This window comes from Vidua chalybeata, chromosome 2, assembly GCF_026979565.1.
Source record: "Vidua chalybeata isolate OUT-0048 chromosome 2, bVidCha1 merged haplotype, whole genome shotgun sequence".
Lineage (NCBI taxonomy): Eukaryota > Metazoa > Chordata > Aves > Passeriformes > Viduidae > Vidua > Vidua chalybeata.
Genome location: NC_071531.1, coordinates 75,000,619 through 75,072,707, shown reverse-complemented (window position 1 = coordinate 75,072,707; position 72,089 = coordinate 75,000,619). Strand labels below are relative to the sequence as shown.

The following is a 72,089-nucleotide window of genomic DNA, read 5'->3' as shown; positions in this document are numbered from 1 at the left end:
TCAAACCAAATTCTCAAAGAGTGTCACTTCACAGGAGCAATACCCTACCCACTTACTGCAGGCCAGGGCAGCTCCAGGGTAACCAGAGAAGGGCAGTGCGGGTTGGGCTGCAAGGGACCTTAGAGATCACTTTGTTCCAAACCCTCCTGCCATGGACAAGGACATCTGCCACTATACCAGGTCACTCCAAACCCCATCCAGCCTGACCTTGAACACTTCCAGGGATGGAGCTGGGCAACATGTGTTAGTGCCTTACCACTCTTGTAATAAAGAATTTCTTCCTAATATCTTATTTAAACCGCTCTCTGTCAGTTTGAAGCCATTGCCACTTATCCTGTCATTCTATGCCCTTGTCCAAAGTTCCTCTCCATCTTTCTTGTATCCCCCTTCAGGTATTGGAAAGCCACAATACGGTCTCCCTGGAGTCTTCCCTTCTGCTGAACTTCTCTCAGCTTGTCTCCATAGCACAGGTGCTCCAGCTCCCTGATCATCTTCATGGCTTCCTCTGGACTCATTCCATCATGTCCACAACTTTCTTATGTTGGGGATCCCAGAGCTATACTGCAGGTGGGTTTTCACCAGAGCAGACGGGGAGAATCCTCTCCCTTGACCTGTTATGGCTGTGCTGCTCCTGATGCAGCCCAGAGTACAGCTGGTGTTCTGGGCTGAGAGCACACATTACTGCTTATATCCTCCTTCAATATGTTATTTTTTAGTTGCCTTTTGCTCAAAGGTTACTTCATCAGTTGTTTGTACCACATTTCTTTTAGGATTGCAGGGGTTTGTTACAACTACCACAATACTAGTAAAAAACCACTGAGTTAAAGGTCCTCTAGATCGACTGTAATGACTTACACACATGAGAAGAAAACCCAAAACAAAATAGAGAATTGTCTCTGCAAACTGCTAATATTGCCTGAGGTGAGTTGAATTGGACATACCATTTTCCCAGTGGAGACAAGAGTTTGTAGTGTTTCTGTACTTCTTTCCTTCAGCCATATTCAATACAGTGATGGCTCACTCCAACATGTGGTGTTCTCAAAACCTGCCTTCCTATGGATCTATGTCTTGTAGTTGATCCTCTAATGCCTTGTGAGGTTTCAGGCTTTTCTACAGAATTTCCCCCTGGACAACCAGTAAAGGTTTTCTCCATTGACTATGAGCAGAAAATCTTTAGCTCTAGAGTACCTCTGAGGTATCCTACTTTCTGTCAAACGTGATTGAAATTTTGAAGCTTGTTCAAAGGTACTTTGGGAAAAAAGAAAAGGACTGCAAAGTTAAGCAGGCAAAGACACTTACAGGGAAGCAGTCGCAAAGGTAGGATGATTGCATGGTGCTCCTTTCCCTATGAAACTAGGGTAAACAACATTTCCATTGCTTTTTATTATGTCCTGCTGTGCACTGCCATCTTCCATCTGCAAACATCAAAGAGCCACTGCTGTAGTAACCACACATGACATCTGATGCTGAACAGGAGGAGTTGCAATCCTCAGCAACAGGGGACCTATTTCTATCTAAACATCCCAGGCAATAACACTGGAAAAGTGTTTTATAAAATGCGTAACATAATGAGAAGCTGAGAAAACATTTTCCAAAAATTTGTTTCCAGTCTGCTCTAACAATTGCCATCAAATCCTGAAATTTTATTCTCATTTCAGCACAGAACAAATTAAGTTTTAAATAAGGCCTTTATTATGGCCTGAACGAATAGGACAATGTTTGCATTGAGACCTCTACCTTCACAGGGTAGGAGAAACAGGCTCGTGGCCAAAAAACCAAGACTGGGCAGATGGTAATGTTTCGTAGTGCTGTCGCTAGACAGCCCCACATCAGTTCCAGGAATTACTGTGCAACTTGACAGATCAGAAGCTGCTGAGCATCACTGCAGAGGGAAACTGCTACAGGGATGTGAAGGTAGCATAGAAGATGTGATAAGCAGTCCTTCCTTGGAAAGAAGCTATATTACACAGGGATGGATTTTGATCTTGTTGCAGATGAATGTGTCACCATCACTTTTGCTATGAACTATCTAATGCCCCAGGTAATTCTACATCTTTCTTAGCCAAAACCAGGGAATAAGTGTGTCCTTTACTATTGATTTGCAGGAATATTTAATTTAAGTGCCACATTAACAGGAAGAACCAGCAGGGAGCCCTTAAAAAGCACAACTGATCTATGTGCTTCTTCATTTCAAATCTTACCTCTTACAGTGATGAAGGGATGGATTACATACCCTTTATGATGCCATGGTGTGCTGAAATGGGAAAATTTGATCACACATATTTCTGTGTATTAGCAGCCTTCTTGAGAAGGTTGTCCAAGTCCTCTTCTCCTGAGTGCAAATTCTTTCCCATTGCACTTATTATTGCAGCTGGACTCACCATTTCCATCCTGACTCAGACCTCTCCTTAGCCTAGGAGATGCTCAATGAAGAGTCAAAAAGTGAGTCCTGTAATTGGATGAAAGAAACTGCACCTGGGCATAAGATTTCCATTGTGTACCTTGGAAGAGGCGATTGTGCAGCTACAAGCACATCTGTGTAAGCCCTCAATCTGGAATAGGAACAAACATTGAAGAAGCAGCTTCATTCTGTGGCAGAGAATATAATTTGTTTCCTGATGGAAACATATGGCCACATTAATAATAATCATTGATTATGCCAGTTTCTAATTGGGCACAAGACACCTTGGCATGCAAAATAGGATAAAATTACATTGGCAGATGATCTAAGGAGACAAAAGCGAGAATTGCGTGGGTTTATTTGGGGATGTGAGAGTCTAGTAGAGTGAACCAGAGCCTAGTTTGACTAGTCATCTGCCAATCACACCAAGATGTCATTTTTTTTATTGCAGCTGAAGAAAGGCTTGCTCACTATTTCTTTCTTACATTTGAACAATACTCTTTCCAAAGGTATGAACTACATTGTGGAGTCAGACTCATAAAGGAAGTCATAAAGGACTCATAAAGGAGTCATCCTCCCAGGTCTTGGCAGCTGCCCATCAGGGTCATAACTTCCCAGGCTGTTTAATTTTGGCAGAATTTTCAGACATTCACTGCTGGGACACAGAATGACACATATTGTCTGGAATGACAGCTCTAAGGACATTGCAATCATCACTTAAAAGTTTTTATCACAGCTAAACACTCTTAATTTCTTCATATTATAGTAGTGCTTCGGATGGTGATTTCTGGGAATGAGAGAAATTTGGAAACTTGGAATAAAAAGCCAGAAAGTTTTATCTGGGTCAAGTTGTCCTTTCTCTGACATGTCAAGAACCTGTAGGATAAAGTGTAACGGGTAAAGTGAACCTTTCCTAACAGACCTTCTCAGCTTTTAGCAGTGTTTTAAAGACCTCCTGAGCTGGAGTTTGAATATGGGCTACACTTTGTGTGCAGCTACCACAGACACATGGAGTTTTTTATGCCATCTAGAAGCAGATTTCTGTGCACCAAGTGAAAAAGAAACATGCAGTTCCTGCTTGTTTTAAACCTGACACCAGGAGCTTTGTCAGAAGTCCATTCATCGCCAGTGAATAATCTCACCTTTCTCTGCACCACCCATGGTGGTACAGATGATGATCCTAAGAGCAGCCAGGTAAACAAATTCCTCTGCAAATTACCTAACTAGGATTTTGATAACCTTCTTCCCTTCCAAATGATTATTGTTATTTATATTTGGATTTTGGTTTCAAACCAGCTTCATCTGACTTGGCAAAAGCTGCTACTGTGCTTTGTTTCCAAGGAAATATTTGGATCAAACATAGGAACCAGAAGCTGCTGTTACTATTCTTTAGCAAAGAGCCCAGACCTTTGTTTTCCATCCAAGCATCCCTTAGATTTTTAAGAGTTTGGAAATCTAATCCCACACTGCATCTTTGCAAACAATGCCTCTCTTTAAAATGGGCCAAGCCACAAAGCCAAATCCAATCCTGCCTAACCTTCACGTTGCTCAATACTTGACATGAGCTCCAATCACTGCCATCTGTTTCCAACTCTGTTATCCATTACTGCTGTTATGCTGTGCCTCCTGCCCCCTGTATCCATAAGAAAATGCATCAGACCAAAACTGAGGAGGCTTTCTAATACTGCCAATGGTGTTATTGCGAACTGTATTCTTTATGTACCTTGAAGCTTATTAGAAGCATCTGGAAAGTTATGCTTCAAGGGTGTCAAGAAAGGCTTCTGGGATTTCACCTTCTTCCTCTTACACAAGCCTGTTTTAAATTTCTTTTGGGCAAACAGCTCCAAAACACCTCTGTTTCTTCTCTAGTAAAAATATCACAGTAGGTAAACATACCCCATTTATATTCAAAATTTCGCTTGCTAGCTTGTTTTTTTATTTTTGTTTTTCTTCCCCCTCCAGAATTGCACAATAAAAATTTAATGATCCTCTGCATGTATTATAGACTTATATGGAGATCTATGCTGCTTAAAAGTTAAGCATAAGTGTTCGCTTCATAACAAATTGCTGCAGAGGTTTAGAAAGTCTGCAAAACAGCTCTCAGCATGGGGCAGTGATAGCCAGGAATAGGCATTTATCCTTTGCTCTTTAGAGATATGACCCACTTTAACCAATGTTAAATGGAAACCCATCCTTTCATACATGAAAAAGTGTAAATTGAAAAACATAATCAGGGCCTGGTTCCTACATACGTGCATGTCATTGTTTCTTTCTGCCTTCTTGCTTTATGAGTTTCCAGTTCTTGTGGGATTGGGGCTTTTCTGCTGAATTTTAATTTCGAATTTTTCTATAATCTTCTGGGAAGATGTGCCTTCTCCTTGCTGGCTTTCCCTCAATCTCTTTGGACTATATTGTTTCATCTGTTCTTCTAAGGAATATTCTTCACTTCTAAGGCCAAATAGTACCGCTCAGACTGTGTCCAAGACAGCAATGCCAGGACAGTTATCTCTACCCCTCTTCCAGCTCTGTTCCTTCCTTCTTCCCTTATTTCCTACATCCAGAGTGTGCCATGTTCAAGCTCCCAAGGAAACCTCGATGTTGGTAGTAAGCCTGAGCCACAATCTTTGCCTCCAAAAAGACCCAAAAACCTCAGCCTGATGAATCTGCCCTCAAGCATCACATTCACATAGCACAGAAGTCTAAGCCACCACTGTTGAGCTCTAGGCTGCTGCTGCTTAGTTTCCTTCATCATTATAGACTTATATGGAATCAGTCCGCTGTCCTCATTTCCCCCAAACTATACTAAGTGATAATTGAATATAAATACGCAGGTTTTGACACTGAGATCATGCAAGCTAAAATCTGGTTAGCAATAAACTTTATCCTCCTTCATTACTACACCTCATCTTTGCTTAGTCACTGCTTGGTGTCAAGGGTTTGTTTCCCTGGAACAATGTGTCTTCTTCCCTGGAACAAGGCTTCCTTGTGATGAAATGGATGCTGTAAATAAAGATGTCCACCCAGCTGGAAGGTTCAGCTCCAGGGGTGAGGGTTGGACAAGTTTTGTGCAAAACAGATCCTTTAACATGGTCCTTTCCCCTACTGCAAAAGTTAGCTCACAGCAGAGCACGGTCCTTTCTGTATTCCTTGCTGGGAGCTCCTTCAGGATCAGCACAGATGTCCACTCAGGGGAATTAGTTGCCTTTCTTCTGTTTATCTGTTTTTCTGCCAGACAATGAAATAGCAGGGGTTAGCACTAAACAAACCATGGGGGAGAGGTGTATATTTTACAAGACCTGAGAAACATAGAATGTTGATAAAGATAGATAAAAGCCTTGTGGGAGACCATGCCCTCTGGCCAGGGAGTGGAGGCAACCTTTTGTGTTCTGTTCCTGGAATAGCACAGAACAGGAACCAGTGGGAAAAGACCTGTATAAACAGTGAGCTGGAGACACAAATGCATTTCCATGATCATTTTGACTTGACTACATCCACCCATAATTCAATGGCTTCTGTTGCCATAGCAATGGAGTGTCTCATCATTTTCATGTTTTTTTCTTCACAACAGCCAAAGGAGTTGAGGAGGTATTGTCTACACGTTACAGACATGGCTGGAGGTGTTTTAATCTCCCTCTTTTATCACTCAGTTGAAGGGGTGCTTTCATTTCCATACCTTGGGTCATGGCAGGGAAGGAGCCAGACACCAGCACCCCATCCCAGTGTCTCCCTGCTCAGGAGTGGGGAATTGCAGGTGGAAGGTGCTTTATGAGTTAAGGAAGTCTAAGCCGAGTTCTGAGAGACAGCAGCTCTGGGCTAGGAGGATGTTTGAACATTTCTGGAAGATTTCAAAGTTGAATGCTGACTCAAAGCAATCCCTCCTACTACATCCCTGATTGCTCAGATACAGGAGTACTCACAGTATCTGTGTGTGCTTGGACCTGGAGCCACCATCTCAAGGAGATTTACTTGTAGTCCCTCCAATAGCTCCATCCTAGTAGTATGTGGTAGGGTTTTCTTTTAAACCCTTCTTTATGGGCAGCTAAGCTATGTCAGACCCTCACCTTAGGGCAGTATCCAAACTCCAATTACCATGCACATACTGGGCCCTCAGCTTCGAAAGGACTAGTTAAAGCACTGTATGAACAAGAAATTAGAAGATTAGAGTAATTAGAGTAAAACAGAGTGTTGAACCCCATGCCATCAAAAACTCAGCAATTAGCATCTTCACCCTTTTTTTTCCAACAGTGGTTTCAGTAAAATCTGAAGATGATCCTTCTGAAACATAAAGAGGGTGCTTGCAGCTGTAATTTGCAGAATAAATCTCTTATTTATACCCCTGCTTCTATGAATTTAGTGTTTGTCTTGGTATATGAGCATTGTAGCTGGTTACTCAGCCTAGCAGGACAGCAGGCCGAGCATCCCAATGCACAGGGACCTAGAGGCTAGAGGCTTTGCCATCTGCTCTCATCCATAGCTGAGCCATCCCTCTCTGGTTTTCTCATTTGAGGCTGTGCTTTGTAGAATCACAGAATGGTTTGGGTTGGAAGAGACCTAAAAGATCATTTAGTTGCAACCCCTCTGCCCAACAGCAACGACACCTTCCACTAAACCAGGCTGCTCAGACTCCCACCCAACTTGGCCTTGAACAGTTCCAGGGATGGGGCACCTGCAGCTTCTTTGGGCATGGTGCTGATGATAGGTGTGACACAGCCTTTGAAAGAGCACTGGCTTTTTTAGATGTCAATGGCAGGCGAGGTGGGACACCTTGGGGAGGTCAGAAGGCATTAGGGAGCAAAAGAGGGTTGATTTGTGAGACCACTCAAGTGTGGGACAGAAGATGGTCTGGGGCAGTGAAGGCCCAGCAGAGCTGGTGATTCCTACCTAAAGTTTGTCTGACACCACTTGGATATGTTAGACCCAGAGGACATCATATATGTCACTATGTTTTAGCAGGAGCTAAGCTACTTTCCAGCTCCCTGATGGCTCCAAAAACTCTCGCTTACATGGAGCTCAGTTACCCTGTGGACATGGAAATGCATCCTGGCATCAGCTGGAGGGTTTGAATCCCAACAGTTTCACTGCAGGGGACATATCTGCCAACAGGCACAGCTGGGAGGGGATTTCTTACAGCTAAAGGGCTGTACTGGGAGGAAAAGAAACTTCAATGGATGTTGGGAAAGGAGAGTCAAACTCAATGTCCAAGGCATTTTTGGAGGCCCTGGCTTCTGAACCAATGGCCATTGGTGTTTATCCAATGAGATGAAGCCCAGGCCAGCCCCAGGACCCACTGCTGGGCCCCTCATCTTCCCCAGTTTTATAGCAGAGGCTTACCTTGCCATCCACAATGTCCTGGCTGCGCTGCTCTGAAAAAGACAGACCTTCTTGCCCTTTCCCAGTGCAGCAGGATCATGGATCAACCACAGGCTCCACTGCTGTCCGACACAGAGCCGTGTGCGAGAGACACAGGGCATCAGGCAGACTAAACCTTCCTCTCCCTAGCCATTAATCTAGTAATTCGCATTCCCTGGAGGAATGAGCGAGGTGTTTTTCAGGCATCATGCTTCATTAAGAGCTGTCATAGCATCACTTTGCAGCTGCAGGGTGCAGTGCTGGGGGGCTGCAGCTCTGACTTTCTGATTAGCACCAGGACTGTTGTGCACACAGCTCGATGAGACCCAGAGATCATCTGAGTGGAGAAAAATCCTCAGAATAACATAAAATCAGGAGTGGTTATAAGCTTGGAATTTAGGGAGTCCTCTGAATTGTTTGTCATACTCAGATGTTCACCAAGTGGGAAACTTAATTAAAATGAGTGCTGAGAGAGGCTTGTCACTTTTCTCTCTAGAGCACCTCACTGCTTAATTGGAGAAACAAACTGTGTTCAGCGACTTAGTGGAACAACCAAGGCTTTTTTGGACAGGAATATGAGAAAGAAGGCTGAGGACAGTGAAATATATTTTACCAGCACTGATTTCAGCTTGGCTGAAAATCCTGCTAGTGATGGTTTAGTCTGGATGATGAACTGGAAAATCACACTTACACATGGAAAAATGTGTGACTGGGATAACAGAAATCCCCTCCCTTGTCACGCTCTCTTGTTTTGCTTGCAAGTGGTTGTACCCTGCAGAAATCTCTTTCCTGGAAAAAAAAAAAATCCCCCTCTGACAGCCCTGATGCTGATGCATTATGTCTGATTCCCAGGGAGCTGGTTTTGGTGGTATTTGAGCATGAGCAGGGGATTAGAGGGGAGCCCAGGGATCAGACTACCCCAGCTGAATTGCTTTCCAGTCTAACCAGTTGGGAAATGTGCAGTCTACCAGCGAAGGAGCGCTCTCTTGTGGGCTATGCAGAGCGTGAGTAGAGCGTGTGTCAGCTATGTTGGCTCAGAGGTGATTAATAAAGAAAATAAGGACTGAGGAAGAAAGGCATGACATAAACCGGCACAGCAGCTAAGTGCAACCAGATGTCAGGTTGTTTTGATCTTCTCCTTGCAAAACCAAGGAAGAAGGAGCACAAATAAGCCCCCCTCAAAGTCAGAGCCACTTTAAGCACCCACTGTGCTGCTTGAGGCCAATTGAGATGAAAGGTAGGGTTCAACATGTCACATACCCCTGGCTGGGGGCCGTGAATTGCACAAACACGTACAGCTGGCCACAAGGCATAGGCACACTGGGTTTGCTCTAACTACTCCTGTGTTGGGGCTTTGGTAAAACAGCCAGCAGCTTAGGATGGCAGCTGGACCAGGCAATTAAAGCAGGATATTCTTCTGCCTATAGTCACAAGAATGTGGTGAACACAAGGAAGAAGAAACACAGATGATGAATGAGAAGAGCCTGTTAATTGACACAAGATGGTTTGTTCAAGGCTGACAGTCATACTTGTCTTTGCTGGGTGTGTGAAATAATTTGACTCTGGACTTAGATAAAGCTTATAACAAAGTGCAATAGCCTGAAACAAGTTCTTTCACCCCCTGGAGTACCCTCCACCTCTTTGGACCTTCCTTGGTGTACTGAGAAGAACTCTGTTCACACTGTACCCACATAACCATCTCTGCTGCATCTCATGGCCCAGGAGTGTTTGAAAACTAGAATAGAATCATAGAATTTTTAAGCTTAGAAAAGCCCTCAAAGAGCATCAAATCCAGTCATTAACCAGGCACTGCCAAGCACACCACGCACCCAAGTGCCACAATTACATGCATTTGAACACCTCCAGGGATATGACCCCATCACTTCCCTGGGCAGCACTTGAGAACTCTTCCAGGGAAGATTTTTTTCCTAATATCCAGTCTAAACTGTCCCTGGTACAAATCGAGGTCATTTCCTCTTGCCCTGTAGCTTGTTATTTGGGAAATAGCCACCAGAAAACCCCAGGGAGAAAACTAAAGCCTTTCCCAGCCCAGATGCAATATGGATGATCCATGGAGCTGAACTAATGTGCAAAATACTGATTCTTACAGTTAAGCATATCCTTACACACTTCACTGTAGAATGCTTACATACTTTACTGTATTGACATTCCTCCTGGCTCAGGAGAATTTCTCCCTGGCCTTTCCACTCAGAGGATAATGCTCAGAGCTTGGGATAGGACCAGAACCAGAGTTTGATACTGCTGTAGATGAACATCTTCACTCCTCACCAGCTGAAAGCTGGTGGAATATTTACATTGATATTTACCTTATATATTACACAGATACCATATATATCATACAGATGGAATACTGTTGGCGTATTTACACTCCTGCTTGACACCCCTCCTCCCAGTCAACCAGATAGGAAATAATTTGGCAGATCCTCATCTGAACAAGTCTAGTGCTCAGGAAAAGCAGCATAAATTACTCAAGAGGGGGTAAAGCATGGCTTGTACATACACCCACGGTATTAGGGAAGAAGTAGAAGTGACAGCTCTTTGCTGCACCTGCTGCATTATGCACTTGGTATTTCAGTCACTCAGAGTGATGTTGATCCAGGTGCAGGCTTGGTTGTGTTTTGTGCTCTTTAAAACAGAGGAAAAGGTAACCCAGGTTCCAGTGCCTTATTGTACAAGACCACATGGTCTGCTTTAGAGACAGCTGCAGAAGGTAAAGTGATAGAAGAAAGGAGGCAAGGACTGTGTCCCTGTTTCACAGTGTGATGCTGGCAGTGATAGTAGGAAAAGGCAAGCACTCCTCCCCTGTGCCTTGCTCCTACTAAATCCATCTGGGAAGGAGGCAGTCCTAGAACCTGGGGAGGTGGTTTCTCACCAGACAAAACACCAGGTGTTTTGCCCACCTTTGAGCACTGCAAGCCTCACAAAAACACTCTGATGTGGTTTGAAAGGACAAATGAGAACTGCCCTTGCAAGGGTTGGAGTCTGGGCTCAGATGCTTGTGGAGCCTCTTGATCTGTAATGGGAAGAAAAGGCCAATGAATCTGGAACCATGGGAAGTTTGAAACAGACCATGAGAACCATGGACAATTTGGGACAGGGCTTTTCTGGTCATCCTCTGATAAATCTCCCTGCAGTTCTCTCTAAACTACTTGCAGACACTAGTGCCACTGGATCTGCCCATGGCAAGCTCAGTGGTTCCTAGGGCAGCAGTTTTGCTGCTTTCCCAGACCTGGATGCTGCCCTTTTTCTCTCGTGGCTCTGAGCATTCAAGATTTACATTCTGGCTTGCAGAGCTCCCAGCAATGACTGCCTGTGCCTCATGTCTGCTCCTCATCCACAGCAATGCTGGAGGTATCAGAGCAACACACCGTCAGCCTGAGAGGCTTATCATTATCAGCTTAGGAGATGTAGGTCGTCAGGGAATTTTAATCAGCAGAGACACTTTCACATCCAAAGAGACACAGATATTATCAATTCCCTTAAATGGGCACCAGAAGAGATGAGCTGCAGCTCTTGGGACTCTTCCTTTCTTCATCCTATCTGAAATAAATTGTTCCATGAAACACAGTGATGCCGTGTTGATCCCCAACTATTAATGCCCTGGTTTTCAGCCACAGATGTGCTTAGAAAGTCAAATTTCTCTGAAGGCCTTTCTTTTCCATGAGGAACATGCTGTTTATTTCTTTCACTGCTCTGGAAGGCACCCTTCATGATGGCCACCTGGAAAAGCTGTACCAGGACACAGCAGGCTGCTGGTATTTAAAAATGCCTGTCTTCTGGGTCAGTGCTTATTTCCACAAACAGTTTTGATCTGTTTTCCTCTCCTTCTCTCTGAGGGCATTCCTCACTTGCCCTGCTGTAGCCTTCCATGCTGTGCAGCAGCAGCTAATGGGGACTTAGCGAGGTGTTAGCCTGGATGTGTGTGTTTCAGATGAAGGGATTAATACCTGGGGGCTTGTTTGGAACTCTGCAGACAGCAGGTTTGAAACATGGCAAGGCTTATCATTTGTCTTGCTTCTGTCAACATCTTCATTATATTACAATTCAATTTTTAAAAATCACACTGTTGGCATTAAGGAAGATACAAACAATTGGTAACAGTATTTTTTTCTCCCTTCTGTGGTTAGTTGAATTGCAGGTATTGCACTTTGGGTGGCAGTTAGGACTGATTAATTCTATAATCCCAGAAGGCAAAGAAAAAGTGAACCTGGGATATGTTTTATTCTGTTATCTCTGGTCTTGCTGAAGAGCTAAAGCATGTGTTTAACAGATGTGTTACTCTAGATGGGTTAACTAAGTTTGAGCAGCACTGCAAATAACCATCTGCAACCATCCATGTGGTTCGAATGTCCCCTGGAAATAGTCATGTCAAGGGTTGCCTTTATAAATGACAATTAATAGGCACTAAAAAGTAGTTGTGCTCTGATGCCAGGTACATTAACCCTTGTTAAGCTTTGTCCAGGCTCTGGAAATTATGAAAATACTTCCTTTATAGAGGGAGAGTTGTCAGAAGGGCTTTAAATACAGTTTTTAAAAAATGCCATTAATCATTCAGATTAGCTTTTCTGTCAGTCTGAAATAGGGCCAGTTAAATTCCAGCAAATTGAGCAGACACTGGTCCAGCCCTGTGGATGTAGAGGGGATTAGTGGGAAGGCTGGGGCAGACCATAGGTTTTTCATGGGAGAGGGTTTTGGAGGGAATCAACAGAACCAGAGTGCAGAAAGGTGGTGACTCTCCTGCCACAATGCAATGCAAAGCTGTTGTCAGGCACTGCAAGAGCAGCCCAGAGGATATATATACATATATATATATACACACACACATAAATAAGAAGGATGTAGACCTGTTGGAAAGAGACCAGAGGAGGCCATGCAAGTGCTCAGAGAGCTGGAGCACCTCTGCTGTGGAGACAGGCTGAGAGAACTGGAGTTGTTCATCCTGGAGAAGGGATGGCTTTGAGGATCCCTTAGAACCCCTTCTAGTACATAAGGGGGCTACAAGAGAGCTGGAGAGGGATATCTGACAAAGACATGAAGAGAGAGGACAAGGGGGAATGGCTTCAAACTGATGGAGGGCAGGGTGAGATTAGATTTTGGTAAGATAGTTTTCCCTTGTGAGGGTGGTGAGGTACTGCCATGGGTTGTCCAGAGAAGCTGTGAAAGGGTTCAAGGCCAGGTTGGATGGGACTTTGAGCAATCTGATCTTGTTGAAGGTGTCTCTGCCCATGGCAGGGGAGTTGGAACTAGAAGGTCCCTTCCAACTCAAACTACTCTGTGATTCTATGACTCTATGAACTGAAGATATATATATATATTTATATATATACATAGCTGAAGCAGAAGAGATGAAGGCATCGGGTTGCTGGAGGCTGCTACCTGCTGAGACCTTCCATCTACCCAGGGGAGTTCATACCTCATAGCTCATGCTCCATAGTAATTAATTAGTTAATTCATTGATATATGGATTTTCTGTAGTTCCTAATTATGGCTAGACATCTGGGTATCGTGATAACAGAGAACAAATTTTCTGATAGGCAAGATGAGAGCTGGAGGAAGGTATAATACCAATACTGGGTGGCCTGTGCTGTGGTACTGTATCCAAGTTATAGTCTGTCCCAGCAGATATTTGAAAGCTCAGATATTTAGATAAGATTGCAAAACTGGCTATTTTCTTCAACATGCCAGAGGATGGGAAAGACCTATTGGTATAGAAGATGTTCTAGTGTAATTTCCTCTATGGGGTTTGTAAAGCCCTCATGCAAAGAAAATGCAACTCACTGTCGTTTCCTGGCTTTATTTTAGGGATAAATGCCAGTTATCTGATCTGTCAGGATCTGATGAATGCTCCAGTGAGATTATGTGGTTATGGGAAATTTTGCAACATAGCATAGGCTAAGACATCATGCAGAACGTCAGCAATCCATGAGACCATTGATGCATTTGGAAGTCTTGTTGTCATTCACTGTGTGCACGCTTGGCCAAAACCCATCATTCTTTGTCTGCCAGATTTATGGTGATATTTTTTGTTGTCATTTTTTTGTTTGTTTGTTTTTGTTTTTGGGTTTGGTTTTTTTTTTTTTTTTGGCCATGCTTCATTTAAGCCATTTACTTTTAAAATATGCAAGAAAAGACCAGCTTTTTGAGCACTACAAGTGCTGTGTGGGTTTGCTGTTCCCCTGAGGCTTTCTGTCGAGGCCACTAATGAAATTGCAGTTGTCACTGAGTGTGCTGGTTTTGGCTGGGGTGGAGTTATCTTTCTTCCCAGCAGCTGTTATGGGGCTGTGTTTTGGATTTGTGCTGAACACAGAGCTGATAATATGGAGTTTTTGTTACTGCTGAGCAGGGCTTGCACAGAGCCAAGGCATTTTCTGCTTTTCACACTGCCACGCTTGTGAGGAAGCTGTGGGTGCCCGGGAGGGTGGGAGGAGACACAGGCTGCACAGGTGATCCCAACTGACCAAAGGGATACTCGAGACGGTGTGACATCATGCTCAGTGTATAAAGGGGGGAAAGAAGGAGGAAGGAAGCAACATTTGGAGTGAGATTTGCCCAAGTCACCATTATCTGTGATGGGGACCTGCTCTCCTGGAGATGGCTGAGCACCTGCCTGCCCATGGGAAGACATCTCCTTCAGTATGTGGCTTTAACTTGCTCATTAAAAGTCCTGCCTGGCTAAGCCTCATGTAAAAAACAAAACAAAACAAAACAAAAAAAAGAACAGTAGCCACTTCTCAGACTGAATAATATTCTAAAATGTTTGGAAATGCCCCCTGGAAGAGGAGTGAATTTGAAGGCTGTCAAATTCAACCATCAGGTTTCGATGCCTAAATAAATACATGTATAAATATCTCATCTGGTGTTATGAGACTCTTTCCTGCCAGCTCTAATATTGACTATCTAAACCTGCAACATCATATATTCCACAAATGCCACTACCAGAGACATCAGATTTCACAGGCTACAAAATCTGTTTCTAATAAAATCAAATAAATCTAGCCTTTTTTGAAAGTGGACTTGCTTGAACTTGACTCTGCAGGACTCAGGGATGACCTGTTGGCATTCTGACACAAACCAGATAATCTGGAGAAAAAGGGCTTCCAAATGCTTGACTGTATATTGCAAATAGGATAATATGCCACAGCAGGACAATCTTTCCCAAAAATTCCAGTCCCACCAAAACCATGGGCTATCAGATACTTCCTGTGCTGCAGAGTCAAGAAAGTGAGCTCAGATTGGGTTGGCATCACGCAAACTCAATGTCATGGAAAGAACAAAGTGGAGAAGAACTTCTAAAGAATGAAAGAGTGAAGGTTTACCAATGCCAGACCATGAGGCTGGACTGAAAATAAATCTTGTCAGTCAGACTTTATGTAACTTTTGTGGTTAAGTCACAATTCTGGCATGTAAAGTCAAATGGTGATGCTGTCTTCCTGAATACCTACAAACTGTCATCCTACTGAAAGGTGATACTGAAGAGAAAATTAGTGTTACACAGTCACTGTATCTGCAGCATAGAAAAAGAAATTAATTGCTATTTTGCCATAAAATAGTAGATGAGGACTCTCCTTTGTTAGTGTTTTCTAGTGGTGCCTCTGGGATATAATTTTTTTCCTCACTGCTGTTCAATAACTCTACCATATTACCTGGAAGAGAGAGAAAAATCATTATTCATATAACTTGCAAATTGGTCTGAACCTTTGATTAAATGGAAATATTTGAAAAGCACCTAGTAAAGCAGATGTGTTTGTAAACATCTGGGAAGAAAAATTTACACCACACTTCCAAGGCAGATGTTTGCACTAAGGAGAGCAGAGAAGGGCTTAAAAACAGGGGTTCTGCAACTGTGTTCATCCAAGCTATAGAATTAAAGTGTAGAAAAAATCAAATAGGTGACAAAGGACACCATGACTCCTATATTCAGCACTAAGGAGTGAGACTTAATAATTGATATGGTTTTTAATTTAGCCAAAAAAATTAAAAGAAAATTAAAAATTAATATTAAAAGAGCATTGCAAGGATGGAATCCTGCAAGCATGCTCTATGGCAAGAGTCTTAACGAGCTGTTTATTTATTTTGCCCAGAGAATGACTAGGATGTGAGCCAATTATGGTGTGCAAATGTCTACAGGGAGGTGATATTTATTGTGCTTCCTGTTTTTTTTTTTTTTTTTTCCCTCAGGCAAAGGCAGAGTGAGAGGCAGTTGCAGGAGGCTGAAGCCAGACACTGTAGATGTTAAGTGGGTATTTTTAATGTTGAGGGTAATTAGCTCTTGGAATAATAGACATAGGAATCTGGTAGATCCTCCAAGGTTGTAGTTTTTAATTAGGGCTCAGAGGACATGAAGAAAGCCTAACGTGACTGTTGCTGTACTGCTCTCCCTCAATTTTCTCTATAATCAGTTGAGATATGGGACTTTTCTTCAGGGAGAGCAGAACATGAATCAAGCCTTTTCCCTGTCTGTCTCTGCTGACAGCAGAGACTTTCCAGAGAAATCAGCTTTATTGAGTGGCACCCTCTGGTATAATTCATTACAAAACACATTTTGTATCCAGGATGCTGGAAGAGCTCAGAGCAGCAGCAGCTCCTGGGAGGCTGCTTGGCCAGGCGGATGAGAGAGGTCAGACTGAGAGATTAGAGCACCCTCTCCTGCTCTAAAAATTAAAAGCAAAGCAATACAGCTGTGGCTTAACTTTCCCATAGGAAATGTTGTGTCACTTACATACTTCAGTGAGCACTGAAGAGTGCTGGGAATTAATCTGATGGTATGCAAATAACACAGCATTGCAAAGAAATCTTTGCTTTCTAGTGTGGTTGTGGCAGTAATGATAAGCTGTAATTGTGGGGGGCGGGGGGAAAGCAAGGTTTGGAGATATAGGCAGGGTTTAAAACTTCAATGTTTATTTCAGCCAGATGGGTTATGTAAATAGTTGGGGTTTTTTGCCTCAGCTGCTTGATTTACCTTCTTTGTTTATTAGTGAAACCAATCAGGCAGTGCCAGGACCTGAGTTTGTTTTGCAGAAGTAGGAGTGTCATCCCTAGTCTTGGATACCCTGAGCATGGGAGAGATGTGCTGGAGCCATTTGGGATAATCAGCTTTTCCTGGGGAGGATGGATTACTGCCACAGTTATTACCTAATGGAAGGAGGGTTGTTACATCTGCAAACAGAAGGAGAAGAAAATGGAGACAGTGATTAAGTTCTCAACCCACTTTGCTATGGAAAAGTATGAAGTTTTAAGGGCAGAGTAATTATGCTAATGATTAGACTGCCAAGATTATTTTTTAATCTTTCGTTGCTGAGATTTGAATGCTATAAACAAACATCCTCTAGAAGTGAGTCATTGGAGTTTTGCAACTTCCCTTGGAGACTTTGAGTCTGCTGACCTGAAGTGGAATTAAACTGTGCAGCCCCATTGCTGACACAGAAAGATAGCACTGAGCATATGACATATGGATAGAGATATAGCTACATCTGTAAGTGGATAAATCAAACTTATAAGTTCAAATAAAAAAAAAATACTCCCAACTGAAAAAACTTTATATAATGTTATTTTTTGGGTAAAATTTGGTGTCAAAACCTGATGCACTGGTAGCATACAAAGCAGTGTTCTGAGTTCAGGCTTGACATTAAAGTGTGTCTTAGGCACTTTCCAAATATGAAGCTATTTTATAATCCCTGATAGCTATCTTGAGCTGTAACAGCCTTCAATGAAGCACATGCCCAGGACCCTCCCTGGATCTATATTGTGCAAGGAAATAAATGAATGGGAGCAAATAAATAAAATTAACAGAGGGAGCTGCTCTCCCCACTGCATCTGAAAGACTCTGTGGCTTCCCTCAATCATTAGTCCTGAGGAACTGCTCCTGAACTCACGCCAGTGAGATGTGTATAATTTATATGATGTAGTTGAATTACAAATTATTCCCTCTAGACCAAAAATGCTGGGCCTCTGACCACAGCTAAATTATTGCAAGGGGCTTCCTAGCTAGGACAGGCATGGAGACACTTGAGGCTTTTCCAGGATGATAATTGTATTGCCAGGTCCAGGGGGGAGGTGCCTGGGAATGGTTTATTGGAGGGCTCAGCTCTAGGAAGGTATATACAGGACCCAGAGAAATAACCGAGAATTGTTAAATAATGGAATAGTTTGTATTGGAAGAAACCTTTAAAGGTCATCCAGTCCAACCCCCAAGAAAGACTTTAATGCAAGTGTAAAAGCAAAAGCTCTGTATGTCATGATTGGTACAAAAAAAAAAAAAAAAAAAAAAAAAAAAAAAAAAAAAAAAAAAAAAAAAAAAAAAAAAAGAAACCCAAAAAAACAACAGGGAAAAGGGGAACATGGCACATCAGCAGAATGGTGAAGCCAAAACTCAAATATTCTGCATACCCCAAACCTAAATAGCTCAAGAACAGGAGCCATCTCTGCTATGGTGCAGAGAGATTTAAAAAGCTGTTTTGCAGGGGCTGATCCCAGGAGCTAAATCTCACTAATCGGAGGGCAGAGCTTTAAGATGCCATCCCTACAGATCCTGGGTTAGACTGGAGTACAATCTGTACTGAGACAGTTCAGTGTGAGGCAGACTTGGACCTCAGCAAAAACCCTCAAGGAACTAAGGGCTTGGGAGGTTATAGCCCAAGCTGTGAAACCCTCAGGAGAAGAATTGCCCTCACCAAAAGGGACACAGGAAGCTTTTGACAAGGCACAGAGAATCCCAGAGCACCCACCCAGCTGGCATGGCCTGTGCACACAAGAATTTGAAGGAGGTGGGCCCCAAAGCAGGGGAAGCTGACTGTGCATTGCCTATCCTCATGGTGATACCCACATCCAAGGACAGCCATTGACTCTGGAGAGAGGCTGCTCTGCAGTGGGTGGCTCCTTCTGGAGGTCTCCCTCCATCAGGCAGAGGAGCTCTGGGTGCATTTACAGCATATGCTGCACTGCGGTGCTCCGTGCTGCGTGTCCCTGAGCATCCAGGATAAAATCACTTTTCCAGTAATGAACAGGTAAGCTAGAATAAGGGGGCTGCTATTTTTAGAGCACAAACTTGCTGGGATCAGCAAAGTTTTCTAAACCGTGGGGTGACACTGCATGGTCAGACACTGCAGATGGAGGGGAGCCTGCTATGGCCTTGGTATTTCTGTACTTGGCTGTGAAGGGGGAAATTGTTATTCAAAAAAACCCCAAACAACCCTGTGGCTCCTAGTATTTAACCAAGAATATTTGAAGCCAAGAGTGTACATAAAGCTTTTGACCTGACAGTTATTTAGCAGTTCTTTATCTAAATTCAAATCATAATACTCCTTTCCCCTCATTTTCTGATTATCTGTTTATCCACCTTTCAATTTGCCAGATTTAAGAAACTCTGAGTTGCCCTTGAAAATTTTTCCAGGAAGTTTTAAAATGGTATGCACGTGCATACGTATCCCTAAGTATATGAATATGTGTGTCTATACACGTGTGTGTGAGTTTTTGTCTTTGTATGGGCTCTGATTCATATTCACAACCCACTGAGGATTTTTGAGGGAAGCTGATGGCCTAGCTTATTTCACTTTTTAATTTTTTTTATATGGGTGTTTGTCTGTGTGACTTTGAAACTGTCATTCTTAGGAACCAGAAGCAAGGTGTATCCATAGGCTGTTCTTACTGCTGCAAACAAAGCAGACTCATTCTTCACTGCCTGGTTTCAGAGTATATTGCAAAACATTAAAATGTTTATGTCAGTGTGCATTTAAGGGTTATGGCGCGTCTGACACTGGTTGGACACTTTTCTGCATGGTGAGGTGGCCAGCATGGTGAAAGTCCATGTGTGTCTGTGTGGGTTTGGCTCTTCAAAGACTTGTGCCTTGAGAGCTGTTGTGAAGCTTGGGCTGACTCAGCTGTACCTACATGCACAGAACAAACACATATGGTGAAAGGCAAACGTAATCTGCTTTCCTTCCAGCATCTGGTAATGCTCTGCCTGGCTTCCTGAAGAACTCAGTGCAGGTCTACCCACCTGAGAAACAATGTCATTTCTCCTGTGGGGTCCCAACAGCTCCTCCTGGGTGCTGTCGAGGCACATCAGAGTGCATCACTTCAATGCTGGAAATTCATTCAAGACATTTTTCCAGGATCTCTGGTGGCTGCTCTTTGGAATAATCCTGCTTTGTTCCCCAGCATGTTGCTCTGTCTTTAAAATTGGACTGCTTGGACCCTGGAACTGTGACCCCTTCTTTTCCAAAGCCTTTCCCCATGTGGCTGCCAGGTTAGCTGTGGGACGAATAAGCAGAGACCCTTCACTAGATCTTGGCCACCGGCTGGATTATGTGATCCTGCAAGAAGAATGTGAGACACCAAGAGCTCTGGTTAGATTTGTTGACTTTGGAAAGCTTTCCTCAGCTTTTATAGGCCCTCTAAACCCTGGCTTCTGTGAGGTGGCTGCACATTTAGGAAAAAACTGGAATAAAGCTATCTTCTCATGGATGTGCATCAATTATAAGCTGGATTCCACCATCCACCATAACGCGTTTGCAAGAACTCTGCCCTCTCCAACCCAAATTTTGCTTACAATAATGAAATATTTTAAGTGGGCTCATATTGGCATCATTGCATCCAGTGATGATATTTGGATGTACACAGCCAAGGAGTCAGCAACTGCGCTCAGGAATCATGGGCTACCTGTAGGCATTGTTACATCTGTGCATAAGGGAGAAAAAGGCATTGAAGACACCTGGAACAAGATTAAACAAGTTAATAACATTAAAAGTAAGTGCTTTGAGTCTCATTCCTTTTTAATTTTTTTTCCCCTAGGGTAGGACTGCATTGTTACCCAATGGACATACTTTAGAGAATGAAAACTTAAAGTGATTTAAGTCAAGCAGAATTTTATCTCTGATCCTAATGCAGACAGGGCTTCACATAAAAGAATGCTGGGCATTTTGTATGTGATAAATATAGACCAAAATCACCTACCACAACTGAAAGATTGGGTCCAGCTTGTCTGAAAAAAAAATATTTCGTAGATGGTTTTCTGTGCTTGGCTTGTGTAAAGAGGAGTTTATAGGAAGGTTTTATATTAAAGTGATTTGTATTGTGGAATATCAAAAATTAATATCAATATCAAAAATCTTGCTTTGGTGCTGTGTCCTGTATTTCAGATCTCCCCACCAGACATTGGCCCAATGACATTTTGCAAGAAAAGGCACAGACTTTGGGACAGTCAAGCATGGACCCGATGTTTAAACACAACCCAGTTGTGTCAACCTAAAATCTGTATATTTGGTGGCAGGGTGAGCGTGTGGAGGTTGGGCACTGCTTACAATGTGGTGTCTGTCAGCTCAGGGCACAGAGAGGGAAAGCTCAAGTCTTGGTCAATGACATCAATGACCACAATGCCCATCATCTTCACCTGTGCCTCACTTCCGTCAAAACTTCTCTCTATTTCTTCTTTACAGCTCCAGAAATGGTTAATACCCACAACCTCCTTAATTAGGTGTTACAGACCTCTAGAGGTTGAACAAAATGGGTGTGACTCTCAGCTTCCTCAACACATAACATCAGAATCTGACCTGATAGAGTAGTTTAAGGGTGGGGGGAGGGCAGGAAAGAGCTATTTTGTGCTGAAAACCCCAGGCAGATTACTGACACTCTCCACTGTCCTTGTGTTCCAGTTATACTGCTGTGCATGCACTCTGCTCTCATCGGAGGACAGGAGCAGGCCGCCTTACTCACAAAAGCTCTGGAAATGGGACTAGCAGATGGAAGATACATCTTTGTTCCCTATGACACTTTGCTGTACAGTCTTCCTTACCAAAACAACTCATTCAGTGTCTTTGATAATGACAGCAAGCTCCGGGAGGCTTATGATGCTGTGCTGACCATCACGCTGGAGTCTGGAGAAAGGACTTTCTATGATGCATTCAGGGAAGCTAAAGAAAGTGGTGAAATAATCAGGGATTTGGAAGCCACACAGGTAAATATTCTTTCTCTTGGGCTTTGCTGGGACCTGTCAATAGGAAACATACCAATAATTACAGAAAAAGTACAGAAAGAGTCAATCCAGCCTGCACGCTTTCATTTTGAGAAAAATACAGAGAAATTTTAATGTGTTCTGCACTCACCTGGAAAGGTAATTTTTCCCAGATGTCTGTCAATATAACTCACTTGGTTGAACTGTAGGACCATGATGGGAATTCAAGAAAAAGGGGCTGTGTCTGAAGCTCTCAGATTTGGGTTGCTATGTGCTAGCTGCAATGGGCTTGAATTAAAAAGGTATCTCTTAAGGCGGATGAAGTCCATGGAGTTTGTTATGAAATAAGATGTCCATATGACTGAGAATTTGAGGAGATGAGACAGACTAAAGAAATACTGGATGCTTCTAGGGGAAATATTTAAGATCATTGCTGTTGCATTCTTTTTAGCACTATAGTCAAAGTTACTCTTTGTCAGCACAATTATCTAAAAGTTGCCAGTAGCCTATTAAAAACCAAATCAGTTTTTACCTTGAGAACATTTACAAGAATTGGAGAATCTTATACTGGTGAAGAGATACAGGACTCAGCTGAGCTATTCTTCAAATCTCCCTACGACATTTCAAAAAATTACAAGTACTTTTAAGGAATAATTTATCAGATCTATACGGATCTACTTTAGAAGGAGATGAATCATATCTTGAAAGCATTAATTTCTTTCCCTTCACTTTAATGAGAGCCCAGGTTAACTGTGTTGAGTGTCAGGTTCTTAATTTCGGATATCTACATCTGATCAATTAATCCCACAAATGTCAGATTCTGTGGTTTCCAAGAGCACACCTCATTTATCTCACAGGTGTCTGGCTATAATCTCTCTTCACCTAACAGCTGTGAATAATCATGTGATTGCAAAAGTCACCATTTGTGTTAAAGCTTCCTAAATCAAGTCTGGCATGGAAGGGAGCAATGCAAATAGAGAGGGCTCTGTTACCTCACAGAACAAGTTAGCTGTGGCTCTGCTCTGGGATTTTTGCATCTTTGGGATAAATAATATTCTGACAGAGAACACCAATTCTTTGGGCATGATGCTTTTCCTGTCTTGGAAGGGACCCTCTGACTTTGATCTTCTATTTGTAGAAGATATTTTAGTGTAATGTTTTGAGACAGGATAAATTTGTGATAAATTTCGGCCAAACATCAGACTCAGAATCTTGGCTTTTCCCATAATAATGCAATTTTGTGTGGTTTTAAAAATATTTTGAAATTGCATTTTGTGAATCCACCGTAAGAAAAGACAGATATTCAAAGTCATGCATATATTGGGTCTAAGATTCTTCAAACCCATTACTCGGTAAGCCTTAATTTTCTGGTGTCTCACCATTTAAGTTCATAACTTAGCCAGGGGGAAAATATTTTTGCCACTGTTCTCAAACTGAAGGTTAGAGGCAGTTTATCCTCAATTTCTCCTGTATTTTTAGGTTTCTCCACTCTTTGGAACAATCTATGATGCCATTTACTTCGTGGCAATGGCTATGGACAGTGCACGGAGGAAAAGGGTCAGAGCCTCAGGAGCCAACATAGCTGAGCACACAAAAAACTTCAGTTTCCCTGGATTTAGTCACCGAATAGAGACAGACAGCCATGGGAAGGGGCTGAACAACTATGTGATACTGGACACAGATGGTCATGGGAACCAGCTTTTCCCAACCCACCTGCTGGACATGTCTTCAGGCTCTGTGCTGTCCCTAGGCCAGGCCATCCACTTTCCCAATGAAGTTCCACCCAAACCAGACTCCAGCTGTTGGTTTGATCCAGATGTTCTCTGTGCTGAAGGTAAGAAAGAAAAAAAGAACCAAAAATGGAGTGAAATGGCATTGAGTTCATGCTTCTCATTTCTTTCATCTTTTCTCTCACTCCAAGTGGTTATCCCTTTAAATTAGAACTCCCCAGCTAGAAAAGTCTAAATTCAACGATCTAATATAAAAATGCCCAGTCATCATGCTGTTTGTAATGGGAATCCTATGCAGAGGTAACACCATCGATCCATAATATTCTCTTATTGCTTGTTAGATCATAGAATAATAGAATCATTATGGCTGGAAAAAACCTCTAGGATCATTGAATCCTTAACCTACCACTACCAAGCCCACCACTAAATATCACATCTACACAATTCTTTCAACAATTCCGGAGCCATTAATCCCACTACTCTCCTGGGCTAATAAGGTTGTAACCACTGTTACGTGTTGAAAGGGTTTTCTGGGTCTAACACTCAACACCTGCCAATATTAATAGTAACCATTATATAACTGAGGCTCCACCCAGCACTGTGTCTCTGTCCTTCTGAGGGACAGGACACTAAGAGGATTTGACTTGAAGACAGCCTAAGAGAGCTGCACAAGAGCAGATGCTCTCAGCATCCTGCCTGTTAACCCCTGTTTCTTTATTCAGGTAGCAATGAGGAGTGAAGGACCATCAGAGTTCATCTCATTAAGAAAAAATGATAATCATTACTCAAAATCATTTGAGTTATTATAGGTAACAGAGGTAATAATCAAAGGCCTGGGCTCAGAGATATTTGTGCTGCTTCCTAGGTTTGTCAGACTGCACACTGGGTTTACCTATTGTTTTTGAATTGAGGCAACTATGGTGCAGTTTTAAATTTCACTGGGAAGCCAAAATCTCAGGGTAGGGTATTTAACATCCTCTTGACATATTTACTTATAATACTAAGCATTTACACCTATTGCTTCTGGATATGTCTTAAACAGATGAAATTAACCTATGGCATATTTCATTCAGTAGCTGAGAAAACCATTCTTCTTGGCTTAGCCATAACTGAGATGACACATAAATCAGTGTCACTCTATGAAAACTGGAGATGTACTGATCTTATAGCAACTGGCAAGCAATAGAAGAGATAAGTATAATGCTATCATATATCTAATTTTGCACTGTCCCTAGGAACAATGTAGCAATTTAGCATTTCATTGCAGTCTATGGAAAAATCACACTGATTTTTAGAGAGATCGGATTTTATGTTCATACCTTTACAAAAGCATAAAGCTCTAGGCATCTGTCAATTAAACAGTAATTATGATTACTAGAATTTCAGAGACTGAACTTTATGGCTAGAATTAAATACAAGTCATACTCTAGCTTTTGTATGAAGTTAGGCTTGGAGGGGTGTTGGATGTGAAGTTGTCAGGCTGCTGTGCTTCCTTGCTCTAGGTTCACCAGGAGCAGGGCTGAGCTGGTGTTCCCAGGACACAGACACAGACAAACACACACACACACTGCAGACACAGCCAGTCACTGGCAGAGTAACACATACAGGAGAGTTATGTCTTTACAGGCACCGCTACCCACAACCAGCACTGCAGGAACATGGACATCAGAAATGGCCTGGTGCTGCTCTTATGCATCTCATAATTAGGCTCCAAGCTTGATACCAGATCTCACAGTGTCAACTCCTTCAGACTCACAAATGCATCCTCTGGTAGATGGTCCAAACCTAAACTCCCCCATAGCCATCCCTCAAACCCTTCAGTCTCTGCAGGAGCTGACTCCAGGACTTACCTTCCCTGTTAGTTAGGTTGATGTTAAGTCTGTAAATATCATACACAGTCAGAGAGCACAGTTACCCAGAAAAAAAAAAATGTAGATGGGGTTAAGAAAGTGGGAATGACTGCGCTGATCAAGTGTGGGGTTTGCCTGGAAAAAATGCACAACATGGTTACGTGTGACCAACATCCCCATCCTCTCACATACTTGAGCATTCCTGACCCATTCTATCTCTCCCTTTACCCATGTTTGCCCTTTCCCCTAAAGATCCTGTAAGAAGTTTTATGTACTCCCTCAGTTCCCTTAAAGCATCCCCTAATGACTTTAACTCAAATCCATAAATTCCCTCAAGCATGCTGTAAGTTTGCTCTTTCCCACAAGCTGATAATTAGCTGACTTTCACTTCTGGTTAATTGTGAAGTATAGTATGGCTTGGGAGGGATCTTTCAAGGCCATTCATCTATTCTAATCCCACACTAGACTAGGTTGCTTAAAGTCCCATGAAGCCTGATTTTGAATACTGCCAGGGATGGAGCAGCCACAGCTTTCATGGGCAACCTCTTCCTGTGTTTGTGTGAGGACAGTCAGGGCCTGGAGCCCTAGACTGAAGCAGTGAAATTTCAGCTAAAATGCTCTGACTTTTCCTGAAACACATACCAATTTTCAAAAATGCCTTCAGCTTTCACTGGAAAGCTCTAGGTCTTGGTGCTTGCACATAGATGCCAGTGTAACATAGAGTCGTGAACCTTTCGTCAGCCCAAATTTCTCCATGTTTGTTTGTGTTTATAGATCTCTGGATGCAAACAGAATAAATAGAAAAATTAGAAAACAGAAGAGACAGACACAGCAAACAGTTCCCACTGGAATTTAGCTCATGCAGTCATATCAGCTTCCCTTAGCTCTCTAGTAAACACACTCATCAGCAAAGAATCTGTCTCCAGTACCTTCTGCTGATGGATATGTCGAGGAGAACATCAACTTTCTACTGCTCCTACTCTTCTTGTCTTTTCAGCATTAGAAATCTGCAGCAGAGAATGAAAAAGCCCAGATGGGCCAGTGACTCACTCTGGCTGGCTGTTGGTTTGACACCACAAGATAAAGATTTTTCAGCATTTCAGTTTCTCAAGAGAAAAGGGCCCAATGTTAAAAAGTTCTGAACTTTGCAGAAGCTTCCTCTAAAACTTAATCCTTCCCTGTTAGTCTATTTATTTACTTGAAGAAAAACTATTTTTCCACTGGTCCACAGCTCTTAATCTTGTTTAGAAAAAAAAAGTGCATGGAAATAAATAATTAGCACCGCTGAAGTCTTATGTATGCCAAGTTAGTAAGTATTTGTGTATTCATAAACTAACATTGCATTAAAATTGTCTTCCGGCATTCTCCTGGTTGTGTATTTGATTTTGTAATCCAATGTCTTGATATTGATGTTTTTGATATTATTGCCTAAATCAAAATGATTTGCTAATTCACTGATTCTTTTCCCATCTTTGCACAGGGATTGAGCCTGCAGTCATTTTGTTGGGAGTAATGCTGTTATTTTTTCTGGTGTTGTGTGCTGTGGGCCTGGCTTCTCTCATCAGGTGAGAATTGTAACACGTATTTGAGTTGGTGCCACTTTTAGCTTCTGTGTGAGGCTTGTGCTTTAGCCAGCAGTTTAGACTGTGCATACACAGAAGGTCTGATTTTGCTCTTGGCTCTCCAGCCACATATCTCTTCACATTTGTGGTGTGTTGGGCCTGGCAGCATGCCAGGCATCCACCAAAGGCTTTCTATCTCTCCCTTCCTCAGCTGGACAGGAGAGAGAAAATACAACAAAAGGCTCATGGGTCAAGATAGGGTCCGGAGGGGATCATTCACCAATTGCCACAACAGCCAAAATGGACTTGATGTGGGGAAATTAAATTTATTACCAATCAAATCAGAGTAAGATAATGAGAAATAAAATAAAATCTTAAAAACACCTTCTTCCCATCACTGTCTTCTTCCCAGGCTTGACTTACTCACAGATCCTCTACTTCCTTCCCACCAGTGGCACAGGGGCTAGGGAATGGGGACTGCAGTCAGTTCATCCCACATTGCCTCTGCTGCTCCTTCCTCCTGAGGGGAAGGACTCCTGACACCCTTCCCCTGCTCCAGCAGTCCGTTGCTGGATGTTTCTGAAGCATTAGGAAGGTGGTTATCACTTTGGAAGTGCAAAGGATGACATATAAACCAAAGACAGGAATCTGTTATGAGAACATGAGGGTTGAAACCAAGTATTTTTCTTGCTCCAGATCATTCTTGCCTGAATTTCTGTCTTTAATATAATCATGTTTCCTATGAAATGTGTGAGGCTGACCCTCTGTATTTTCTCCATGTACTAAAAAGAAAGAAAATACCTCTGGAGAGAATTTGAAACAAATATTAGGATACATCTTTATTATCAAGTTGATTCACTCCCTGTTTTGAACTGGAGTTCAGCTCCCTGGCCATTCCCATTATATATGTATTGGTCTGGGTATGAGGTCTTTGGAGTAAAGGCAGTAGTGTTCTGGGAAAGTAATCATTTCTCATAATTGCATGTCACGTCTGTGTCCCAACTCTATATCCAAGGTAGAAATGTGCCAGAATTGATTGGTTGGTCCAGGAGCTCTGGATTGCTCTTGGCAAGGTCACTGTAGCCCCTGGAGTAATTTGTCTCTAATTATTGATATCCACGTGACCAAACTTAGAGAGAAAATAGACTGAAATTAGAAGGCATATTTACTGAGCAGCAAGGAGTTCAGCAGAGCAGAGTTCCTAGAGTGTTCTCTCCAGCTTTGCCCCTCAAATAATTCTGAGATATGTTTTGTCTCCACTCCTGAGTCATCCCTCCATACCCAGATATAAGGGCCACCCAGCAAGGAACACCCCAAACAGTTCCCCCTCTTTCAGCACACAGCTGCTTCTGATACAACTGCAGACACTGATGAGGTTGCCTCCATCCACCCACTCTTTGAAACCTTGCTCTGTTCCCTGGCCACCAGCCTCTACAATTAAGTAAATAAAAGACAATCTTTCTGCCTACTCTATTTGTAAACTCTTCCACAAGCACCAGGCTGTGCTTGGGAAGGCTTGATCATGAGAAAAGATGTATGGCCATCTGCTAGGGAAGAAAAAGTCCAGCATGACTCAGACAATGATTTATATTAGGAAGGGGCATGTCTGGAACTAAATTTAAACCACAGCATGGTCTGAGTTGAAATGTGGAAGCTCTGGTCTTAGCTCTGCTGCATGACCTTAAATGAGTCACTGTACTCTCTTTGCTTAGCTTTTGGCACAGGGATGCTTTCCTCCCTGCTTAGGGAGAGGGTGTGATTTATCAAGCAAGGTTTTTCAGATGGACTTGTGAAAGGTACATAAGTGATGATTTTTTTCATGAAGATGAGTTGGGTGGCTTTGGACAGTGTGTTTAGAGAAATGTCATCCCAAGTAAAGCCTGTGGTTATGTGGCCAAGGCTTCCTCTCAGCTTCAAGAAGCTGCCCGTGCTCTTCTAAAATGTCCAGAATGATACATTGAGAGGAAAAGTGAATTGTGGTGATTTGAGGTTGTTTTATGTGGTGGTGTCCTTCTATAGTAGCATCAGCAAAAGTAATCCCTATTATCCACCTCATCAGGGAAACACTTAGGAGAGTGCAGATCAGTCATCTGCTGTAGTGTTAACAAAGTTCCTTAAGCAAAAGAAGTGACACTGAGGGCAACGGGGGAGCTTTCCCTTCCCTTCTCTGCTCCTGGTTGAGAGGTGTTGACTGTTTAGTAGATACTGCTGCTTTGTGCTCTGTTACACCCTGATGTCCATTGAAGCAATGGGATCAAAATGATGAGGTGTGGTGTCACGTGCACCATACTGCTCATCCCTTGCAGCTTTTCCCTCTGTATAAACCTGTGACCATTACAAGGGTACATCTTGCTCTGTTTCAAAATGCACCATGCTACAACATAGACACTCAGACAGCATGTTTAGATGGCAACTTGTGTCCAGGCAGCTCTTATAAATTAACTACAGTTCAGCTTCAGTCTCTAAGAAAGGCTGATGTGCCTAAATGTGGTTTGCTTATGACCAGACCAGCTAGACTAATAAAACTTGGTTTTGTCTCCTAACAGAGAATGATTTGGGATATGACAAATAAAAGCGAGCAAAACAAAATATGGCTTACATACACATCTGATTAATATCTGTAAGCAGATTAAATCCAGTTGTCTATTTGTGATGAGACCCTGTGAGATGATATCTTTTGTTGCTATCCATGTTGAAATGGGTAATTCATTGATGCTCCTCGACTTGCATTTTCCGTCGCAAGCGTGTCTGTGCTGGAGACACACTGGGGATCCTGCTATTCATGACTTGTGAATTAAGTCCATGCCAAGGCATGGTGATTTGTCCACTGCTTTCACCAATGCCCATCCCCACTCCTACACCATTTTAGACCTTAAAGATCATGTCATTCCAACCACTCTGCCATGGGCAAGGACACCTTCAACTACACCAGGCTGCTCAGAGCCCCATTCAACCTGGCTTTGAACTCTTCCATGGGTGGGGCTGGCACAGCTTCTCTGGGCAACCTGTGCCAGTGCCTCACCACCTTTGCAGAAAATAATTGCTTCCTAATATCTAATCTAAACCTGCACTCCTTCAGCTGGAAACCATTACCCCTTGTCCTATCACTCCATGTCCCTGTCAAAAGTCCCTCTCCAGCTCTCCTGTAGCACTGGAAGGTGCTCTAAGGAATCCCCGAAGCCTTCTTCTGAACAGCCCCAGCTCTCTCACCTGTCTCCATAATAGAGGTGCTCCAGCCCCCTGATCATCTTCATGGCCTTCTCTGGACCTGCTCCAATGGGTCCACGACCTTCGTAAGTCAGGGGCCCCAGAGCTGGGTGCAGCACTGCAGGCAGGGTCCGATAGTGCAGGGAAGTCAGGTGTGGGAAATTCAGAGGAGGTATAAACTGGCTAGCTACCTGGGTGCCAGATGCCCATTCAGTTGCTCTATCACTCCCTTTCCCACTGGGACAAGGGAGAGAATAAGCTGTAGAATGACCAGCAGGGTGAGACAAAGCAGTTTTATTGCAGCAAAAAGAAAGAAACAAGGGGAAATCTGTGCACGCAAGAGCTGAAGAGGAAAAAGATCAGTCTCTACTTCCCATAAGCAACAATGTTTGGACACTTCCTGGGAAGCAGGGCTTCAGCAAGCATAATGGTTCCTACAGAAGGCAAACATTGAAAACTCACAAATGCCCCCCTTCCTCCTCTCTCCCTTAGCTTATACATCTGAGCTGATGTCATGTGGTATGGAATATCCCTTTGACTAATTTGGGTCAGCTGCCCTGGTTGTGTCCCCTCTCAGGATCTTGCCCACTCCCATCTCCTTTGCTGAGGGGAAGGAATGTCAGAAGGACACTGCCGCTCAGCTGTAGCATTGGTCTGTTATCAACACCCGTTCAGCTACCACTGCAAAGCACAGCACTGTAAGGGCTGTGAACTTTACCTCGGTCAGACCCAATGCACTACCTAAAATTGATAACTGTGACTCTCCAACTCTTGCAGGCAGAGTATCTTGAACAACCAGCTTTTCAGGGGTCCGAACAAGATCATACTGACCTTGGATGACCTCATCTTCATCAACCCAGAGCTACATAGAAAGGTGAGTCCTTCTATTCATGAAAGGAATCTGGTGGAACACTCTAGAACAGATTTGCTGTGTGATATTTTCATACTCATGAAGCTCTGGAAGGGTCATTTCACTTCTTCATGTCATTTTCCCCTGCACATTAGAAAATTTCCCATATGTTGAGTGCTTTTGAGTCTCAGATTAGATGTCAGACCCTTTATGACGATGTAAAATAGTAGCCTTGGTAATTCTTCCTCTAGCTGTCAGGGCTTATTCTTTATTCTTGAGGCTGGATGGTGTGCCATAGGGCATGTCCAAAAAGATAAACCATCTTACCATCTAAAATAAAGTGTCTGCATTCAAATGTACTGGGAACCATTCCTGGTCCATTCTGGCTCATACTGAGAGCTGGTGATCTGCTGGGGGACGCTCCCATTATTTCCTTACCCAGAAATCCATGCTGCAAGGCAGAGCTGGAGTGGAGGTTTACACCCAAAGGTGGTAGCTGCCTAGCACTTGCTTTCCTTGCCTTCCAGAGGCTGACCTTGGACAGTCTGACTGATGCAAACAGCATAGCAGTCAAGAACAGAAGCCTGAAATCCGTAACCCGCTCTGCTTCCTTGAAAAGCACAGGTGCCACCCATGAAACCTCCAATGTGGCTTTGTATGAGGTAGGTAGGGACCTCATGCAGCCTTCTCTCACTGCTTCTATTCACTGGACTGCTCCAAGGGGGAAAAGTATTTGGCTGAAATAGTGTAGGTCCCAGGATGGAGATAGTTTGAACAAAGCCTAAGTATGACAATAAGTTACTCCCAAGCATGTGTTTAAGGCAACCCTGTCCCAGCCCTCACCCTGACACTTGGAGTCATGTGGGATGGCAATATTCAACATATACATGTAAAATTGCCAGTCTGGTCCTGTCAGAGAAGTCACTACCTAAGGCGGTGGCACCATAAAGAACCTTTCTTACAAGACAGTCTTTATTTGGTGACATCTCTAATAAGGAACTTCCTTACAAGACAGGATCCAAATAGAGTAATGGAAGCTCAAATTCCTCTTTGTGTCAATAGGATTGTATGGAGCTTAGCAGAGGCAATGGCCAAGAAAACTCACCCCATCCAGCAGGTTTTTCCTGAAAATGCAGATTTTTGAAAAAATGACATGGTAACTTTTCCTGAAGAGGAGCAAAATAAATTTGATCAATCATTAATGCCAGAGAAAAGCTCTGGTCAGAGTTATTTTCCTTTTTAATTCATTTATTGCTGTTTATCAGACACTAAGAAACCTTCCAGGCATAAAATTGTGATCCGGTGAAGGTCCTGCCTCACCCCTTACTTTGAGGGTTTGCTGTGGATATTCTTATTTAGGTTCAGTATATAAGTAATCTGTTGCCAAGAACCTTAAAAATCCTCAGCTACTTTCAAAATCAAGGATCTGAAATTGAGACCTGGATCCCAGTGTTAACCGTTGCTGAGAGGTTTGCTCTGTCAGTCACCCACCTTTGTTGGGATTAGGGAACTGGAGCTTCTCTCTTAAGAGGAAAGGTTGAGGGAGTTGGGCCTGTTCAACCTCAAGAAGAGACAACTGAGAGAGAACCTCACTGATGTCTATAACTATCTGAAGGGAGAGTGTCAAAAGGATAGAGCCAGGTTCTTCTCAGTGGACAAGAGGCAAAAGGCAGAAACTGGTGCACCTGAACAGAAAGTTCCACCTGAACATAAGGAAGAACCTAGCTGTGCAGGTGACCAAGCACTGAAACAGATTGTCCAGGGAGGATGTGGAGTTTTCCTCACTGGACCTATTCAAGAACTGCCTGGAAACAATCCTGTGCCATGTGCTCTAGGATAATGTTTCTTAAGCAGGGAGGTTGGACTAGATGGTCCATCACTGGTTTCTTCCAACCTTAACCATTCTCTTACTCTCTGATTGTGGACAGGGAGACCAGGTGTGGCTGAAAAAATTTGAGACAGGAGCAGTTCACAATCTGAGGCAAAGCTCCACCAGCATCTTAAGGAAGGTAGGAATAAGGGATGATGACATGTGGAGGGAAGTTTTCTCAGGGGATGTTTTTGGCTTCAGGGTGTGTTTGTTGCCCTTGTCTCATGTCTATCCATTAAATCATGCATTGTGGTTGTCAATGAGTCTTGTCTGGTGAAATGTGGTAGAATGGATCATGCACGACTGCATCTGACAAATTTACCAGAGATCCATATGTCAGTCAGCAGCTTGTAAAACCCCACCCTGGACCGGCCACTTTCAAGCTGGTGCAGTGTTAAATGTACAACAAACCCTTCAAGTGACCTTGCTTGCCAAGGCAGAGTGTTTTGGGGAACTCATCCCTCCACAGTGTGAGGCACTGGTAGATATTTTCATGTATTATATGTTGACAGTGTGACACAGACACAGTTGTGCATTTCTCTGGAGTTTGCTTTGTGTTTCTACCTAAGAAGCCTCTCAGATGCTTAATTTTGGTCTTCAATTTCATTGTTACAAATGACAAGAAAGCATACCTGTTTTCTAAATTCAAGGGCGTTAGTTGTTGACAGCTATTGCTAACATAGCAGTGGCATTTTTATGCATGTAAAAGCAACAAATTTACCAGGGCATGTCTCCGAAGACACCATTGATGGATGACTTTGGACTCTCTAGGTGTGGTATTGTTTCCAGTTCAGAGCAAGATCCACATGCTGAACTCAATCTACCCCAGCAAAGCCCTTCTGGTTTAGTGAAAGATTCAATACAGTTTGTCTAAACAAAACACAAACTTCTGTTTAGTTTGCTCTTGCTATCTTGCTATCTTTGTATAATGGATAGACTAAGGAAAACAAAGCTTGAAAAGAGTGTTCAGTAGCCAAAAATAAGCACCAGAGAGGTCGTTTGCATCGCCATCTTTCTGTGGAAGGCTGTTTGGGAGTACAAGTGTGAAAAGGGCATCTAGTGATACCAAGAAGCTACCAAGCAGATGTCTGGCTGATCTGGTCTCACTGTGGTTCACTGTCTTGTTTCAGATGAAAGATCTGCGTCATGAAAATGTGAATCTGTTCCTGGGCTTTTTCTCGGACTGTGGCATCTTTGCCATAGTGACGGAGTACTGCTCACGAGGCAGCCTGGAGGACTTGCTGAGAAATGAGGATATGAAATTGGACTGGATGTTCAAGTCCTCTCTTGTGATGGATCTAATTAAAGTAAATCCATTGCTTGTGCTGAGGCATGATCTGAAGGGGACTTTTATGATGACTAAGCTATTTCAATCAGAATGTTGTTTTTTTTTTATAATAACACAGGGAAAACAAATATGGATATAAACCAAATCTGAATTGTATCAGTCTTTCAAGGAGACTTCTTATCCTTGTTTTGTTTCCATCTGAGAGAAGCACCATTTGGGGCAATAGAACTACAACCACACAGCAGGACAAGATGCTAAAATTACTTATCAGTCTGCAACTGATGACCCAGAAAAATAGATTTTTGTGACAAATTCATTCTTTGCAAAGGCCCTTTCTTGTCGTAAATCAGAAATGCATCCACCATAGAACCAAACAGTATCCATCCCTTGTCACAGGATGGCTGCACATATGGTCCCTTTAGCAGCGTTGACACTTCCAATCATGTCCCCTGTTTTCATGTCTTAATGGTGAACTACTAATCTGGGACAGGTGGATTCCAGAGAGTAGACCACCAGAACCATTCTTGTAGCCTGTGATCCCCCTTCTGAACCTCCTTGAGGGAGATGGATAGGGGCACCCAGCCCTTCATGACTTCCTTTGACCTAACTCTTTGGTAATACTTTTGTCCACTTTCTTATCCTTGCCTAAAAGCAGAACTTCTGGGTGCCGTGAGATGTAGGGCTACAGAGGGAGGCATCTGACTCTTCCTGAAGTTGTCAGACTTTTACTACTTTAGGGTTCAGACAAACCTATTTCATGTGCCTAATCAATTTCTAAACTTCTCTCATAGTTTGTTGTTTCAATCATTACTACATTTGACATAGCATCAGTGCTGCATTTGATGCCATCTGAGGTGACAAATTGGCTTGGTGTCTCTGAGTGTTGATGGATAAGATAATTCTTAAGGTGCAACCTGGATATTTTTCTGTATTTCATAGGGAATCAGATATTTGCATCACCGAGATTTTGCCCATGGACGTCTCAAGTCTCGTAACTGTGTTGTGGATGGCCGGTTTGTCCTGAAGATCACTGACTATGGTTATAATGAGATCTTAGAGGCACAGAAATGCCCCTATATTCAGCCATCCCCGGAAGGTAGGTGTGATGAGGAAATATTTTTTTTTTAAATAGTTGTTCCATTGATTTAACAGATGTTAGTTCAAATGCTATTTCAAGGCCACACAAGGATTTTCATGCTCAATCTCACTACATCTAGTTTCCTCTATACCATGCATTGTTATAAGAAAGGGTAAGCAAAGTTTTTTGCAGACTGCCTGAAAGTGAAGTGAATAGCAGAGTGATATGGTAAAAAAAATATATTTTACTGTAAGCAGGGACAGAACTTCAGCCCATTGCAGTTGGAGAAGGACTGAATTGTCTCTGAAATCTTATCAGTACTGAATTTCTGTAGAAATGTAGCCAGTAGAATGGCTTCACATCCTTAGACCCAATCCCATATATAGAGTTTTATGTTAGCCCAAATGCAAAGGCATTTTTTTTGTTAAAATAAATCATCTAAAACACAAAATTATGTAGGTCTCTTTGAAATAGGTCCTCTACATGCCAATCACCAAAGGTTGCCACATGAGATTCCCACCACTTAAGAACAGCCCTCATGGGACCAGGTTTGGAGTCTTGGATAGGATTTCTTTCACTTGGCCATTTTTTGGGGTTCCTCTGGTATCCCAATTTATTCTTGAAACTTGTTTTTGAATAATATTTCATGGTTTGATCACTCTCTCATGGGATTTGATGCCTACACCTTTTCAATGTCTCAGGGCAGTTGTCAGACAGAAGGCTTTCTTCTCCTCCCTTACAGAAGATAAACACATTTGCAGTGGCAGAAATGTTCCATATCCCCATTACTCATAATGCACAGTTACCAGGGTAACAAAATCTCAGTTTGAAGATTCATGTCTTCATGAAGCTGGATATGTTTTACAACTGTGTCTTTTGTCACTTGAACTACTGGATTATAAAGACTGTGCGTCAGATTGTCATAAACTTCTTTTACAGGAACTATTTTCATCTAAAAAGAACTACAGAAAATATGTTGCTAATTGTCACTTTATAAAAGAGTGACAACTCTAACAAGAAATTAAAGATTTGGTGCCAATATTTTGTCTCAGGAACATTTTCAATCAAAAAATGGTGTTAAAGCTTCTGGCAGTGGTGAGATGACATCTTATGTTGAAGTTCATGGCTGGTATTTTATGATACGAATTGTTGGTATGGCAGTTTTTTTAAAAAAAAACCCATAGAATAAAACTTGGATGATTTTTTTTTTTGTCAGCACAGAAGTTTAGTATTTATAACATACCACTAGAAGTAAAAGGCTTGATTCAGTAAACAATGTAGTATTTTCCAACCTTTCATCAAATGACTGAAATAAGGTATTCATTTAAGCACTTTGCAATAGTCTGAGTTAAAGTGTAAGAAATGTGATGCTCTGAAATTTTTTTAGAATTGCTCTGGATGGCTCCTGAGTTACTGAGGGACCCAGACATGTGCAGAAAAGGCACAATCAAAGGGGACATTTACAGCTTTGCAATCATCCTACAAGAAGTGGTTGCTCGGGGTCCACCTTACTGCACATCAGAACTCTCAGCTGAAGGTAGGCAACTACTACAGTATATTTTTAAAGCTTCATGCAGAGCACTTACAAAAGGCCTGGCCAAGTCCCTTTATTAATAATGCAACAATGTATTAGTCTCATGACCTTTCTCAGTGGCAGAAGTCTGTTTTCAACACAACATTCATAATAAACATCAAAATGTGTAGTTCTCATCACAGCCTTGGTACATATCTCATCACTGCTTTCACTGGGATTGGGGTTCTGGGTGCTCCCCAGGATGCTTCAGACCGCTGCAGCACCTCCAGCTCCCTGTGCAAACTCGGGCTTTTCATCATAGTATGGGGTGAAATCTGAAGGCAGAATTTCCCATAGCTTAGAAACTCCTTTGCTTCCCACTCATTGGCCCTTTTTTGTCCATCATGGATGCTGAAAGTTTTTGAGCTGGACCCCTTGCCAACATCCTATTTCATCCATCTGCCCATCTATTTGTCCTTAATCCTTTCCTTTTTAAAGAGACTCCGTCTTCAACAGAGGTCGATGTAATGCATCATTTTGCTTATGTATATCATAAATAGCAAACAGGTGAAGTCTTTAGGAGCTGCTCATGGTCCAACCATGTTGTGCATCCATGGGAAGAACAAACCCACTGCAGTCAGGGTCAGGTCACAAGCACTTAAACAGGGAGAGAGTGACAATAATCTAAAATTAGCTGATTTCAGTGACAACCCATTCTCAACACATTTTAAGCTGGACAACCATCAAGTGGGGTATGACAATTCAGTATGTGCCAGTTCAGCTGGAAAAATGGGGTCCTGACTTTTCTGTGCCTGAAGCTGCTGTCACAATGCAATAACAATGATGTTAATGATGTATCCCCTCTGTAAATCAGAGCTGGACCTATGATGCAGACTACGATGCAATTAGCAGGTTTCCCCCACCACATCCCTCCACAGGTCAGTTCTGTTTTCTAACCTGATAAAATGATGAATTTCTACTCATTGTGTCTCAATCCTAAGGAGTTTTAGCTTCTGAACTTTAAAACAACCTGGGGAAGGCATTTTCCCTTGGCTGTCCCTGGAAATATTGGGGCCAGATGTTTTGATTAGTTCATTTGGCAGAGTCTGGGGGGGTAAGGCAAAGATCTTTAAAGTAAGCTGTAAATGCTGAAATGCTTTGGTTACTCACAGCAACAGCAGGACTCCTGCCAGAGAAAAAGGTTTTCACTCCATTTGCCTGCTCTGCACTGAGCAAAATAAGATTTCAAATACAATAACTTTGGTGGGTGTTAAAAGACTGACTTCTCAGGGTTTGAAAACCCAAGCCCAGTTCCTTACAAGCCTCATTTCTAGGGAGGGAGCTCTAGACAGGGAGTCATTTCCCAGACACTGTTTTGAACTCAACCTCTCCCCTTTAACATACTTTCCACTGTCGCCACTCCCGCCAACCTCCTACGTCCTAGTTCCCAGTTAATGATGAAGCATCAGAGGCTGATATCCTTCCTGTCTGGGCTCAGCCATAAACCTCTGCTGTCTTAGAAGACTGCAGGTCCTAGTGGAGAGAGTCAGAGGCAATTTCATTAAATATAAGCCTGCAGGCTCACACATCCATCTGTCACACATCCTTCCCCCATCCAGCCACTTTATTACTCATAACCTGGTTCTCCAGGGACAAGAAGGCAGATGAATCTTCTTTAAATCCTTCAAGAGACTCCTGACAGAGAACAGCAGAAACCTCCAGCTTCATTTGGCACAGACACTGGGTGCTGAGGACTAAGAGTGACAGCTGAAGAAGCAAGCCAGGGACATATGAAAAGGTCCTCTGTCCCCATCAAGGCCCTCCATCTTACAGTGTGCTTCCCATTCTTCTCTTTGCCACAGAAATTATAAAGAAAGTGAAGAAGCCCCCTCCCCTCTGTCGCCCAAACATAGCTCCTGAGGTAGCCCCCCTGACATGCATCCAGGTAATGAAGCAATGCTGGGCTGAAGCCCCTGAACGACGTCCAACCTTTGAGGAGGTGTTTCATAAGGTCAGTAAATAAAGAAGCTCATGTAATCCCATTGTTTGTTCTTGGCAGGGAAGTGTTTTATTGGTTTTTGTTTGTTTGTTTGTTTGTTTTGTCTGTTTGTGTGGTTTTTTTTTGTTTGTTTTTTTTTTTTTGTGTTTTTTTCCTTTAACTTAGTTATTAAAGAATGAAGAAGTTGCAGAGGCCTAGACTTGTCCTGACTTAGGGGTGATGAAGCAGCCTGGACATGGGCTTGATGTCTTCACATTTGCAGTGTACCTGCACAGATGGTCTCATGGAGATGAAAGATTTGTAAATTATGCACCTTCAGAACAATTTTTCTTTTAATCTTCTGAAGTGTTTCAATGGTAGCTATTAGGAAAATTCGCCAAAGACTGTTAAAGACAAAGATACAACATCTGGCATGGAGGTCTCTCAATTCCAGAATAGTGGAAGCTTTGAGACTATCCCAGGGAAATATGACTATACCTGAGGCCTGTTTAAACAGCTTTCCCAGATATCTGTTACTGGCCAGTCACATGGACAGGTACTGGCAAAATAACCCCCCTTTCTGATCAAGCAGTGTAGCTCCTGTGTTCTTATAAGGTCATCAGATCATACACTTGTTAAGGTTAGAAAAGACTTTTAAGATAGTCAATCATCAACCCCGTACCACCACCACGTGTGATGCTAATCCATGTCCTGAAGTGCCACATCCACATGTTTTGTGAGCACTTCCAGGGATGGTGACTCCACCATTATCCTGAGCAGTCTGTTCCAAACAGGCTTTACAAACCCTTTCTGTGAAAAAAAATTCTCAATATCCAATATAAACCTTCCCTGACACAACTTTAAGGCATTTCCTCAAACCAGCTAAACAAATATCCATAATTTTTACCTTTTGGTTCTATGAATCTGTGAATAATTTTGAACCTGCTGACTCCACTGTTGAGTCTGAGTTAGCTTCTAAAGCCACAAATTATCCAAAAGTTCCAGCAGCTCAACTTCAGGTCAGGAGGAGAAAGCACAACTCAATGAAGAACTGGGAATGGAGGTGGCAGTACACATGCATGTCAGTGTGCAAAGATGGGTTTAAGTGCTGTAACATGTAAAAAGGTTTCAAGTGTTGCTAACACCCTGACTTTGTGACTCTGAATGCAAAGTTTTGCAAGTTACCCTAAAGATTTTTCATTGAATAAATGGGGTTGCAAACCTGCAGCCTGACACGACTCCATAACAATGTACATGTTGACAATTACTGTAAGGTTATGTTTCATCTAAATCTCACTGATTGATGCAAATTCACCTTCTAATTCACCTTTTCCTTTATCTTTGAACTCTTGCCATTGAAAAACCCAGTCTTTAGCATGACACTTCCAAAGAAATGTTTGCTTTTTGTTCATTTCCAAACTCAGAGTGCTACAGTGGTGTAAAGAGACAGACAAATAACTCTCCAGTTTGATTTTCCAGTTTAAAACCATCAACAAAGGGAAAAAGACCAATATCATTGACTCAATGCTCAGGATGCTTGAGCAGTACTCAAGCAACCTGGAAGATTTAATCAGTGAGCGGACTGAAGAGCTAGAGGTTGAAAAACAGAAGACAGAAAAACTGCTGTCACAAATGCTTCCACCGTAAGTACTGGTACTTTAAGTGGTAAAAAGCCCCAGGCAACCAAACCAAAAACACCCCATAACAAGCCCATATCTAGTCTGAACAGCACCCTTCCCCAGAAATAAGCAACATTGTAGACCTGACCATCAATTTTGACAAGCACCTTCAAATCAAAGTAAGAAACCCTAATCAACGCTGGTTACAGCCATGTAGTGGAAGATCTGAACGCATTAAAACAAGAGTCTGAGCTCTTGGGCATGCACTAGAAACAAACAGGGTTGTTTTGTGTTGCTATTTCAGTTCAGTGGCAGAAGCCCTCAAGACTGGTGGCACTGTGGAACCGGAGTATTTTGACCAGGTGACCATCTACTTCAATGATATTGTGGGCTTCACATCCATTTCAGCCCTCAGTGAACCCATTGAAGTAGTTGACCTTCTGAATGACCTTTACTCTCTGTTCGATGCTGTTCTTGGAAACCATGATGTTTACAAGGTGAGAAATAATTTTATTCTGTGTTTCCTTCCCATCTTTTTCAATTTCTGTATTTATTTCTTAATGCAGTAGTATTTGTTAGGTGGAGACAATTGGTGATGCCTACATGGTTGCTTCCGGGCTCCCAAAACGGAATGGAAACAAGCACGCAGCTGAAATTGCCAACATGTCCTTGGACATCCTCAGTGCTGTGGGAACATTCAAAATGAGGCACATGCCAGACATTCCCCTCAGGATACGAATCGGGCTGCACACAGGTAGGCAACTGAACATCAGAGAGCTCCTTCTCAACTGCGTTTCTAACTCTGAATGCTTTCTTCATGCCTACCCTCCAAAACCAGCCTTACAAGATACTTTAAAATCTTCCACATCAAAAAGGCAGTTAAAATGGAAAAAAAAAAAAGCCCAGAGAGGGTTTGTGGAGGAAAGTGGCTTAGTGCCGCTGTTGAGCAGGACTGGAACAGAGAACTCTAGATTAGAAGGCAAAGAGAATGAACTCTGATTTATTTCAAATGCACCGCTCTGTATATAGAGAACATCGTGCGGATTAATTTCATTGGTCTTAGAGTAAAAACATCTCACACCATTGGTGGGCAGTGAATGACGCACAGTGGTAGAACATATCTATAAACAATGTGAACAACAGGATAGATTAGAGAATTATTTACATTCTTTCCCAAATGCTTCCCAGGCTTTCGCCTGGTAAGAAAACCTTTCTCTTTCTCTCTGACTGAGCTGAGAATATCCACAGCTTAGTATAATTTTAAGGAGAGATTTTGTATTTTGTCCCAGCCAGGAACTACATCTGGCATGTTAGTCACAAGGGTTTCATTGTATGGATAGCTCTTCAATGTGACATAGGACCTTCAGAGGTGGGATATCTTCAGAGGTGGGACATCAATGATGTCTTTGCAACTCTATTCTGAAATGAAAAAGCACAGAAACACTGGCATAAAGTGAAATCACAAAAAGATTGGAGATATTTATTACAGGTAGGATATACTGGAAGAAAAATGTGATACAGCTCTTAAGAAAAAGTTATGTTATAAAGAAAACATCTCTGATGTAGAAGTCATAATGTATTCAATCAACAGAAAGGTTGCTTGTTTAAAATTAAAGGAGGAAGTTCCTTATATATATATATATATATGTATATGAAATGTAATTAAACTCCAAAATAAAACAAAAAAAAAAATCCAAAACAGTAGAACTACAGTTATATAGGTAAAAGTATTTTAAATATAGGAAAATACATCTGCCATTATCATGAATCAGTATTTGTATAAGATATATGAACCTTCATAATTTTTTACATTTTTTAGTCAACCATTAATAGATTTTTCCCAGCTGTTTTTACCAGATTTCCTGCCTCTTCCTCTAAAGTACCAGGTGTTGCCCACTGTGGGAAGCCAAACAATGACTAAGAATGCCCAGGAGTGTGACCCAATAATATATGGGGTTTTAGCCTTCTACTTATCTGATAATATCCATGCTTTTGGAGCCTTAGGATGCAAGCATTTTGCAGATGTCAGTATCCTGGTCCCTGATGTACGTGTTAGGAGACAGAAGCAGAGTAAAGGACGTATCTCAGTCAGAATATCCCAAGAACAGAGCTGTGACTTTAGCAGAGTAAAAATCAGTGTTGTGAATCCTTGACCTCATAAGATCCTCTTTTGGAGTTATCTCTGAAACACATCTCCCTACTGTTTTCTTTGAAATTTGTGATTCTTAGTTGACCCTTCACAGAAGTGTAAAGCATTAAGGAATGATTGCAGGAGCACTGTGTATTTTATACTCTGTCAGAAATTAGATGAGATTATGGCTGCAGATTGTCGTGCCCAGAGCAGGAGTCCCTGGAGCACCAGCAGCGTATTTTCAGCATGGAAAGAGAGGAAATTGCTGTGCAACATCTGCTGCTGCCTGTTGACAGCAGTTCTGCAATGTATCTCCCATGCCAAAAAATAGATCCCTAGGTGATGTCTACAGGGGGTATTAACATTTTGGATATCTGGAAAGCAGAATTGCTATGAACTGTTGTATTGGGTGTGAGAGGAAGAGGGCAGAGGACTCTGCAGATCTTGTTTTGCACAGATCTGGCAGTGTCATACTGTCATGGGAGCAGCCACAAACACATGTTCCAAAGCAAACCAGCTCTCTGAGTCACAGAGCTAACAGCTGAGTTTGATTAACCCTAGACCCCATTTCTCCTGAGAAAAGATGCATGAAGAGGGAATGATCAGCATCATGAAAGCCTTGGGGAAGCTCTTGGGGGAGAGGAGAACTTGGCTGACACTTTCACTGTACTGGAAGGGATGGAGTAAGGGTGTGACCCCCCAGTCATGTACTTTAGCTGCTTTCTGGAAACTGGTGCCAAGAAGAGCTCATGATGCCTCTTAGAAAAAGCAGTAAATGCATTTTGGGCATAGGCTGCCCATGTCTTTTCAACTGCGAGGGAAAGCTGCACCTCTGGGAACTTCTGATGGCCCATGCCCATGTCTGCTTGTGGCAACGCATGGGTAAGGCAAAGAGGACAAGAAGACCAGTGCTTGGTCTGCATTTTTTCCCCTGCTTTAAACACATCCTGGAATCTTGGCTGTCTCTCCTGACTTCACTGCAGATCCCAGATAACTCGGCTGACTCAGCTGTTTCCCCACTATCCATGCCTGGGCTGGAGCAGGACAGTCAGCGAGAGCAGTGGTGAGAAGATAAGCTTTTCCACAGAGGCTGAAGATGATTTGTGTATCAGTCAGGCTCTCTGGCAGTCAGCCCTGCACTTTGATCTTGACTCTTAAACTCTGCAGCACTGCTGATGATCTTTGCAGAGTCTTAGCCAGAGCCTCTCGTTAACTGACCCTTGCAAGCCCTGGCAAAGAGACACTTCAAAGCAAACATATGGACCTGTGTAATTAAACAACTAGGCCATAATGTCCTCATCACAGGGTGTCTGGTTTCCTCTGAAACTTGTAACTGTGGGAGATTTACCATTGCAAGTTTTTCTTAGCCTTCTGCTGAAGCTGTTTGGAAAAGGGGGAACACGCACAGGAGGTGAAGGCAGTGAGCAAATTAAGTCTTAGATGCTTTCAACGCAGGGAATGTGTAATTTTGGGAATGCTTATATGGTAGGGTTGGTTTTGAGCTGAGAGCCTTCTGCAATGGGACAGGCTTAAAAGCAGTATTCTAGAAAGGTAACACCTCACCCTAAAAATCTTGCTACTCCTATGTAGAAATGGCTGAGTGATTGCACCAACTAAATAGGGAACTTGAATTCAGGTACCCACATGGAGTTGTTTCCAGGACTTTCAGGGAGTCTACACTCATTTTGAGGACATATAAATTAACCCTGTAAAGCTGTTCATGTGCAGGAGTGGAAAAGGCCATATGGCTCAGTTGATCACGTTGACTTGGTTTCCACTGACCACAGTAGAAGCTCATCTGCCTTTATTTGTGCTTCTTAAAATGGAATGACAGAATCATAGCATACTCTGAGTTGCAAGGGATCCACAAGGATCATGGAGTCCAACTCCCAAGTGAGTGGCCCATACAGGGATCGACCCCATGACCCTGATGTTCTTAGCACCATGCTCTAACCAATGGAGCACAAATCCTTCTCAGTGAGGGCTGTTTTTTCAACATGAGCCACATGTTTTTGTCCTGTCCAAATCACATATTACAGAAGGAGCTTTGTTTCTTAGTGAGATTTGGGACTGTTGCTGTTATATTATCACCACAAAAAGAAGAGAGGCGGTTTTTTGTGAGATAGGGTTTTCTCAGGGAAACCTTTTACTGAAGCATGAAGAAGAGGTCACCAAAAAGACCTTGTATTTGGTTATATGTCACATTAGCATGCACACAATAAAGACCAGTTAGGGAACCATAAGGTCCTTGGCCAAGACTATCAACAGTGCCTTTACAGTTGCGTATAGAAGTGCGTATAGATGAAAACCTGAATTAAAATTCCTCTAGTGGATATAGTTCCTCTCCTGAAAAGCTTGAAACAACGTATAGAGTACTGATAAGGATGGGAATTAACTTGTAAGAGATTCTGAGGAGCAGTGTTTTGTCTGAGGTACACTGACAAGAGTTGAAAAGAAATCCCCTTAAATCAGGTTTTCATGATCTCCAGCAGTCTCTGCCTGCTGTGTTTTATCCAGTTTGATCCATGCTGCTCAAGTCCTTGTAATATTTTTTGTATGAACCATTCTTCCTCACTCTTTTTTAAAAAAATCTTTTATCAAGCAGTGATTCATCAGGCAGGAGTTAATACCTGTCTTACCTCCGAGTTTGCATCCTCATGAAGCGTTTTAAAATCCGGCAACTTTGGGCAGCAACAACTTTTCAGAGGTCACAGCAAGAGAGGTTCTTGTGAAGTTCCCCATAGCTTTCAGCAATGGAGTTTCATTGTCCTTAAGATAGATCTGAAAACTACATGAAAGATCAATTTTTTAAAATAACACTAAAATCAGCATAAAATTGCATTGTACTAAACTAAGTAACTGATCACTTCTAAATTAGGCCACAATTGCTACTATTTATATTATTACTGTTTTAAACACAACATTTTAACCTATAATCTTTTTATATTATGAAAACTCTAATCTATAGCATAATTTTAGGTACTGTTGGTGATGTACAACGTTCACATCTCTTGTAATCTTGCATGGGGAAAGATTTCCGAGATATCAGTTGTACTAAATATTCACTCAGAAGGATCATGACATTGAAAAGGCAGGCAAAGCCTGAAAAGGCATATCTTATAAATGCCTCTGATGGAAAATACGGAGAGTCCTGTCTTTTGTCTGCAGGAAGCCCCACACCTTATCACATTGCTTTTTATTTTTATTTTTGCACTTATTTTGCAGGCCCGATATTTTCTATTGTAGGCAATGAAATTTAGCTTCTCCTCTTTCAGAGTGCAGTCTAAACATTCAGTAAGCCAAATGCCCCGGATAAAAATTGTTTGTGCTGTTTGGCTTCCACGCATTTTATCTCCCAGTCTGTGCATGATCATGGGATCCTGCACACATATCTCTCCCTGACAACTTGGCAATGATCTTTGGAAGCTACTTAGGAAGTGAATAGATCTTGTATAAAGAATGAGAAAGAGGGAAAAAAGAGGTTTTGGCTAGACAGGCCATCTAACACTCTCTTCCTTTCCAAGGAGGGGACACAGGGTGGTCCAGAGTGCTGCCAGCACCTCTGGACTCCCAAGGCTGATTTTTAATCCTGTTTCAGCGGATTACAGGGCATGTCACAGGATCTGAACTTTAGTTTTCTCACATGGAAAAAGACCTTTTTAAAATGAGATTATGATTGTCCTTGAGTTTCCATGAACTCTGAACAAATTTCTCCCAGATGATGGTGAACTGAAGGCCTGCCACACAGGACCTTTCTCAGACATGAAACACCAGCATGAAATCCAGAGCAATGCTTAACTTTCAACTGATTGTAGCAAGCACCAAGGCCAATGAGATCTTTAGGAAACCTTCTCCTGTATTCCCAATAGGTTTTTTGAGTGTCAGAGGAAAAGATGAGATTTGTTTGTCAGTGAACCACTAGATTTATGCAGGGCCATCCAGGTAACGCTGCTGACGTGTTTTTCAGGGCCTTGTGTGGCAGGCGTGGTGGGGCTGACCATGCCACGGTACTGCCTCTTTGGAGACACGGTGAACACGGCATCAAGAATGGAGTCCACAGGCCTGCGTGAGTATTTGGGTCGGTCAAAGAAAGGGGAAAGTCAAATGATAGAATTCAAAGCAGCCTGAAGGAGAGGGCACCAGTTTTGCCATTGTAGGTTGGCCTTTAGGACCCTGCCTTCCAGCTGCAGTTCTGTGACTCGAATCCCATCAACCAAAATCAGCATGAATCTTGTCCTACTTTTCCTCCAATACAGTTTGGATCTTGCTTTCAGTCAGTGCTAAGAACCCTCAATTCAGAGGGTTCTTGCACAGTAAAATAATGCATTTACCTTCCATAACCAGTACAAAGCAAGGGTTGAAGGACAGGTGGGCACTGCTTCCATCATACCCTTGGTCATAGAAAGTCCCACTGAGACTGGAGACAGCAGGAGCACTGCAGGTGCAAGAACATTGTTCCACATTAATGGAAATGCATATAGATAAATAGGAAAATTGTAGGTTAATCTCTCACAAAATGTAGCTCATAGCTGTATGATCTTCCTCTACATATTCAAACTGATGTTTTTCTTTCTTATTATTATGGAAAAAAAATTAATCAGCTCATACCCCATCCTTCAAAGGGGAAGGCAATGTGATTGACAAAATTGAAATAAAAGCTCAAAAAAAAACCAAACAAACAAAAAAAAAAAACAACCAAAAAAAAAACTATTTTGGGGGAAATGTTTTAGAAATATTTCCTGGCTTGTTCACATAAGCAGAACAATAAAAAATTTCAGTGAGTTCCAGCAGTGGCTGTAAAACAATCTGGGGAAGATGGGAATGCAATAAAGTTCTCCACCTTTGCCCTTTTTGTTCATAGATTAAATGGCAGCTCTGGGTGGGATAAATTACTAAAAATCCAGACATATCTACATGCATAGCCACATTTTCTTTATGTTCCCTTGCAAACTCCATCTCTTTGCTCTTCATCACAGCTTTCAAATTATGTTTGGTGTCTGGAGCAGGACAGTTGGCTATTTTTCATTTCTTTCTTATTCCCTAGTTATACTATGGCAATAGATAAAACAGAAATCTAGCTGACAGTGTTACTGGAAAACCAGTTGCCATCTTTATGAACAGATGGACTTCTACACTGAATGTGTTTGGTATCCTTCTCCAGGAAGCCCTCAGAGTATATCTCCTCTCCCCCTCCACTCTTTAAAGCCCTGCCTGGAAGAACCCATCAGTCAGCATTAAACTCTACATAGAGGAACACCACACAGCGACACCAGCCACACACCTGAATTGGAACACTCCTGCTTTGGAGCCCTTTTCCTTGTTAGGATGAAGCAGTGTGAAATTCACAGCCTGTGTGCAGTGCAATGATCCAGCTGCTTTGCTCTCTGTTCCCAGCTTACAGAATTCATGTCAGCCAAAGTACAGTGGATACACTTCGGAATCTGAATGAAGGCTATGAAATCATACCCAGGGGAAAAACAGAACTGAGGGTAAGAAGGCCAGGGCTGTGTGAAGCACTTCACAGGGGAGTCATCTTGCTTGAGGAATTTTCATATTAATATCTTTTTTGGCCTTCATATACCAATCTTCAGCTGAATCCTTCCAGAATTTTCCCTTTCATTTGTTTCAATACATTAAGTAGTTATTGAAGGACTGTGGGATCAAGCAATCAGCTGTATATGCTGAATATAAGTATTTATATAGTAGTTTATTTAGTCCACTCTTGACAGAAGCTGCTACTTTTCAATGTCCAAACAAGACAGTACTAAATAATTCAAACATCATTTCTACCTTTACATAGTCAATGGACAGAAGTAGGAGCTTTGCTTGCCTTAAATGCCTAGAATAAAATGTCCCAATATGGCCTCAGGTCCCTCAACAATTTTGCATGACAAGTGGAATCATCCAAGTTCATATGTCTGCAAGTGGAGATATGGGGTAAATATTCCAGGTCTAGTCAATGGAAAGAAACCTTTACATAGTGGGGATAAATTGGCCTTTCAGGAATTTATTAGCCTGAAGTACTTTCAGGGTCTACTTTATGTGAAGATGATTGTTGGTTTTCCTCCCCTTCTTCAGTTAAGGGTGATTGACTCTCAAATAGGTTCATCAGATGCATCACACCTTACAAGCTAAACCATCAATGGTGGGAGAGGAAGTTATTATTCTGATACTCAGTTCAGAATGAGTTGTAAAGTCTCTCAATTAATAATGCTAGTGCTGACAAATAAGATGATTAGTGATCTTGTAGTTTCCAATTTCTGTTCAGCTGTGTAGTTTCAATGACCCAGATCAATGAGGGTAATTTGTAAATGACAGTTGGAACAAGGATAATGAAGATCCTCTTTCAGGAAAGTCAAACTCAAATGATCCCTGAGCTATTCTGAAGGACAGCCCAAGATTTCCAGGCATGGTCTGTCTCTGGATATGTATGAAGCCAGAGAAACCAAGAGAGAAAAATTACATATCAAGCAGAGGGCAGTCAGAAAGCTGCTTTTTATTTGGATTTTTGGTTTTATTTTAGGGTAAAGGAGTAGAAGAAACATATTGGCTGGTTGGGAAAAAAGGCTTCCAGAAGCCCTTACCTAAACCTCCTGAAATAAAGCCAGGGTGAGTATGACTTCATCACTGTCCAAGACATTGATTAAAACATCTCTTTTGGAGTTCACAGGCTGAATATCTGTCTGTCCATGTTATCTGTTTGCAAAATCTATATCCTGTTCCTTCCCTGACTTACATGTTCAGGCATAGTACAGGGACTCAGAAGGGATGTGATTCTTTCAGCACCTCTCCTTATTCACAGTTCCCAAGAAGTGACATGGAAACTTCCTGCTTCTCCCCTATAATCACTTGGAGACTGAACTTGAGAAAGAACTTGAGGGTTCCTCCCCGAATCTCCTTCCTGCTCTGTGTGCATATATGAGAAAAACAGGTAGGGACACTTTCAGGTCTCTGGTGTCATCAGTGTATGGGAGACACAAGATTTTTCTCCCCTTCCATCAAATTCCTGCTGAAAACATCAGCCTCATTAACATATAAACACATTTCTTCCCTTTCATTCTAACAGAAGAATGAGAAAGCTTTGTGTTACAAATGTATGGCACTGTTATGCAATCAAAGATTTAATGATGCTGCCTTCATTAAGTCATTTTGTAGCTTTGTAATGCCTGACTTTGCAAACAAAGTACTCCCTGTTCAGATGTCACCTGCTGTATGCCTGGAAAGGATGTTGTGGTCAGGACATAAAAACCAGGAATCAGATTTGTTTGACAAGAACAGCGTGGTCACCCACTTTAAAAGCAGTCAACCTTGACTCCCTTTATAGACAATAAAGAGAAATACTTGCTAAGGGTCTGATTCAATTGACCCTTGCAAGATGTTGTTGCCTGTTTTGTTGAGGTCCTAAAGTAACTACTTCAGAGATCGGTGTCTGACAGCAAACATGGTCTGTTTTAATGTAGCTCTGACTTCTGATCAATATCGTTCTACATGTGGCCCCACTCACTCTTAGTAAATAAAAAAAATTCCCCATTTCCCCACATACTCAGGATCAGAGGATCTTGCACATCCATGTGTAATCTCTGAAGAGTCCACCTTTAACACTGCAGAGACAGAGGTGATCTACTCTTGTCCCAAGGCCCAAATCTTCCTTCTTCTTTTGCAGTATCTCCATCCCCACAGGTCACACAGCGGTTGAGTGATCTTGACAGTAATCAGAGGAAAAAAGTAAAGTTACACAAAACCGTATTTGTCCTAGTGAGGGGGCAAAATGAAACTTATACCCTAAAGGCCAAACGTCAAGTTACAGAAAAAAGCAACTGGATGTTGAAGCAGAGCAAATATTTGGAGAACTGCCTCAGGCATAGGCTGTGCTGTTACCAGATAGATATTAGACATTATGTCCTGCTTTCCAACCTTATCTTGATGATTCATATTTTGGCACAAAATCAAGAAGCAGAAAGTTGTTTCTCTCTAGCTGGCCAATATGGTGGTTTCAAGTCACTGCCTCGTATAATTCCATAGGGATTTCCTTATTTGTAGGCTTTTGAGCTGAAGAAGGAAATACTGAATAAATTCCTCTTCTACTCATTTTTTTCACTCTGTCCTAAGGCAACTTATCTTCTCTTGGGTATGCCCTTACCATGAGGTCTATGAGCACTTGTTTTTATCTCTTGCTTTATATTGTGACTTGGGAAGCCTAAACATCTACAGGTGGGCCGTTGTGGCGGCCATGCTGAGAGGTGTTTCCTACTAAGTGAAGGTAACTACATTGTGCTTGGTCTTATATCCATGCTATGGAATTGAAAACCTGTCGGCCATAGATTTAAGGGTCAGATCCTATGGATGGAAGTCTTTGAAGTTCCTATTCAAAGGATAAGTCCTTTTTTCTTGGTCTGATCAAATCTCAGTTTTACCTGGTTTTCATGGGAATTTTGGGTTAACTTTGCATGACATGGTACAGTGCAGGACAGTTCTATAGGCTCTCTACACCTTCCTTTGCTTCAAGTCAGATTTCTATACATACACCTGGTACTGCCACGGGAAATAATGGCAGACTGGACATAGAGAAGGTGTAACAAAATTAAGAGACAGCAAAACCAAGTGTGCCAAGCAGTCAAGCAGCAGTCTACCTGTAGGATAGACATTCTTTTGAGATTTCAGTCAGATAGGTTTAAAGGAAGGTTGTGAAATTTCTTTGAGGATACACCAGGTGACTATCTGGGGGGTTGAATTATGAGACAAGGAAAAAGCACAAAGTTGTAAGTATATAAGCATGGGATATTTGAAGTTGGCATCCTGTGATGCTTTGGAACAGGCAGCATCTTTTCAACTCCAGTGGAGCAGTCATCTTGTCCAAAAAAGCAGAAAGGATAAGAGGTTATACAAAACTACCAGATGCAAGCCTGACCTGGTCTAAATCTCAGATGCATTTTGCAAAGCACTGAAAACATATCTAACACTAGGAAAAATTCAATGGCTAATGAAATTCAGAAAGAAAAAAACCCCAACCAACCAACCAAACAAACAAACAAACAAAAAACCCAAACCAGAAGAAAACCGAGAGCCAGGCTGATTTTCATTTGCCATTCCAAGGAGATAAGTGACATTCTTGGTCTTCTGAATTTTCCAACATTTACCATCCTGGTTCAGAAATTCTTTTCTTTGATACTGAATACAGTGTTTGAAAGCATCAGAAGTCCTCTATCCCAGCAGGTAGTTTTATTCAGAAACTTTCCCTTAAAACTATTTATGGAAAGTTAACTGGGGGGAAAAATTAATACAATTCAACAAAGATACATATTGTCAATCCTCTCAAAGGCTTTTAACCATTAACCCAGTGCCTAGGTAAAGAGCATATGAAAGTTTTTGATTTTTTGACATAAACCCAAATCCCTTACCTTGTATGAATTCATTAAGTCTTAAGTCCAGAAGGGTTGATAGGTCTTCTATCCCACTACCACTCACAGTGATAAGTGCAACCTGATGTGCAACATCACTGAACACTGAAGATGCATCCAGGAATAGGTGAGAGTCTTGGGGCCCTCTCATCCTCTCATGAGGATCAGCCCTGGAGGAAGCACTGAGATCCTTGTTTGAAGATAAATGGGTGAGAAACAGTGAAGGATGCTCAAAGAATCCATCTCCCAACCCCAAGTGATAAACACCTTTTTATGAGCTAGGAAAAAGACACTCAGTAGGACAAAATTATTTTTCTTCTACCCTGTACAAGGCTGTCATTGCTTTGTCTGTGTTGGAGCACCCTTGTAGGATGGAACTGTAGAGAGTCTCTAGTGTTGCTGTTGCTGCTGATGTGTCTTTCTGAGGAGAAAACTGAAAGCATTTCTACTTGGGCTCCTATCTGAAGTCTGTCAAATCCACTTTTAAATCAAAATTAAAAGAACTTGTGGACCAAACAGCAGTGAAAAACTCTTGTTGTCTTCCCATAGCTGGAATTATACAACACATAAAAATATTTCCTAAATAAATTTTATATATCATTTAACAAGAGCTATTCAAGGAAATCAAAGCATCCTCTGTCTCATAGGCTTGACCATGCAATGTCAGGACAGATGTATTTTGCTTCACACTCAATCCCTTCTTTTCAAGCTATTTCTGACCACCTAACACAACAGCAAAATGAAGGCAAAGAAGTATTCTGATCATGGCTGTGGCATAATGACAATGAGAAAGAAGACTTTTTTCTGAAATCTGATGGAGGATGAGAAAGGGAATGAACGTTGGTGACTCATCTCCCTTTCAACAAGACTGTTTGACTTGTGATGTGATTGCACCAGCTTTATATTTAAACAAGCTCTTCCTGAGCAAGCTGAAGTTTCTGGGAGAGTTGACTGGAATATTACAGAATTTGTGCTAATAGCAAGAAACCCTAAATTCAGTGTTCAGAAAGGAAGTAAAGTCAGAACTTAATGGATTTTCTTCTGCTGGTTTTGCAAACAAGATGATGGGAAGAGAGGACCTTGGTAAAATAACAGCTGTCTCCAAAAAGAGGGGTTTTGCCCAAGGCTGGGATGGATAATGCAGAATCAGACCTCACCAGTTGCTCAGACATTTGTGAGTTCAGGAGATGAGCAGGTCCTGTTTACACTGGATCTTTCTTTTTCTGCTGTACAGTGGTTGAAAGTCAAGTCACTGCCAAACATTTAATTGATACTTGTGTGAGCAGTGTCTGGAGGTGGACCTCAGGCAGTCTAATACTGTGCTTGATCATCAAATACCCTGGTCAGGCCTTTACCTTCTGTGGGTCACAACCTGCTGCACTGTTGTGCAGACACAGGCAGCAACCTTCTCCACCGCCCTGTGCGTGAAGTCCTGCTGGCTGGACTCAAAAACCAAACCCCTGATGCTCACCCATGTGTGGCTGAATTTTGTTACTACTTCCATAAAGGGTCTAGACACAAAGATTCCTTTTCTCCCTCCAACAGGCAGGATTTAATCTTATTAAAAGTTTTTTACCTCCATCTGATCTGGTCACCTTGCATGTCTTTGAAGAGTCAGTGCAAAGAAACAGACATTTCTTGGTGTTGATCTTCTTCTTCTTTGGGATAAACTCCTGCTGTGGCCCAGCAGCACCAGCTTCCCTCCACTATCTCAGAATAGAGCCCAAGATATTTGGCTTACATGGAGACATCTCTATTGCAGATAAAAAAAAAAAAAAAATATCAGGGAGCTAAATCCCTCTTGAGTTGTAGATTCCCAGAAGAAGTCATTCCTCATTGAACCCATCAGGATTATATCCTCCTGGCTTCCCTGTCCTTGGGACCCAGCCCTAAAGGCACCATCACTCTTCAGGAGGTTTATAAAGAGGAATCAATATTTCTAAGAAGAAACATGTTCCCAGAAATAAGAATTTAGATAAGGCATGGGAGGACAACTTGTATAGGCATTTCTATTTGTAGAGCAGAACTAGCCAAAGACCTGAAACTTGACTCTACTCTCCCTCAGGAAAGGCTGTTAAATTTGTGTTCAGCATTCAGAGACAACTGGCTTTCTCTAGGGACTGTTAAATAGGATTTCCACCAGGAAATGTGCTCACAGCTTAGTGAGCTGAGAGCTTCTAAAAGCAACATCCCTGGAAGAGCAAAAGGCACTGAAGCAGGAACTAAACTAACAAAATGCAAGATCTTCACTGCTGTTTTGTTCTATTCCTCCCTTTAATGAATGTGGTCAAAGATCAGTGTAATAATGGAATCATTCTCCCAGGATTCATCTTTAATTGATTCTGGAAACAGCCTTGATAAAGATATAGTTTATACTGTTCAATCAACAAAGTCATTCATTTTGTCCTGGCAGAAGTGTCTAAGAGTGCCAAGAGCCCTCTGGACACTTAAAATTTAATTAGCTGACCTCATCCTTTGCAGTAAGTTGAGTGGTACAAGAGGAGAATTAATAAAGCCAGAGCCAGGACCCATATTTGTTTTCCTTTCTCTCACCAGAAGACACTTACCTTTTCTTTAGTCTCCATTACAGTCTGTTCTTTATTTCAGTTGAAACCGAACTGGTTCTTTCTCTAATGGCCTACCTGTTCACTGCAGGTATAGAGCTCATGGGTTACTCCCAGAAGAAATTGCAGAGTTCAAAAGGAGGAAAGCTGAAAAACTCCTTGGCAAAAGAACCTAGATCTGAGGTAGTAGTTGTAGGACAGTCCCCATGTAGCTCTGCTGTTTAGTGTCTGCTTGTGTGTTATTTGTGTGCATTTTACCGGTTTTAGTGTCTTTTCTTCCCCCTTTCCTTCTACTTTTCTCCTTTTTATTTTTTTTAAATATGTGTTATTATTCTAACATGTCTCATTCAAGAGGTGCTTGGAACAGCAGCAAAGCTGTAGAGCCTTGTTGGGTGATTTCCTAGTGAATTTATACCTAGTATCCTATTAATTCCTGAAAGACATTGAGTATTACTACGTTTTTCTGCAGTGTACTATCAATCCACTCTATGTTGATGTTCATGATGTTCTGGCCAGGAAGAGCCCAGTACATGATAAATACAGACATAAAACTGGAGTTCAAGCCTGGAAAAATCCAAATTGCCTACTGTTGCTTTTGTGTAATGTACATCTCCTGCCTAGTGTAATCCCATACCTCATGACAATAACAGGATGCAGCTTTGATATTCATCATTATGGTACTGATGGGTACAAGAGATAATGGATTTAAGGTGTGGGTGGAATTTGGAAGTCATGTGGAATATGACAGCATGACCTGATCAAGTAGGTGTTATCAGAGCAAGGCTGGCATAGAAGCATGCACAACCACACTTGCACAAGTGTGATGTCCCCTGAAAATGATGTATGAGCTGGGATTTTGGATAATATCTCTAAAAACAGCAGTAATGCTTCTGCTCAACTCCTCTGGACTAATGTGCATTTCATTTCCACTCCTCTAACAAAGGAGGGGTGGATGAAAGCTCAGAGTACCTAGATACAGGCAAAATCTAGTTACAAACGCCTAAGACACACCAGATCTGGCTGATAGATTGCTATGAAGACTAAAGCTACATCCAATTTTCTCACAAGGATAAAACCCAGCAGGTAACTGTTGGCTGTGTTCCTTCTTCCCAAATACATCTTTTAAATATTCAGGGTGTGTTACCAGGCTGCTTTGTCTCTCTTAAGCGATACTTAAATTTTGTCTGAAGTTCTCCCTATCAAGGACCTGAGGGCAGAAAATCCTCATTAAAAAAATAAAATAAACAAAATTATTTGAATATGGGACACAATCTGAAGAGACCTGCATAAGCACTACCATATGTGAACACCCACTGCTAAATACAAGTTCTGAGGCACAGAAGACCACCCTGCTGATTTACATCTAAGAGTACCAGCTAACCCTCCAAGGCCAGAGACAAAGAGGATCTCACATTTGGATTAGCCCTGCTTGACAAAACCTGCACATATAGTGGTATATAAGTATTTAGTACATCTAAAACCCACAGACACAGACTTCCACACTGAAGCAGGATGATCAGCAGTATATATTATGGAGAACAGAATGTCCTCATTAGGCAACTTGGCTTAATCCATTGGAAATAGCAGAAAAATCATTACGACATTCATAGTTAGGTCTTTTCAATGGTCCTAGTTCAATCATTCTTGTGTGCAGTAAGCTTTCAATGGAGTCAATTAAGTCCTCAACAGCCACTTATTCCCACATGCCTGCTTGGTGGTTTAGTGATGTTTCTACCTAATCTATCTTAGATGCTTCTGATGAAAGGGACTATGCTACCAACAACCTTGTTTTTCCTTGGTGGCAATAAACACTATACAAGGATCTCAGATGTGGTGATCTATAGTCCATTCACCCAGTTTCTGGTCCTTTTCGTCTGGGACCCTAAAATGCTAACAGTCCCAGAGGGTTCTTGCTGCAGTACAATAGGGATCCCCATCTTGGAGTAATTATGTATTTTGGAGTATTCATCTGGCCTGGAGTCTAGAGGAAGGTCAAGACTCTGCTTCTCCTGCTCAAGAGTCAATTCTTTAACCTTGAAAGGTTAAAGTCCTGTGGACTCTGCCATCCTTGATGTATTCTTGATTTCAAAGAGAAGTGATGGTTCTGACTGGATCTTGATAAAAACACTCAGCAAAGCATGAGGAACACTAGAGCATACCTCCGGTTACCTGAAAATAAACCTCTGGGTTATATCATTAGTGGCCCTTCTCTTTTGTCCTCTGGTAGGGTCTGTGAACTTAACATGGACCTTTTAACCCACGCATGCAAGTGGGATTCAGCCCACAGCACCATTGCTATCACAGACACTTGTGTAAGACTGGTAGATTAAACAACAGCTGAAGACTATGTAGGATAAACCATGGCAGCAAATGCTGCTGGACAACATCCACAGCATCTTACAATACTTCTGAAAAGGAGAAAGGGATTTCTCTCTTTAACTTCAAAACATAACAGAGAACTATGTCACAGAGAGGTCATTGACCTAGGATTCATGGATAGGTCTCAGTTTGTAGATGAGACTTAGACCCCATGCAAATCAATCAGAATTCCTTGTGGAGTTCTCAGGGGTGAGATTTCACCCATGTGATTGGTAGTGGCTGTATTTGTGGAGGGACCCATTGTATGTGAATTTTAGTACAATCTGTACTGCTCTCTGCTGACTTCTAGCTGTGTAAGAATTCAGGTGGTGTATCCTACATGGACAAAAGCACCGGCCTGGGATTACCTAAAAGTACTGAGGCTCAATTTTTCAAGTTATTTTCTCTCCTTTTTTTTGTTGTTGTTGTTGTTTGGGTTTTTTTTTTTTTGTTTTGTTTTTTGTTCCTCAAGGATTTGACTCTCCTTGCATTATGACCCCTCATCCTATGAACTCAACTTAGTGACAGGAGATCCCTTGACACTCTTTCTTGTTCAAGAAATACCCAAATAAATGCAGCTTGCTGGCCAAACCATTGGCTAGCAAGGTGCAGCTGACCAGCAGATAACACCATATTATCATAGGATAGCTTGGGTCGGAAGGGATCTTTTAAGGTCATTTAGTCCAATCCCCCTTGCAATGAGCATCCTCGACATAAAATTTCTTTGTTATATCTAGTCTAAATCTATCCTGTTTTAGTTCAAAAACATTACCCTTTCTATTATTTCTACAGGATACCTGCTTCATGTAGTTGGTTTTTAACATATATTTCTATTCTAAAGTAATTGCATGTTCATTGCACACAATGATGGTGTGTACAGTTTAAACCATACATTTATGTATATCTACAACTATTAACTATTTTTTTCTAATCTCTATATAATAGCAATGGTGTTATTAGTAGGGATTAGTATTTAGCTCTTTTTGGTTTAAAAGAACTGGAATTATATTTTCTATTATATGCAGTAAATCCTATTCCATATGATGCTTTATCCATGACAGGGTAGTTGTAGATTTAAGACCTTCCTAAAGCCCTGCCATTTACTGAGCTTCTGGCCTCTTACAAGACCTTGGTGTTTATTTTGTCTCCGAGAAACCCATTATGTTATAATGAATTTGCACCCACCAACGGATGGTGGCCCAGAACCTGGGTTTGATGAACTCTTGAAATATTGCAGCAAAAGATCCACTTCAACTCCATCATTTAACATTTCTGCTTTGGCTGACACAAAATGATGCTAAATGAAAAGTCATGCCTTGGTGAGCAAAGCTGCTAACTCCTCTTTTCTTTTCTGTTTCACAGCCACAACTGGCCAGATGTACTGACCAGGAAATTGAAATCTGTCCTGAGGGACACAAAGAGGACACTAAGAAAGCAAAGAGCTGGGAAGCATGAAGGAGAAATAAGTTTTGGAGAGGATGAAATCTGAGAAGAACACAGCAAAGAACTAGTAAGATCAGGAGGGACACCGTGAAGCCAATCCAACAGAGCTCACACTCTCCATTTATTTCCCAGCCAAAGCAGTATAATTAATGAAGCCTCTTAGGTCTTGCAGAGGGTGAACCTGAGCAGGCAGATGAATCCTGACCATCGTCTCTTGTGAAACTGGGCACCATCTCAGAGCTGTATATGTGTGGTTTTGGGAAGGATGCACTGGGGAGGAAAGTGAGGGTGATAATGATGGTAGTTCCCACTCTTCATGAGCAACTGTCACAAGGATAAACTCAAAGAATATTTTAGCTAGGTTTGCATGGCAGCACTAACAAGTCCAGCTCCCCTTGGCCTGGATTCAAACAATAATGCCAAGTGCTAGAATGGTTCAACTGTTTTACATTAAGTAGTTGTTTTCCTGTTGTTATTATAGGAAGGTCTGGTTTCGTGAAAATGAGTGCAATTGAGAAAAAAAAAATGTTTTGGACAACAACAAAGAATATTTTTACTCCCCCACAGAAATTTTGAATCAAAATGTTCTGTTCCTGTATGTCAACTTAAGCTGGAATATTTTCTTTCAAATTGACATTTCAGCTGCAAATGCCAATTTAATGCTATTTTCAAAATGAAATAACAGTTTTGAATTGAAACAGTTTGGTACGAATCAATATTTGTTTCAAATGCCAAAATGAGATTCTGCTCAAAATGTCAAAATATGTTATATTTGCAAATCCAGATCTAAATTGCAAGAACTCTTTTTTTCTGCTTTATACACACATACATACAGGATATCTAAAACATGTTATGCTTCTTATCCCAAAGCCAGATAAAAATGGAATGCCAAGATATTGCAAAACTGAACTGCAGCTCCATTAGCTGAGTAGTACTAATAAAATATATACTTTTTTCCTGCAAAACTGGAGCTGAGGGAATGAAGAGAACATCACTGAAGCAGTGCAAAGCCTAAAACCCATCACTCTTTTCCTATCCAGTCTCTGAGTGGTCTCTAAGGCACTTGTCTATAAAGTAAGCCTCCCTGTGGGTAAAAAGTTTTCTGTAAAGGGTCAACATTTGTCCTGTAGGCACTTCTACCAGAGCACACTTCCTCAAAGTCAAATAGTTTTGGTATTGGGCGCTTATTCTTCCAAGTTTTTTACTCCTGTTCAACATCTGGCTCTTAACAACCTTCTGGGAATTGTTCTCTCTTCTGCAAGGCTGAAGAGAAGAGCAGGTATAGTAACACAATCAATATTGCCACCAGAAGGTGTTAACTAGAACATTGAGACCTTTCTCAAGCTCAATTTGAACTCTTCTCATCAGACCAATCAAAACATATTTTTACCATTCAGATAATAAATAAGAATCAACAAATGCTTGGCAAACTTTCATTAGATATTGAAAATATCATTATGAAACAAAGTGAGTCTGAGTTCACAGAGTTAAGGAACACAGTATTTTCACAACTAATTCACTGTATCGAGTATAAAACATGTACTATCAAAGTAAGATCTGTTTGAAGTATAAACATCTAAAAAGCAAAACCAGAAGGGAAATTCATTAATGCTTTTACTTTGTGGCACCTGGTTTTGTAAAAGAAGGTTTTGCTTTTTTAGTGATGAGTTAATATTCCATGTGGGAGAAGTTGGCCCTTGAAGGACGTCTGTCAAAAGGCTCATACAATACTCAAGCTGTCAAACAGGGATTAGGAAAGCCTTCATTTTCTGCTCTGTGCTAACCTTCTGTTTGAAAATTAGTTCAGAAAAACGTCCTATGGAAGAGACATGGGGCAGGTAATTCTGACATAATACACCTCAAAGTACATTTCCAGAGGGGAATGTTAGCTGGATTGGTCTGTGCAAACATTGGTTTAAAATCAATCAACTTCCGCATAATTCATGTTTTTTCTATTATTTTCCCATATGAAAAAAAAAAACATCTATCAGTGCTATCTTGTTACATAGCAGAGTGGGTTTTATCAACTTGACTTTTCCATGAAAATGACTGAAATAAGATTTCAACCCACACTTCAGCACATAGTTTTGAATTCTTTCTTCAGCCTGTAGTCTTCTAAAATAAACAACATTCTTTGAATTCCTTTTAAAAATTAAGTTACTAAATCTGTGGGAAAGGGTAGGAGAAAAGCAGAGTTCTAGTCACTGATGACTTTAGTAATCCCAGGATAATTCGTTATTCTCTTTGAAGTCAGTGGTAATTTTTCCTCTTAATTTCAACAGGAAGAGGCCAAGGACTCATCCCTGAGTGTGATTACCTCTGCTGTTAGAAATATAAAAAACATATTTCTATTTTCCTGGTATTGTTCTGTTTAGATAGATTTAAGTTCACTTATGAGATTTCTTCCCATACTGTATCATTTTTTTTATTATTACTTTGCTTCTAAAACTAGTGTTAGAATGTTGTAATAAGGAAGATGTGGGCTGGAAGCAGCAAACGGAAATTTCTGTAGCTCCACATCAGACTTCTCGGGTGATTGTGGACAAGGCACTTGGTGGATTCTTGGATAGGGAAGCACACATTTTAGTAACCATTATCAACAAGAACTTACCATATGATTGCTAGAAGCTTTACCACTAATGTTACAGAGTGAATTTTAATGTAATCATGCAAACCCCCTGAGTGCTGTAGATGTATTTGCATACAACAAACAGTATCTGAATATAGTTTGTATTTCATACAGTATTTTTAGCAGTCAATTTATGGCATATGACAATAACGATCCTTGAAGACCTATCCCTCCACCCAAAAATCTCATTCTAGTTTGTATATTTACCTTCAGCTGACTTAGCTTACTTTTCATCTCCCTGTGAAGATAAGACACTTTCACATATTCACTGGATTATGCAGTAACTAAAAGCAGGTCTCAAGATGTACAAGCCAGTGGCAGGACAGTCAGGCAGAGAAGGTGTGAGATGCACAAAATCCAAGGAAGGTATGGAGCAGCCACAGCATGGAAGAGTGCCCAAACAGCTGCAATGGCCCAAATCTGGGAAAATTTCCCAAGACAGGGCATGTTAATGTGAGCAGGGGTCAGTATCACTCCCCACAGCACTTTTCTCATTAAAAAATGTAAAGCTTCCAGCTCCCCAGCTCCTCTGAGGTTTGGAAATACATGTGAATGCAGGAGTAGAGCTGAGAGTAAGTAATCCCAGGATAATTCTATGATTCTGTGATTCCATCCTCACACCAGCAATGAAGCTGTCAAATAGATACATGAGAGACATCACATCAGCCGTCTCCTTTAAATCCATGCAATGGACATGGTCTGGCAAGGTCCTGTGCACAGGCCAACTCTTACCCACCTTTACCTACCCACTCACACACAGTGGTCATCAGATGGATGCATCAAGTGGGCTGGTGAAGATGGGCTAAGGGTTACCAGCTGCTGTAGCCACACATCCTTTCTTTCCCCTTCAGCCATGCCTGAAAGGCCTAGTGTGGCACTCATCACCAGCCTCATCTGTGTTAAAAAAAATGGCTTGAATCATACCATGGAATTATATCACAGAATCATTTAGCTTGGAAAAAACCTCTAAGGTCATCAAACCCACCCATTAACCCAACACTGCCAAGTCCACCCCTGAACCATGTCCCTAAAAGCCACATCTACATGTCTTTTAAACACCTGCAGGGATGGGGACTCCACCACTTCCCTGTTCCAATGCTTCACAATCCTTTCAACGAAGCAACTATTTCCTAATACCCTATCTGAGCCTCTCCTTGTGCAACTTGAGGCCATTTCCTCTTGTCGTATTGCTTTTTATCTGGGATAAAAGGCTGACCCCCAGCCAGATACAACCTCCTTTGAAGCAGTTGTAGAGAGTGATCATAATAAAAGAATACATGGGAGAAGGCAGAGAAACTACAACTCATCATGCACAAATGGAAGCTGTGTGAAATGGTGGTATTACAGAAAGCTCTTACGGGTAAAACCCAGCCTGATGAAGAGCTATAGGATTGCTAGGTCAGCTATAGGATACAGAGTTTTATGTACAGGGAGGTTGGGTCAGCACATGGAATTGAAACAGACCTCCCAAAATGAAGAGAGACGTTGCACTAAGGATTATTTCCAGACCCTGGGTGACTGCAATCCTCTCCTCCAGCCTCCTGCAGCTTCAGTGTGAGCAGCAAAACAAAGTGCTCCTAGGCCACCAGCTACTGAGACAGGTGAGCAAGGGGAGCTTTTCTGTATTCATCTCACACTAGGGTACTCCTCCAGCATTCCTAAAATGACCACAAGAGAGAGTACTCTGAAGCAGTTGAAACAGAATCCATGTTCTGTGCAGTGCAAGAAGCACATAATGCTTTTCCTTTTATGCTCGTTACTTTACAGCTGCTGGTATTAAATTTCATTCACCAGCTTTTTCCTCATTCACTAGAATTTCTCACAATCCTTCCCAAGCCTGACTTCATGATATTTGCAGATGTCAGCATCCCATGGTTCTCCTTCCTTCCTTGAGCATCCCTAAATTCTGCTGAGCAGCACAGGACCCAGCGGAGGGACTGTGAGGACCACCCACAAAAGTTGTCACATGGTGCATCCTGATAATGCAATTCTCTGCTTTGGTTTTTGACTCCACACCTCTCCTGACCCATGACATTTCCCCTCCACTTTGTCATTACTTGGTGTAAAGTGTCATCCTTTCCTGCACTGGACCTGTTTAGTCAAGAAAATTTTATCAGATTCTCTTTTATTGACTGCTTTTATGACACATTACAATTCCTTTATTCAAAGGAATTAACCCTCCTTTTGCCATTTTCTGTTCTCAACTTGGGGCTGTCCAGGAGCCAGACTTGATAGCACAGACTTCAGACACAGTTAAAAAAACAACAGATGATGAAAGTAAATACACTCCTTTTCACAAATCTAGGTGTCTGAAACATGTTCATTAACATATACAGAGAAGCTCAGGAAAAACTGATCTGGAGGTAAGGACCAATGCTGATGTGTTATATGCACATAGGCCCAATGCCCAGATAAAAACTGCAAAACCATGCATGTAATCCTAGTTGGTCTTGAACAGAAGGCATCTCTTAAGTTCTGGAGCCTTTTTATTTTCTATTGTTGTTTAAATTTGTCAAATTGAAAACATTCTGCATTTTTCAAGTGGAAAATGGCCTGGGTTTCAGAGTTTGCTTGCCAGATACCTCAGCTGCCCATCTGCTGGGCTATTGCAGTCACTGATTCCAAAGCAACCCTGGAGGCAGACATCTCAGCTCCAGTCTCTACACACAGTTTCCTCCTTTATTTTCTTTTTTTCATTCAAAAACTGGAACTGAAATAGCATTTCAAAATATTTAAATCCTGCAGGAAACCAACTGACCTTTCTCCACACTAGTCAGAAAAAAGAGGGCAGGAAGAGTAGGCAGCAAAAAGACTGCAAGGCTAAATGTCCGGCCTCTAGGTCTTTTCTCAGCAGAAGAAATGCACTGTCCAAACATCACACAATAATATCTGATGGCAGATGTGCTGCAATTAACTTCATGCTTTAATGCATTTTGTGACTCAGGACTGTTCACAATAAAAAAGCATGACAGGAGTACAGCATTCCTTTCCACTCCTCGTTTTGAGCTGCCTGTGATATCTTGGCACTGTGTCCCAAGAACACTGCGGAAATAAAGCTTTTGTTTAACCCACTTGTGTGGGCTCCCTGAGGAGGTGACTGCCTGCCCAGACAAATCTGTAACTCTCAGCTCCCCAAACACCATCAGCAAATAGCACTGGAGGGAACAACTGTGGGTTGTTATCCAAATAGGGTGCCAAAGTTTATTCATGGATTCAAAGTGGATTCAAAGTTTATTCAAAGTTTATTCATTTATTCATGTCATCAAGGCTTCTCTGCCTGACTGCACCTGTCAGGACTGCAACACAGTCAGAACAAAAGGCAAATACAACCTGATACTCATGATGGGTCCAAGACTTCGGTCCAATCTGCCGGGTGACTCAGAGAGCTCCATTTCTCAAGCTATGGAGGAATCAGCCTGAAAACCTTCTCTCTATTCCTGTACTGCTGTCCTTGTGTTTCATATGGGGATGGGGACAGACTATTCAACACTGGTATGTGTGGGGAGGAACCAGCCAGCAGAAGGTGGGCAGGTGGAAAGGAACTGAGTGAAGAATTTCCCCAGATGGGGAGTCCTCCAGCTCTGGTGGGACAATAGTTTTCATATCCTGTGAGATCTCCAGCAAATCATTCCCCATATCTGGAGTAATGGGAGGCCTAAACATTGAGAAGAACCAGCTTTGCATTGTCCATCTAGATTTCACTTAAGCATTTGGCACTGTTTCCCAGAGCATTCCCCTGGAGAAACTCTCTGCAGATGGCTTGGACAGATGTACTCTTCTCTGTGTGAAAAACTGGCTGGGTGACTGAGCCCGGAGTGTGGTGGTGAATGGAGTTAAATCCAGTTGGTCACAGGTGGTGTTTCCCAAGGCTCGGTATTGCAGCCAGTCCTGCTGAATATCTATACCAATGTTCCTGACGAGGGGATGGAGGGTACTCTCAGTAAACTCACAGATGATACCAAGTTCGGTGGGAGTGTGGATCTGCTGGAGGGCAGGAGGGATCTGGACTGGCTGGATCAATCAGCTGAGGCCAATTGTTTGAGGTTCAACTAGGCCAGGTGCCAGGTCCTGAATTTTGATTGCAGCAACCCCAGGCAGTGCTAAAGGCTGGGGGAAGAGTGGCTGGAAAACTGCCCAGCAGAAAGGGATCTGGAGGGGCTGTGGCCACATCCCTGAGGAGTCTGTGACTATATTATATGTCATACCCATGCTGCCTAATGCTACAGGGACCCAGAAACACAGTGTGCCCATCCCTGCACATGGCTTCTAAACAAATTCCATGCCATATGTGTAATCAGGTTAATAATCTATAGAAGGGCTTGCAGGTCTCAATGGCTCCAAGGACTGAAGGCTGTTCTCCCTTCCCCTGAGGGGAAATCTGTGGTTTCATTTGCAAGCACAGAGTGGTGAATTAAGGTGTTGATGGGAAGTTCTTCTGTTTCACTTCCCTCTGGACATAGACAAAGCCCATCAATGTGAACATCACCTTTGCTGCCCTTTCAACTGCAACAGGTCATCCAGAGAGACAATGCTGGGACACTGTGTTCAGCCATTACCTCTTATATTTGTGTGAGTCCTGAAAGGTGCAGTGCTGAATGCATTTATCCTCACTGTCTCATGCCCAGGTGCTGGATTTTTCTAGGAGTTGTGAAGGGCTGCATGGCAAATCCTGCTCTTTGCAGCTAAAAGGGAAAATGAGTGGGAATATGATGTCGAATCCTTGCTATACCCCAAAAAAACCTCACCAAGGGTGAAGGAGAACTGAGATTAGCTCAGCTGGTTAGTGCATGGTGCTAAAAATGTCAGGGCTGTGGATTTGATCCCTGAGTCATACTCAAGGACTTCGTGGATTCTTTCCAACTCCGAATATTTCGTGATTCTGTGAGTATATGTCTTCCAAGTTTTTGCCATTCTCTCTGTGGCCTCCTGCTATGCCAGATTGTCATTATGTAGGGAAAGGAACATCCATGCTGCAGCAGCTATCTTTTTTGCTGTCCATTATTTGCTATAAGAACTGGTCCTGGAAAAACTTTTTGCTCTTGATTTTTGTACAGCTCACCCAGTTTCTGCGGAGTTTATTTATAGAGAGGAAAAGACCTTGCTGGTCTCTCAAGCAGGAGCAAATATTTCACTATAACTCCTGTTATTGCCATTTTGAAATATTTTAACTAAACTAAACTTTAACACAATCACAGGAAAATCTTCAGCATTAAAAAGACCAACCACGGCCAATCAGTACAGTTAACTACTGCTCACATCTGTAACATTCAAATTCAAGGTTCAATTCAGATGTATGCATTTTATGCTGTATATGCCAATGCATTTGCGCCTACATGAATATATTCATATACATATGAGTACATATAAATGTATTTGTATGCATTCAACTAAGCAGCATCCATTCACCACCAGAGGGCAGGCACAGAATATGAAAATTAATTGTCCTGTGCTTCCCTGCACACGTCAATGAACAAATTGCTTACTGGGCAGAAGGATATCACCAATGTTTTCTTTTACTATCTTCAATGACTTTCTTATCATGGAATCATAGAATCATAGAATAGTTTGGGCTGGAAGGGACCATTCAAGTTCATCCAGTCCACTCATCCTGCAATGAGTGGGGACACATTCAACTGCATCTGGTGGCTCAGAGCCCTGTCCAGGCCTTGAATGTTTCCAGGGGTGGGGCATCCACCACCTCTCTGGGCAACCTGTGACAGTGTTTCACCATCCTCACTGTACAAAGCCTCTTTCTTCAATCTAAACCACCACCTTTTAGTTTAAAACTATTACCTCTTGTTCTACCGCAGCAGGCCCTGGTAAATTTTTTTGTCCTGAATAATCTCAACCCTTTCAATACCTCATATTTCACAGCGTGATGGCTAGTTTTTGGGTTTTTTTGTTTGCCTGAGATCGAAATCTAGCAATGTTGATATGAACCAGTGTTTCCACTCTCACAGTCCTGAATCTTAGGCGCTTTTGGAAAGGTGCAATGAGCAAAAAAGAGGTTCTCTTTTCACTCATGCTATGGAGAAGATAAAAATACATAAGTCTTGATGCCAGAAAGCATATCCTTAAAAGCATGTACCTGCAACCAGGAGATGCTTATGATGTGGCACAGACAGACCTTTGATCTTGTGGGTCATGAGATCCATACGGATCATTGTCTAAAACCCAGTGCCTTCAACCTGAAGAGGTAAAGGGGTGGACAATCTTATCCAGAAGCTTCATCTCAATTTCATAACAAAGATCTTTACAATCGTGTACAAGGAGATGAAAATTTATGGTGTTACAGAGGCCCCTCAGGGCAGGAATTCTGCTCAGGGCTTTGCTCAATGGGATGGTGGATGTCATACCCTCAAAACAACAACAGAATGGCAGAATCACTTATAATGTTTGAAGCACATCCTATAATACCATCCCCAAGTGGCTTCACTCAAGGAAACCTGGAAAGCATTTTAAGGGGTTGCTATGTCCAGCCTGGGCTGGGAACTTGCGACTTACACCAGCAGGATGTATACTCACAACCATCAAGAATAAACCATTTTTCTGTTTCCTGATGACAAGGATTAATTTCCTTTAATTCTGAATCTATGTCTGCAGTAGTCATGCACCAGTCCCTTCGTCTTCACAAGAGAAAGTCAGAGCTTGTGGAGGTGACTCATCTGCTGGACAATTAGATGAATCATGAGCAAGACATGCTTTCATTTCCCTCCCTGAGCTATGGAGGATATCAAGATCAGTGGCTCATTTGATAGGTCTCAACCTTGCAGCTGTCTACATTTGATTGAATATAGCTCATCTTTTTCACCTACGACATTCTGGAGTTAGAAATTTTAATGAGAAAAAGGAAACCAGGAGTTTGCTCAGCTCTTCAATACACAGAAGCATAATTGTGCTTCTGTGTTCCCCATATTTCACCATTCAATGCACTAAACTTTCTGGAAATGTAGCCCATTCACTGGATTCAAAGTTTTATCTGAGGTGCACCCCTGTTGTGAAACCTAGAAGGAGATGCTCAGAAGCAAGTTATGCTTACAGTGTTTTGAAAAATCAAACAGATAGATGAGCAGGATTTTTTTCCTTCAGATTGTTGCCTTGTGTCGGCTTTCCTCTCCACTGAAATGACTTCAATATCCCCCCTGTGTCTCCTTGCTTCATCATTTGGTTCAGAGGGGTTGTTAAATGGTACAGGTGTCTTTCTCCTCCAGAAGTATGTTCCACCTAAAACACTTCACGCAGGAACTCATGATGTATGGGTGTAGCTCAGCAAGAACTCTGAAGGAATTAAGTAAGGGTTTCAATATATTTTTTCCTTTAAAAAAAAAAAAAAAAAAAAAAAAAAAAAAAGAAAAAACCAAAAAGTCCAAAATACATGACTGGGGGTGGGAGTTAGATTATGTTAGATTATACAAGAAAAGCCAACACACTGAGCAGTAAGCAAAGAAATTTTGGAAATAACCCAGAATCCCACTGTAGGCTATAAAAAAAACCCCAGGATTTCAGTAAGTGATGACGTAGTGGTGGATCAGAGGGCTGTGGGAAGGATCAAAGGGTGTAAGGAACATGACAAAAATAGAGCATTTCTAACTCATTTCTTCTCTCTATATGATCCCAGCCTTCTTTTTTTTTTTTTGGCATTTGCCTAAAAAACAGTCTAGAAGGGGCAAAATACAAAGTAGACCATACTCTCCACTAACTGTTATGAAATACTTCTCTGCAAGAGCTGAAAATTACCTGTATCATGATCAGCTCCAAGGCTTTATAGATATAATGCCAGTAATCTGTTCACTATAGCTTCACTGCAGTAAAACACCACCTATCCAAAGAAAACATGGTAAAGGGTTGGAAAGAAGGGAAAACTAAAAGGGAAAATTCATTATTTAAATGGTGGTTGATAAATAAGAGTCATTTTTGTAAGGTCTGATTCAATAGTAGGGAGTGAAAATGCTGGGGAGAGAGACTAACTCTCTTCATTCCACCAACCAAAAGAAAACAAGAGGAAGGAGGAAGAATGGATGCTATTATACACTTTAAATTAAGCAGGAAAGTTATAGAGAAACATGATCTTTAGCCCCATTAGCACAGAAGACAGTGCAAACTGTTCTTCAGCTTGTTCCACACCATCTGATTGATCCTTCTGCTGTTGCAGTGGTAGAGCAGAGATATAGGAAATATTTGCAAGAGAAAACATATCAATCTCATTTGGTTTGCATTTCAAGATAAATCAGATTTGTCACATACAGCCCAGTTTCCTGAACCTGTTGATAAACAGGTTCAGGTTCCCTTCAACCCTTGGAGCAGGCCAAGTGCCAAGGCAGAAAGTGTCTGTCATTATTTCTGTCTTCTTGAGATGTTCACCTATCAACTTTGCTTGCAAGCCATAGCTCAAAGTCTCACTGAAGGATGGTGCATGTCTGACCACAGGGTTTGGAAAATAAAGCCACAGTAGCCTGGAGATTGTTTTAGTCCACCATAATACAAACACAAATTCCATAAATTCTGTTTGTACCATTTCAACCACCCCTCCCGCCCTCCCCCCCCCTCCCAAATTATGACACTCTGCAGCTCCTATCATATCAGTTTACTTGTCTGGAAGTTTTTCTCACATCGTTTCCCTCTCATTTTTCTCTTACTGCCTCACTGCCATGAGGCCCAGTAGCCCCCCTCATCAGACATTGTTTTCTCCCCAAGTTATTTGTGTCATCTTCTCTCAGAAGACTCTGCAGAAGACCCTTATCACCAAAGTCACCTCATCTATCTCCTGTGGTGACACCTGTTTGTGCTGGGAGTCTCCACTGTATCTGCCACTCCAAGTGATGTAGAACATCTCCTAAGGGTTCCATGAATGTCTTTTTGCGCCATTATGTGCATTTTGCTTTCTTGCTCAATTTTCTGGCATTGCCTAGTCTGCCTAGGCTTCAAGCAATACTTGAAGACCCTGGCACCCAAGAGTAATCAGATGAGCTAGGACTTTGTCCATTCTTCAAATCACTGTATTGTAACATGTATGGTTGCAGCTAACTCCTTCACAGCTGGCTACATCTGGTTTGGTAGGTGTGGAGCGTCCCATGGGAACTGGACATGCATTTTTACCCTGCCATCTGGACCTGAGGAAGGTTGTGGTTGGTACCAAAGGGGACTGACAAAAATCTAGTCTGGGAAAATGCCAAGAGCAACATCTTCTTTGAGTTCAGCTAAAATGACAGCTCCTGAGATCTGCAGGCACCATGTGATGAGGGCTGAGATGGGACAGGAATCACAGCTGACCTGGTGACCAGGACAACTTCATTGTTCGGCTCACCTGTATTGGCACCGGTGTGTGAAGCATCATCCCAGCAACAAACTTCCCTCAACAACAGCAGCAGAAACAGAAAAATAGTGGTTAGAGCAAAGCCCTGGAACCCTTGTTCCTCATGTATTTTTTTAAAAAGAAGAGGCTATAATTAGATGCAGAGGAAATGGAACATAAATATCAAACTTTGTTCAGGCTGGGAAAATAGAATTTATAATTAAAGATGGGCATCTTGTTGACAAGATATGATTTATTTTGACTGTGAGGTGAGCACATGGTCAACTTCTAATCTTTTGCAAGTTATTGAAACCAGCCAGTTCTCTTCCTGGCCGTTTTGTTGGGGTTTTTTGGGGTTTTATTTTGTGTAATTTCTAAAAAAGCAACTGAGCTAACATCAGCTCACGATAAAGATGCTTATACTGGCAGAGATGTCTTGGAGGATCTCAGTAGCTGGGAATTTTTCTTTCTGTATTTTCCTGCTTTTCGCTTGTCTCCATGCCAGCCCCACCAACCCAGCCTGTTACCGTCTCCCATGGAAGTGTGGGAATTCTGTGACAGAAAGGAAGGAGAGGGCCCAGGGTTGACTTTGTGTGACCAGAACTGACCTGTGGCTTTTTTTTTCAAGTGGGATTTCTGGTTGCCACATCCTGCTGCCTCAGTATGGAGACATGTAGGATTTGTACTTGGCAGATACCAGCAGGGATTATCATGGGACTGGTGCTTGTATGCAGTTTTGGTGGCAAGATCCTACAAGTTTTCAGGGTGTGGTGTCCCTCCTCGTGTCCTCAGGTTTTTTCCTGGGGTATGCTTGAGGCCATCAATGCTGTCAGATAAGCCAGCTTCCCAGAGTCAATACCACTGAGGGTTAGCTTGCCCAAGGGCACCCTTTCCCACAAAACCAGCTTGTTCCCTCTAAGGATGTAGTTCTGTGGCTTCCTTCAGGGTCTGCATCAGGTTTGGCTGCTTCTGCTCCACACAGTCCTCCCACAGCAGATTTGGACACTGTCCCCACAATATTCAAGGTATTCTCAAAGAAAGCTAGCAGTGAAACAAATTCAGGGCTGTAGGGAAACCATCCGGAGTCAGATATCTGAGTGCTACACACCGGGAAATAGTCAACTTGCTCTAGAGAAGGGACGGGTCTGTATGGATCCAGCCAGGGATCACTCCCTGGGAGAGATACCTTTACCGGGAGAGATAAAACCGGAGAAGCGTCAGCACTCAGGTGTCACTGGGTATCAACCATTGGTTGCAGACCCAAGTTTCTGCAGCCCACACACCAGAGCTAGACATCTAGCAACAGCAGCATCTGTGTCAATAATTTCTTCTGCTTCCATGTAAGTCTGAAACTCATCGTCAGGAGACTTCCTATCCTTTCTGTGACAGGCCATTTTCCTTTAGCTAGCCATGCACCACCTGGATAATGCAAATGGCCGCACATCTCTGAGCAGCACAAATGCAGCCATCCTCCACGCTTGGCTGCTCTGAGTTGGCCATCAGGTTGCCCTGGCATGATTACAGGAGGGGAGACAGTATCTCCTTGGTGACATCCCTCTGTCAGTCCCAGCAAAATAAGACAGCATGAACCATGAGGGGAGGTGCAGCTTGAGTGAGAGATGGACATCAACACATCAGTGTCGAGGTGATGCCAAACCAAATAGCACCACCATAGTCATGAGGCACGGTGCCACAAGATACAAGTATAGTGGACTCCTACTTGCGGCCCAGCACAGGGTCACTGGGGCTTTCAGACCACATGCTCACTCATTGATACTGCGCTGTATTTTTTGGACCACCTGTATTCCATATAAGTGCTATTCTGAGGTCCTCAATCCTTATTGAAGCTGCTGTATACAAGCAAACTCCTCCAGATCTGCTTCTGTTGCCAAGAGAAGTCAATGAGAAATACTTCTCCTACTAATTGTTAAACCATTTGGCCTTTTAAAAATATGGAAAATAAAGAGAAGCGCAGAGGACACACACATTTTAAAACAGTTACGGAGGTAT

The 72,089-nt window shown here is 42.0% G+C and overlaps 1 protein-coding gene across 1 annotated transcript; it reads left to right on the top strand.

The window, feature by feature from the left end:
* The first annotated feature begins 19,776 nt into the window (after nt 1–19,776).
* Nucleotides 19,777–58,204, top strand: GUCY2F (guanylate cyclase 2F, retinal). Its single transcript, XM_053934765.1, has 18 exons — nt 19,777–20,515; nt 21,421–21,722; nt 23,199–23,553; nt 26,780–26,864; nt 30,846–30,942; nt 31,446–31,580; nt 32,847–32,927; nt 33,919–34,095; nt 35,016–35,172; nt 36,542–36,691; nt 38,530–38,678; nt 40,125–40,288; nt 40,569–40,761; nt 40,844–41,018; nt 46,363–46,461; nt 47,790–47,884; nt 48,919–49,004; nt 58,078–58,204. Exons 1-18 carry the CDS (start codon nt 19,777–19,779, stop codon nt 58,202–58,204), a joined length of 3,366 nt encoding a protein of 1,121 aa, XP_053790740.1.
* Nucleotides 58,205–72,089: the final 13,885 nt, after the last annotated feature.

Coding starts and splice junctions, on each gene's coding strand:
- GUCY2F (XM_053934765.1), top strand. CDS start 19,777: ATGTCATTTCTCCTGTGGGGTCCCAACAGCTCCTCCTGGGTGCTGTCG. Junction 23,554..26,779: donor AGATGTTCTCTGTGCTGAAG/GTAAGAAAGAAA, acceptor ATCTTTGCACAG/GGATTGAGCCTGCAGTCATT. Junction 35,173..36,541: donor TATTCAGCCATCCCCGGAAG/GTAGGTGTGATG, acceptor AAATTTTTTTAG/AATTGCTCTGGATGGCTCCT.